The sequence below is a fragment of the Crotalus tigris genome, unplaced genomic scaffold (assembly GCF_016545835.1).
Source record: "Crotalus tigris isolate CLP2741 ecotype Arizona unplaced genomic scaffold, ASM1654583v1 scf7180000017536.10889498, whole genome shotgun sequence".
NCBI lineage: Eukaryota > Metazoa > Chordata > Lepidosauria > Squamata > Viperidae > Crotalus > Crotalus tigris.
The window spans coordinates 4433542-4489819 of record NW_024096460.1 but is presented as its reverse complement, the minus strand read 5'-3'; the positions used below and the strand labels follow the sequence as shown (position 1 = coordinate 4489819).

General features: G+C 37.0%; 2 protein-coding genes across 2 annotated transcripts; both read right to left on the bottom strand.

Moving 5' to 3' along the window:
• Window positions 1-3689: 3689 nt before the first annotated feature.
• On the bottom strand, window positions 3690-13337 carry PSTK (phosphoseryl-tRNA kinase). Its single transcript, XM_039338956.1, has 7 exons — window positions 13130-13337; window positions 11691-11894; window positions 8688-8979; window positions 7918-8116; window positions 7103-7178; window positions 5501-5594; window positions 3690-4599 (listed from the first exon to the last, which is right to left on the bottom strand). The coding sequence occupies exons 2-7, from the start codon at window positions 11871-11873 to the stop codon at window positions 4403-4405; spliced, it is 1041 nt and encodes a 346-aa protein (XP_039194890.1). The 5' UTR covers window positions 11874-11894; window positions 13130-13337; the 3' UTR covers window positions 3690-4402.
• A 4966-nt stretch (window positions 13338-18303) lies between these two features.
• On the bottom strand, window positions 18304-54439 carry LOC120306119 (disintegrin and metalloproteinase domain-containing protein 9-like). Its single transcript, XM_039338832.1, has 22 exons — window positions 54144-54439; window positions 52597-52694; window positions 50776-50852; window positions 49028-49106; window positions 46381-46457; window positions 44437-44638; window positions 43838-43903; window positions 43453-43521; window positions 41721-41893; window positions 40908-40992; window positions 37092-37213; window positions 35278-35449; window positions 34260-34349; window positions 32537-32732; window positions 30781-30886; window positions 28254-28428; window positions 26959-27039; window positions 25221-25326; window positions 24461-24593; window positions 22570-22663; window positions 21940-21989; window positions 18304-20557 (listed from the first exon to the last, which is right to left on the bottom strand). Exons 1-22 carry the CDS (start codon window positions 54214-54216, stop codon window positions 20314-20316), a joined length of 2568 nt encoding a protein of 855 aa, XP_039194766.1. The 5' UTR covers window positions 54217-54439; the 3' UTR covers window positions 18304-20313.
• Between the last annotated feature and the right edge of the window lie 1839 nt (window positions 54440-56278).

Genomic DNA, 56278 nt, shown 5'->3' with positions numbered 1-56278 from the left:
TTGCCTAAAGCAAATCAGTGGACTCATATATTTCTTCAGAGTGGGAGATATTTCTTTTTTTTGGGGGGGGGATCTCCCAAGTGTATTCAAGTCCTATTTGCATTGCTCGTCTATGATGGTAAAGATTTGTGTGATTGATACTTTTATTTGCAAAAATGCTGTAAATGTTTTTATGAGAAGTACAGCAATATTCAATAGCTTAACAGTTGAGTAAAATATTAAATATTTGCAGGGTTTTTTTTAAAACAGCAGATAATTATCTACTTACCTGACGTTCCTTTCTAGCAGATTCCAGTGATACATATGTTCAGAAGTCAGCTGTAATCTAGTCAGTGATTTGGGTCTTTGTATCGCCACACTGGTCCATGCAGAAATCTTAGGAAGTTTCAAAATACGTAGTGCTGATACAGGGATCCAAGACTTCTGCAGGTCTTGCATTTGAAAGAGGTAATGTTCTGGTTTACCTCCAAATTAAAATACAAATGGTATATTCTACCATTTTGATGAGGATTAAAAGTACATATGGGTGTGTGCATAGGAATTTATGAGAAAGTCTTTATCGGTGATCTCTTTAGGGAAAGCTGATGTGCAGATATTTTGGATCCCTATAACAACACTACATAGTTTTGCAGCTTCCAAAGATTTCTACTTGGACCAATCTGGCCAAAATTACTGACTAGGTTACACTGGACTCCACTAAGTAGACAGTGCAAGTCTAAGTATCAATTCTTGTGATCTTTGATTATCTGTACAACTTCCAGATAGGGTCATTACATAAAATATCTTCATTAATAGGTCCTTAGGAAATGTAGAAATTTAAAAATTGGGTTCTACATCAATAAAATTGCAGCAAAAGCTCAATAAATGCTAATACTTTTAATATTCTGTTATCATTTTTTTTTGTTTTATTCAGATGAGTTTAGACTTTGGCATTAAAGTGGCAGTGCTGCCCAAGGGACAATTCCACTTATTTTAGAGTTTCCCTGATGCCTTTTGCAGTCCTATTGATTGTGAACTGCTGCCTGTAACACAAAAGACTGATAAGTAGGATACGATCTCTGGTGGCTCATGGTTAGAATGCAGTATCGCAGGCAAATTCTGCTCACAGTTTGATCCTGATGAGCCTCAAAGTTGACTTAGCCTTCCATCCTTCTAAGCTTGAGGTCGGTAAAATGAGGATCCAGATTGTTGGGGGCACAATGCAAAAAAAATGTAAACTGCCAGAGAGTGCTATAAAACACCATGGGGTGGTATATAAGCTTAAATTCTATTGCTATTGCTAGGGAGAAAAAAATCATAAGTCTGTCATACAGATCTAATTTAAAGCTGAATGGGGTACAACTGCCAAAAGTAGTGAGAAATCAGTAAATTTATTTAAAGTCCATGATTTCAATAACAAAAGCCATATTTGCATGAGATATCAAAGCACTCCGCTTTCATGGAACTGTCAGTATGTTTGTGCTTTTGTGATAGGAACCAAAATGCTGTGCTGTTTTTAACCCAATTATAGTATTGGACAGGAAGCACATAGCCTTGTTTTGTTTCACTCTATTAATTTTTTGACAAAAGAATATAACTTTAAAAAATGCTAGCCAGGTTTTCCATCTGTATAAATACAAAACCTCAGCAAATTCCCTGTTGGAAGTTCTTTCAGTCTCAATATTTTTTTTTCTCACTGATATTTTGCCGTTGTTCCTAAAAAAATATTTAGTTTCTATTCCAAAGGAAAAAGGCTGTTTCTATAACCATACAAAAAACCTGGATTTTGGAAAATATTTTTATATAATCTTCTTACAACAGATAATTATTTTGAATAATTTGTACTACTGAATATCCACACTATTTCCTCGCCATCTATCTCACATAACATCTTTTATCTATATCAGTGGTTCTCAACCTTTTTAATGCCGCGACCCCCAACCGGTTGTAAGTCGAGGACTACCCAACCAGTCATAAGTCGAGGACTTTCCCTGCCTGGGAGCGCCACGCATGCGTGGTGCCCCCCCCTGCGCCGGGCGAGGCATAGCTGGCAAGCGGCAGAGACGGCGCAGGCCGACCACCAGCTGGGCCACCAGCTGGCCCAGCCCAAGGGAGGTAAGGCACCCGCTGGGCCCCACGCACGCCAGCAACCGTCCCTGCGCCTGCCGGCCTCTCACCCCTGGCCCTCTTTTACTTACATTTTTAGTAGTTGCTCAGCAAGGAGGGGTGGAACTTCCAGACAGCTCGCCTTCGCTGCAGACAACTTGCAGCACCGTTTGCAGAATGGGACTTTTGGCGGGCTCAGCAGGGCAGAGACAGCCTGGACAATTTCTATTGGCTTTTGAAAGCCAATAGAATTAGACTCTATTCAAGAGAGTCTATTCTACTGGCTTTCAAAAGCCAATAGAATAAAAGGGAGAAGCACAGCTAAGGAAAAGGGGAAAAAAATGGCGGACTGCGTTGTTTGGCGACCCCCATGAAATGGTCATTCGACCCCAAATGGGGTCGCGACCCACCGGTTGAGAACCGCTGATCTATATAATTACCAGTGATCGCTTGCAATAATGGGTAAATACAGAATACAACTTGTCAATTAGATTATTGTAGTCTACTAACTGATAACCAGTTTGTCCGTCCTGTTTTGCTAGGTGGTAAGGAGGGCAAGTTTAACAGAAAAATGCCAGTAGCAAGTTGGTGCCAATTATACTAGGGAAGCAAGTGACAGGATCATTGACAGTACTGTCCCATTCTAGCATTTCACTCATGAACAATTTGGATTGTTCTGCCTTACTGCACTTGTGAATGTTGTATTTTAAAATATCGAAGCCCAAGAAATGAAAATGGGATGTTACCTATTTCTTTTCTCTAACTGGCCAAAAAAAGTTCAGAGTGCAACAATTATAGGTTTCAACAACAAATGGCCATGTGGCAATGAAGAAACAGTACTGAACAGATGGCTTTTTTTTGAAAAATTTAAACACTGTTGACAGATTGTTTGCTTTTAGGTCTTGCCAGTAAATAGAAGCATGGACAATGACCAAGTTATGACCAAAGAACAAAAGCTGTTACAATAAAGAGTTGAACATATATAAGCAAGACAATGCAGAGAAAGATGGACGTTGTATTTAGGACAGATAATATACAGTATGATGAAAAATGTCAATAACAAGTAATATTGCAGATCATGCACGCTCAGGCTTAAGAAATATGTGGTTGAAAAAAAATACATCCTTATTATGTACAGGTAGTCCTCAACTTATGACCACAATTGAGCCCAAAATTTCTGTTGCTAAGTGAGACAATTTTGCTCCATTATACAATCTTTCTTGCCATAGTTAAGTGAATCACTGCAGTTAAGTTGACTGCTTGTCAGAATGTTGCAAAAGATGACTACATGACCTTGGGACACTGCAACCGTCATAAATACGAGTCAGTTGCCAAGTGTCTGAATTTTGATCATGTGACAATGGGGATACTGCAATGTTGTAAGTGTGAAAAACAATCAACTCAATTTTTTCAGTGTCATTTTAACTTTAAACAGTTGCTAAATGAACCGTTGTAATTTGAGGACTACCTGTACAGTAATATCAAAAGAATAAATAGCATTAATGATCACCAACCTTGACTAGACATCGTACTGAAAACAGGAAAATGGGGCAAGTGGGACACCACAGAGAATAGTGAGTTGCCTGAAATCAGAAAGTTATGTATTTTTTTATATATGGTAAAATATAAAGGGGATGCAAGAATACATTCTAACCTGGATTTCCTATTTTTGCCACTAACAAAATTTCATTTTGAATGAAAAAATTGAATCACAATACTTTAAACATTATTTTGATTAGGACGGTAATAAAGTACATTTATTCATATTAAGCTCATCTGGTAACATGTAGATATCCTGGCAATAATATGGAAATGGTTGATCACTGCCTTTTTTAGCCTTTTTTAAAATTCCTGGGATTTCTTAGTGAACTTGCCCGTCTAAGCATATAAGCATGTCTAATATTGTTTAGGGTTTTTTCTGATCAGCCAAAGTCCATTAGGTATTATGAACAAATTGGTGTAGTACACATATGTTAAAAATTATCCTAACACTTTATTGCTTTTATTTAGCAAGCTATGGGGATCTTTCAGCCTGTTTGCCTGGCTTTTATGAGGAGCTTAGAATTAGACTTGTCTATCTTTACAAGAGCCATAATTATAGGCCACTAATATGGAAAGCTGGCAGAAAAAAAATAGTGCCCCTTAAACATCTTCAAGCAGGAAATAACATTTCCTCAAATTGAACAATACATTCTACCATTCAGAACTAAATTTAACCGTTTTTAAAATTACACAGGGAAACTGTATCTATTATAGTTTTATTATTGTTAAATTTCCATCACACAGTTGATACCACTTGACGAAGCAAAATAAAATGCTACTGTTTATTTAAATACTTTTTAACAATATCATCTGTCTCTTTGGAAAATACAGAAGTTATATTAAATATGCTATTTTCTACATAGAACTGCTTTTCTTTATTAGTCTTTTGTTTTAAATTTTCTAAGAATTTTATTTTCTGCTTGTTGAGCTCCTCTGACAAAATCTTCATCTCGCTTGGAGTAAGGCCTTTGGCTGGAAAACAAAACAAACGATAAAATGCTGTAGTTTAAATTTTATATTAAATTTTATATTATCTTAACATTTGAGAAGGAAAAGCTATTATCTAAAAAGAAAGATGGCTACAACTATAAAATAGATCAACTATAAAGTCTAGGTCATAATGTGGTTTGTTTTCTTTGGCTTTGGAGGTTCTACAATCAGCCACTGTAGTATAAAAAATATGTTTCATGTGTTGTATAAACCCAGCCAATTGTGGCTTAGTCTATAAATCAGCTTATCAACTCCATAGGGTACTACCAATATATACTAAGCTTTTGAGGCTTAATTTTATTCCTATAATACCCAACCTCCCAATAAAAAACAACCAACCTTTCAGCTGTGAGATTACTATCCTTCTCAGTATATTACAGCCAGCCCAGCGCTCTGATGTCCTGGCTAGAAAAGTCTAGTGTAATATATAAACCAGATCTGCCACTGCAGAACAGTGATGTGCCAAGTACTTTTCTATTGCCAATAATATATATGATCTCTTCTGTGTATGAAAACACTCAGCAATAAAATGTTCCATAGGCATCATTTATTAGCACTAGCATTTATTAGCATTCAGAGCAATAGTTAAATTCCCTCTAGTTCAATCCAGTGGCTAAGGTGCCAGGCTAGAAAACAGGAATCTGTAAATTCTAGTTCCTCCTTAGGCGTGAAAGCTGGCTGGCTGGCTGACTTTGGGACAGTCACTCTCCCTCAGCCCATGACATTAGGCTCAAGAAACAAGCCAGTCAGTCAATTCCTATTGCAACCAATGGATCAACACTCAGTTAATCTTAAAAAACGCAGACCCTGCCCTTGCATAAAATGCTCAGAAGAAGAAAAAAGTTATATTGCCTCTAGTGAAGTCATCTCTTGTTCAACATACCTTTAGTGTTTTGCATTGTTTCAGAGATTATTCGCCTGAGAGCTTGATCAGCTTGATGTAGAACATTGCCTGCACATATAGCCCGATCCATTTCCTAGCCAAGATCAACCAAGATCGTTTTAATAAAAGTTAGTGATTCTTTTTCCATCGTAGGTATCCAGAATTCTGGACAGTAAGATGGACAGTGTCTAAATTTGATAAATTAAGAATTAACAATACAGATTAGTTTGTATTCCCATAACACTGGAACAATTCCAGGTTACTTTCTGAAAGTTATTCGCCTTCCCTGCCAAATTTTGGCATAGCCCCAAAGTGTCTGCTTTTTCTTCCAATTCTGCAGCAAGTTCCCTTCACAATTTAATTTTATACACAAGGGTTGAATGAACAGTATTGCCTTCACCTCTGTAACTTTAGCTTAAATAGGGATATTGTAATGAAAACGGGAAATAATTCTTGAAATGAGCCATTTTGTTACCTGTATTCCTTCTCCACATAATCACTACATATTTTTGCCAATGATGAACAAGCTTCTTAAAGCCTTAACAATTCTGTCATTCCTTTCCACCTCATTTGATGTCCAGAAATGTGTTTATTCAATTTTGAGAAAAAGGAGAAGTTTCATGGCACCAAAGATTATGGGGCAACAGGGGGAAAGATACCAAGATACAACTTTTGGGTGATTTTCTCTGCCCAGAACTAGGGAGGTGCACTTCTGAGGCATTTTCACCAATCTTCCTGCTTCAGATTAAAATTCTGTTTATCAGATCATTGTCTCGGCTGCAGCTCTTCCTTTTTTCTTCCAAGTTTATTCCCACATACAACTACATAATGCAATCTTTTCTCATGGCAACTTTCCATCAATTGAATTGAAAGAACAGATAACTAAAGAACACATCCAAACCTCTAGTGCAGGGGTGTCAAACTGCCGGCCCGTGGGCAGTTGCATCATGTGGAGGCCATGCCCACCCCAGCTCTGGCAATGCAAAGAAAGTCGTGACACATCGCGACACGTCACATGACACAGCGAGTTGGACACCACTTAAGCAATAAGGTGAAGTGTATTAAGAGCCTTCCGAGTTGTAATCATTTTTTTATTCTTCTCAGGTTTTGGGAAGCAAAAATTAAACAGTAAATGAGATTTATATTTTTATATAAATAATGTTTGGCTTCCACAGAGTGTGCAATCTGTGGCCTTCAAAGAGTGTGGCCTCTAAAGCCTCTCCATTAATTGAACAAACATGTGACACAAATGCAAAACATTGATTAGATACAATATAATTAAAATGAATCTGGATTTTGCATCTATCCCATTTCACCTGCTTCTGAAGTGTCAACGACACTTGTTCTACATTATGATGTTACAAGATGCTCAGGGTTACTTTATAGTGAGATGGGTAGCATATAAATTTAATAAATAAATAAATAATGCAATCCTCCATTTTAGAAAAAAACTGGACACTCCTGGTATAAAACGATGAATAACTTTTCAGCTCTCTTGTTTATTTCTACCCATAATGTCAGGGGCTAAATATGTTATCCCCATAACTGGCTTCCTACGTATAGAAAATCTCCTGAACTTGTTACCCACAGAATCCAAGGTACCTTTTCTTCTGTATTCACTTCCATGGGTTTTACTGGATTTTCCAAAGCAGAAGATAACAAATTAAACACCTGAAGACTGAAAAGAAATATAAAATTAAATTGCAAATGCACGCATATGAATGACTAGCATCAAGGATAATGTCTGAGACCAATGGGGTCAGTAACAACCATCTAAAAAGCTAAACCCTTAAAAAGTTAAATGTACAAACTGCAATTCAGTACAGAGGAATATGAATTTTTCTACAAGTAGAACCCCTCCCCATAGCTTCCAAAAGTGACTTTTACTAGGCCAAGGCTTTTCAACCAGTGGTATAGGTACCACCTATGGTACATTGGCACCTGGCAGGTGGTACGCGACCATCCTAGAAAAGTGGTAGCAGGGGAGGGGAATGAGCTGAACCGGTGGCAGTACCACACAAGCCTGAGCGAGAGATGGCTTGAGCTGCAGGCTGTCAGGGCTCAGCAGAAGCGCCAGGATCAGCGCCAGGCTCCAGCTTGGGGGGGGGGCACTTTTTTCAATGCCATTGTAACTTCAAACAGTCACTAAGCGAACTGTTGTAAGTCGAGGACTACCTGTACTTAATTACTTTTTTCCTTTTGGGGGGATCATCAAGTTTTTGACACCTTGCTATGCGACTGGTGGTATTTCGATACTGCCATATCCTAAAAATGGTACAATGGGTGAAAAGGTTGAAAAGCCCTGTACTAGGCTATGTGAGAAGTTTTCCTTTCCTCTGAAGCAAGAATTCTACCAAGAATGCCCAGAGACTATTATAAAAAAAAATATAAATAATTGTTCCAATGAGATCACATACTTATCTTCTAATGAAAATTCAGCACTTTTCAGAATAAGGCTATTTTGCTCCCATGTGTATTTCTTTGGATTTGGACATTCTAATTTTTGTGCCATTGCAAATATAGTTTCTTCAGGTAATGGCTGCTTTCTCTGAGCATTTCTCTCTAAACAAATTTCAACCTGGCAGTCTAGGAACAGTTGACAGAAGCCCAACGAATCTAGAAAATAAAAAAAATATGTGTATCAAAAACAGTCATTTAAAACTCATTGCACATATACTGTGTAAGATGCAAAAATCTTTACTGAAATTAAAAATTAAACAATGGGTTAAGGGGCAATTAAACATTTATTATATGTAATCACACACAAAAATCTGCTTAGCTATTTAAACAAGTTTTTCAGGTTAATTTTTTTGTCAATATGCAAGCAAGAGAATTTTAAAATACATATATGCATTACATGAAAAATAGTTTTGGAATACTGAAGGTATTGAACAGGACCATGGGTGATCAGTTTTCCCCTCCTGAGTGAGTGGATTAAGTGAGTGGATTACATTTTCCTTCAAATGAGAAAAGCTTCCCCCTTTGGTGTAGGTCTCTAAGGCCAAATTTGTTTCAATACCAGAGAAAAACCAAGCTAGTTAGTTGCTGGCCAGGGAATTTGCTCAGCAGTTATAAAACCATCCAAACTCTCAGAAAAAACCCTTTTAACTACAATAGCTTAACATATGGTTTGCATTGCTGAGTTGTAAGGTTGAATCGCTGGTGTAAAATATAAAATCAAACTTACACTGGCGAGCTAACTGGTACACTTCATATCTCATGCTCTGATAATAAAAGTTGTCATCTAAAATAAAATATATTGGCCTGAGTGGAATGAAATCTATTAAATATTGACAAGATGCAGGGTCTTTTGTTCCTGCAGATATTAATCCTTGTTCCATCAAACAGGAGACAAAACTTTTCCACATTGTTTTAGTTCTGTTGGAAGGAGGAAAGTAATGGCATCCTTTAATAAGAGCCTGAAGGAAGTGTTCAAGGTACAATAATAATTCATGCCGGTATGATCTCCAATGAGAAATCTATAACGTAAGAAGACAATTATTCACATTAGATTACAGATTGGCTGCAATCTGGAGCTATCAACAGCAACAAACACACTGTTATTTACCTCAGTGTAAAATGGAGATCGGTGTTCATCATATTTTGGTCACTGGCAATTTTTTCTGTCTAGCCACCTCATTCTATTTAATTTGATAGAAAACTCAATTTCACCATAAGGACACTGCTAGAGTCTTTTCAGAGAAACTACCAAACTCTTGTTCCTGTTGGAATTGATTAGCAGCTAACCCTCTGAAAATTCACAGGCACAACTGGACAAAGGATTCAATGCAAAGCATTTAAAGGGCATTTTGCGAAGTGCACGCGCATGAAGAAAGTGCCCTCCCTCAAAGCACAGAAGCATCTTTCTGAAGATTCAGCTCAATTGCTTTGAAGGCCTTTTCAGATTATCTCCATGTACGTGTGTGTTCAGAGAAAACACGTCTTGCTGGAAGAGTCTGCGAAGTATAGACTTGCAAAAAGCAGTGCAGCTAAGCTTTCTGGAATACACGGCGGCTTTAATTCTTTGAGGAAGGATGGTTTTGCTTATGTCCATATTTGGGAAACACCTCTTCAAATATTTTGTACAGCTCTTGTAACAACCTCTACAGAAGGACAACCATCACTGCAGCCCTCCACCGATCTGGTCTTTATGGCAGAGTGAGTAAACGAAAGCCTCTCCTTGGTGCAAAACCCATGAAAGCCAGCTTGGAGTTTGCAAAAAAGCACCTGAAGGACTCCCAGACTTCGAGGAACAAGATTCTCTGGTCTGAGGAAACCACGATTCTAAATGCTATGTCTGGAAGAAACCAGGCACTGCTCATCACCTGCTCAATACCATCCCAACAGTGAAGCATGATCGTGGCAGCATCATACTGAAGGGGTGTTTTTCAGCAGCAGGGACTGGGAGACTGGTTAAAGTTGAGGAAAAGCTGAATGGAGCAAAGTACGAAGATATCCTCAATGAAAACTTGTTCCACAGTGCTCAGGACCTCAGACTGGGCCAAAGGTTCACTTTCCAACATGACAACATAAACACATAGCTAAGATAACATAGGAGTGGCTTAGGGACAACTCTATGTATGTCCTAGAGTGGCCCACCCAGAGCCCTGACTTGAACCCTACTGAACATCTCTGGAGGGACCTGAAAATGGCTGTCTAGCAACAGTCACCATCCAACCTGAGTTTGAGAGGATTTGCAAGGAAGAATGGCAGAAAATCCCTCAATCCAGGTGTGCAAAGCTTGTCATATCATACCCCAAAAGACCCGAGGCTGTAATTGCTGCCAAAGATGCTTTAACAAAGTACTGAGTGAATGGTCTGAATACTTATGCCAATATGTTATTTCAGTTTTTTTCTTTTGTTTTCTTTTTTTAAATAAATTTACAGACATTTCTAAAATTCTGTTTTCACTTTGTCATTATGGGGTACTGAGTGTAGATTAATGAGGAAAAAATGAATTTCAACAACTGTAGAATCAGGCTGCAGCATAACAAAATGGAAAAAAGTGAAGGGGGTCTGAATACTTTCTGAAAGCACTGTACACACACACACACACAAACAAACATAAACATGTATGTATGTAAGGTATATAGTTCTTGACTTATGACAAGTCACTTAACGGCCATTTGAAGTTACAACAGACCTTCCAGAGCTACTTAATACCCATTTTTGAAGTTATGGTGGCCACACTCCCCCCATTAATATGTATACAATACATACTAATTTCAATAATGGAAAAGGGCGCTAAGAAGATGTTCTGTAAAAGCTTACACAGCAATGTTTTAAGGTACTATAAAACTCTTACTTCTCTCAATATGTTAATATAACTCTCCTAACAGTTAGGTTAATATTAATCTGCTAAACATTATGCATTTATTCAAACATTACTTTTTATTCCCTCAAAGTAATCATATACAAAAATACTGTCAAAATTTAACATCATGCTGGTGATTAATATAAATATTACAATTAAAGAACAAAACAGTAAAATTCAGTACAAAATTATTTCCAATAGCATATTTCTGTATGCTTTAAAAATGCAGGCTAGCATTGATGTTCATGTTATTAAATATACAGAAGCATTTTAAAAGATTGATGTGTTTTTAATTATTTTTATGGAGAATGTTAATATATTCTATTAATGTAAAACAAACTAATTGCTATGAAAATAAAGTCACAGAAATGTGAATTAAAACTAAAATGACATTTTATTAATGTTAAGGATTTAATGAATTAGTGATAAACTAATATGTTCCTTTTATACACAGATTATACTTGTATTAGCAAATTTAGGACAGCATATACTCAAGATAAGCTTCACTGTTAATTTTAAAATTAAAATATTGAATTAACTGAAGTATAAAGTCAATATGAAATCTGAAAATGCCACAGGGCAATGAATAACTCCAAAATGTAACAGCAATGACAACAACCAATGCGTGTACACACGCACACATGTACACACATCCTTAATGCCTTCATTACACCAAACTGGTTGTAAACATCAAGCTGGGATTTAACTGTGGTTTATTCTCATAATTTGCTAACTATTTCTGGCTGATTAACTTACTGAATTGGCATTAAAAAAAACACATAGTGAGAAAACCTTCTAACTGCCCAGAGTCTTCTGAAGTAAATGACAATACATTTCATTAAATAAACTCTGCTATATCTGTTGCCCTGATCTTACCTCTGTTTGACTGAATGCTTCCAAAGGAATGAGATTGTCATAACTGAGAAGAATACAAGACCATCCTTTGCGCTTCCTCAAGAAGGAACTCAGTTCTTGTGCTGTCCTAGTTTTACCTGCTGCTGGTAAACCACAAAGCACACACAATCCCAGCTGATGGCCTCCAACTCTCTCTTGCTCCATGGTTTCCCCTGGATGAAACTTCTGTGAGACCAAGAAATTGACTGTTTGATGTTCTGCATTAACTTAACCTTGCACATGTTTGCTGTTTCACATGAAGAATGATCAGAAATGCCAGAACTGAAGGGACAATTGCTTTGTCTGAAAACATTGTTTTGTGACAGCTTTTGTTGCCACACTTTTCCTAGTTGGAAGAACAAGGACAATTGCTCATAATAAATAACAGAGAAACTTGAGTTGATACTGTTGCAGATAATTGACAGAACATAAAAAAACACATACAAACACCAGAAAAGAGGGTGATCTGTTTTTTAAAATAATAACATTTTGATGTTTATTATCTATTAGAATTTTATTCTGCCTTTATTACTTTGTAAGTAATTCAAGGTGGTAAACATAGACACCTTCCTCCTCCTATTTTCCCCACATTTATCATTTTTCATAGATATTGAAAAAAATCAATAACGAACTGTGATTTATGGTTATCATACTGTTTGTGCAATAACCCACAGTAATTTTTTTAAAGTAATTTAAAGAAATTAAAGGAAGTTAAAATAAGATGGGCATTACTGCCACCTACTGATGTTATCTATAAATAAAAAAACAAATTTTCAGTAACACCAATTATTGTGATTTAAAAACAGCGCTAAATGAAAAAAATATTTCACAATCTTATAACCCTCACTACTGAGCATTTCATTTTGTTTTAAATTGGTACTAAAGATGAATCTTGATAGATTTATGAACTAATGGGATGGACACTTGCTTTATGCTCTTATTAGGGAATTCAGATGTGCAATTTCAAAACTTTTCAATAAAACGGTGAATTTATATCAGGAATGTGTACCATCTTAATCTATCTTGTTTGCATGTACAACAGAATAGCCATTATCTTTTTTTAAAAAAAAAAACTCTAAAATGTTTGAATTTATGGAGTAAACGCTCTGGGATATTTTGCAGGACCGTAGGCATCTCTCTGAGTTTTGGTAGCAGCGTCTTCTTCATTCCCGCCCCGGATTTTCAGTGTCCCCAGTTCAAACCCACTCGCTGAACTAAGCCACTGAAAAATGAGGCAGTGGCTGTCACAACCAGGCCATTTCTGTTAAATGTTAAGCCTAGTTCCGGGGGCAGGCGGGCGGGCGTGATTTAGGCTATTGGTTATTTAATGCATTGGGCAAACACAAGAAAACGGGTCAATTCAGTATTCAGATTAAATGGATCGCTCAGCCAGTGTTTAAAATCTTCCCTTTGCTACTTACCTTCTCTTCCAGACTTGTTTACGCAGTCGCCGATGGTGCTTTCTATCGTTCACCTTCCCTTGCCAGCAGTTTCCCTTTTTCCCAGCCAAGAGAAAAAACAGCTGTTCGTACCACGGTCTTTACCTTGAGAGCTTCTGCCAGCGACACTCTATCTTCAGAAAGGGGGGACTCTATCATCCGCTTGTGAAAGTCCAGACGAGTGTTTACGCGTTGAATTCTGGGAGTTGAAGTCTACCCTGAGAAAGCCTGCTCTAGAATTTGAAATCATAGTCACAAGTGGCTTGCTCCTCCTTCAATAAGCCACGCGGTCTGAATTCACCCCGCACGCTAAGCCACAAACGATCACTGTTTAGTTTTAATGTGGGACAAATACAGTTGAATATAAAAGGAGAACTGCACGTAAATGCTAATACATGTGATGTTAAGTCGAACCTAAATCAATCAATCAATCAGCTGCAGTGGTAATAAGAACAAGAATATTATAAAATTTTCAGCTCCGTATAGTCAATGTAACCCAGCCGGTCTGCTACTTCGAGCTTTATAGCCTGCTTTGCTTCTCCCTGGCAAACAGAACGAAGGCGTGGAAATAAGCAGCTATCCCAAAGGCTGCCTGCCTCCAACGTTCACACAACCTGACCTACGATCAGCTGAAAACGCCGCTGGAACGGCATTAAGGTGACGAAACCAAAGCAGAACTTTGCTCATTTTCAGGAATTAGGCAAAAGAATCGCCGAAGAGCCAATGGGAAGAGAAGTTTGTTGGCCCACAGCTATTCTATCCACGGCGCCCAACTTGCTTCTGATTGGGTGAAAAGCAATAGTTTGAAGATTAGGGCTGACCTGAGAGGTAATACCCTTCCGCCACCCAACCGTTTTCGAAGGAAGATCTTAGGACTTGCGGAGTTGTAATTACTTGCAGTTGGATATACACTAAAGCAGTGTTTTTCAAACTTGGCAACTTGAAAATAGGGGGACTTCAACTCGCTGGATTCCTGAGATTGAAGTCCACACATTTTATAAGTTACCAATTTTGGAAAACACTGCATAAAGCTTTATGTGTTTGCTCTGAGCAGCTCTGTTGCTTTGGAATGATTTTCGAGGCTCAAAATGGGATCGTATTTAGAAATTGTATACATGTGATCTGTAGTTCCTGCAGCGTGGATTGTCTTTCTGTGGACCACTTTCCTGTGATGAGAACTGGTGGTATAATGCTCAGCAGATGTTTAGAATATTGTTTTCTCACCCTGCTGTGTAGCTCATTGCAGAATGGAGGCTCCATTCTGAAGAGATGTGCAGGAAGTTGCTATGAATTGACAATAAGAATCACATTCAGATCTATGGTGGAAACAACTTGGAGAACTTTAGATAGACAATTTCTAGCGCTTCTGATTTAAAAAATGAGGAACAAGAGAAAATCTACAAGATAAGGAAAAAGAGCAACCTAAGAATAAAAAGTAAAGTAAAAAAAAAGAATTGTACACAAAGCTACATAAATATATACATATCAATGCACATCATGTTAAATGAATAAGTGAAACCTGCCATAGTGCAGGAATAATGCTAGGACAAAGATATTAAAGGAATAGGACCATTAAAAGGAAACATTTAAAAATCTATTTTTAAATATTTTATGCAGAATTTGTACTGATGAATTAGGAAAAGTATTAATACAATGACTGAATTTGCATAAATTTATTTTGCAGTCTAGACTCTAGAGCATTTCAAAACTTTTTTGAAATAATTCATTCATTTAAATAATTGAGACACACCGGAAAATGTTGCAACTATAAACCTGGCAGGTAATAAAAGGAACTGTCAATATAAAGAGTTAAACCAATGTACGTGCCAATACAAATTTGGTTAATAAATGGTTAGAATTCATTGCGAAAGATTATCCTTTAATTTACAGTAGGCTAGCTCAACTTGAGAGAGACTTTTCTTAATGTCATGTAGAGATCTTTTCTATAATTAGAAATAATTCTAGTAACTAATTCTATAATTCTGTGCACATGGTTCCAGGGAGGTTTTTTAAAAATGAGGTATATACTTCACATGTTGTTAAGGATCTTAATTGATGAAAGCTATTTTACAAATTAAATGAATGGACTTGAATAGTTTGAAACCAAACTGGAATTTGTGACTAATCCTTCTGTAAACTATATTCAGTAGGAGTTATGAGACTTTAGGGTTAGGTTTGTTATGATTCTGATGGTCTATTTATTGTTAGTTTGTTCTAAGCCAGCAGGAAATTGCAGGTCAGTCCTCTCTTAATAGCCTACAATCTTCATTTAAAGATAGTAAAGCGCCCGAAGGCAGGACAAGAAGCAACGGATGGAAACTAATCAAGGAGAGAAACAACCTAGAACTAAGGAGAAACTTCCTGACAGTTAGAACAGTTAACCAGTGAAACAATCTGCCTCCAGAAGCGGTGAATGCTCCAACACTGGAAGTTTTTAAGAAGAGACTGGACAGCCATTTATCCGAAATGGTATAGGGTTTCCTGCCTGAGCAGGAGGTTGGACTAGATGACCTCCAAGGTCCCTTCCAACTTTATTATTATTATTATTATTATTATTATTATTATTATTATATTATTATTATTATTATTATTATGGATCATCACACAGTCAGCCAGATGTTCAGACTGGATTTGGCATTTTGTCTACCTATCGAGTCCTTACCCAGGACCTGGGATAGGTAGATGTGGATGTTTGATGGTATTACAGATATCGTCGCAGGATGGAAGCAGTTCCTAGTAAGGCCGCCTTTTGCAATTGACTAATAGCGAATTTGTCAATGCCAATGGTGTTCAAGTGGTGCTCCAGTTGTTTTGGGATTGCACCCAAGGAGCCTATGACTATTGGTACTACCCTTGCTTGCTTTTGCCACAGTCTTTCTATTTCTATTTGTAGGTCTTTGTATTTTGTTATCTTCTCCAGTTCTTTCTCTCTTTTTTTGCTGTCTCCAGGCACTGCCACGTCCACTATCCAGACTTTTTTGTCTTTCTTATCGACAATTGTTAAGTCTGGGGTGTTATGTTGCAGGTGCTTGTCTGTTTGAATTCTGAAGTCCCAGAGCAGTTTAATTTTATCATTTTCTATGACTTTCTCTATTTTATGATCCCACCAGTTTTTGCTTACAGGCAAATGATATTTTTTGCAGATCTTCCAATGCACCATTGTTGCTACTTTGTCATGCCGCTGCTTGTAGTCAGTCTGTGCAATCTTCTTGCAACAGCTTACCAAGTGGTCCACTGTTTCTTCAGCTTCTTTGCATAGGCGGCACTTACTGTCTGTTGCTGTCTTCTCAATTTTGACTTTGTATGCATTTGTCCTTAAGGCTTGGTCTTGTGCAGCCAGAATTAGTCCCTCGGTCTCTTTCTTCAATTTTCCTGCTCTTAGCCATTGCCAGGTTTTATTATTATCTGCTTTCCCAGCTATTTTTTTCATGTATTGGACATGTAGTGCTTTGTCTTCCCATGCCTCTATTCTGTTCTTCATTTGGTCTTTCTTGTAGGCCAGTTTGGTCTCTCCAGTAGTCAGTAAGCCTTCCTGATATACTAATTTCAGTGCATCTTCATCATTATTCTTCAGATATTCTTCCAAAGATGATGATGATGATGATGATTATTAATTATTATTATTATTATCCAGGATATCTCTATCTATCCATCTATTTATCTATCTATCTATCTAAATCTATCTATTTAAAATGCTGCTAATGGCTTTATTCAATCTGGAAACCCCTCAGATATGTTAACTTTAGCCCGTTTTCCCAAACCAGCAGTGCAATTGTTGGGAATTCTGGGAGTTGATGCATACCTCTGGGGATGTCCCAGTTGAAGAATATTGAAATATAAAATGTGAATCGCATTGTATTGAGTAGACAATCTTGTCTGAGAGCTTGATTCACTTGTATGTAGATACCACCCATAAGTACAGAATTGCATTGATTGAATAATTAGATCTCAGTTTTATCTTTTACTACAATGTAAATAACTCTTTCTAACTTTGTGAGAATTGGGCTTTATTTGTTTTCATATGCCTTTGGGAGCTCTAATAATCATAGTTGATTCAAAGAACATAGGTGGAAGAAATTGTAAAAAGGAAATTCGTCTATTGTAAGTATATTAACAGTGGGAGACTATTCAGTGGCAGAAAACTATTTCAACCAGATCAAATGACCCCTTTTTAATTTGATGTTTTGGAGGACTGAGCTTTGGGAGGTGAATTGGAAAGGTGTGTATAGACAAGTATGGCCTGGTTTGCACTTGATGTCTTCCTTATGATGTAAAGGCTCTGTTGTCTGATTTTTATTGGCTAACAAAGTTTATAAAGCAATGCTACTAACTTCCCAAGGTGTGGCACTTCTGGATGTAACTCTGCCAGCGTTCCAGATTGTTTGCCACCCAGCCATCTTATTTGATCAAATAAAGAGCTGTCTAAGCAGCCTCCGCTTGGGTTATCTGATTAGATTGATATGGTATCTCAAGTTCAAGTAAGGGACTGGGACCTTACATTTCTATAATACGTATTATTAGAAATATTGTTCCTTTTTCATTGTAAAAATAGTAAAGTGGTTTATAGATGCAATAATAATCAGAATCAAAATACTTGGTTGGCAAAGAAGTTAATGACGATAGGCCAAATTAAAAAGAGGAAATTCTTTTAAAAAAGCTTCAACTGTAGTTAGTTCTCAGTTAATGATACCAATTGGCACTGGAATTACTGTCGCTAAGCAACACAATTGTAAAGTGTGACATCATGTTATGCCACTTACCAATGGAGGTTCTGGCACTTCTAGTTACCGTTCTTAAGTGAATCATCCTGGGTCATTAAGCAAGGATGTTGGGTAGTCATCATTTGCAACGCCCTGCTAGCTTCCCCATTGACTCCATTTGTAGGAAGCTAGCAAAAAGGTTGCAAATTGGGATCTCGTGACTGTTAGGACAAAAACAGCTACAAATTCAAGGTACAATGATCAGTACCACTTGGCTTAGAAAGTTTGAAAGCTTGCTGAAGGAGTGGTCACTAAGTGAGAATCACCTATACACCATACATTATTTATTTGCAATCATGCTGAAAGTAATATTGTAAAAGAATTAAACCTGTAACCGATTTTTCATGTCATTGTAATATCAGGTTATTTTTTTTTTAAAGGTATGCCATTTATAGGTCAAGTTATTTTATTTTATTTTACAAAATGGTTCACAACATTTGCCATTTTAACAGAAATTGTGCAATTGATTTTTCTACCACTAAATTACAAAAGTGATTTGTGCAAAACTGCAAATAACTTTATATATGTAAAAAGCTTAGAGGTGGAAGCACCATTAACAAATTTGATTGATTACAGAAAATTTCAATTTTTTCAATAGTCCCTAAAATACATATTAATATAAATTTTCAGACAATGTAAACATTAAAAATAATTTTATATCTAAATTTTGGCATTTGTATCCAGCATAATACTATTGGCTTGTTCATCAACACAATTATATTACTAAAAGGCAGATATTAAAAACTTCTCAAAACATTTTGTAAATCAACTCTGAGTAGAATTTCATATATGCCTGATAGTGGAATGAGGTTGTCATAAAAGAGCATATATTAAATCTAGTGGACCATATATGTTAGTTTTGATTTACAAATTTGAATTGGTTATTCATAATATGCCTGCAAGCTGTAATTATGATGTAAGTAACTTTAAACAAAGGCAGTAACACTGTCAGGATACAAATTGTTTTTTGCTCACCAGAAAACAGTATTCTTTAATCAAATCTTTGGTTTCATGAATCCGTGCAGAAATGTCATTCTGTTTCCGTTTCCAGCAAAATTACTATCAGGGCTGGTATGTCAGAAATGCGGAATTGTTGCACTTTAATGCAGTTGAAAAATGATGCAAATTACTATTATGAACCTGAAATGATCTGACATGCTTAATGAGCCCACTCAATTGTGGTTTATTCATTAAATCATGGTTAAGAAAACATGTCTTACTATCATGTTTCAGCATATAGTTGACCTTTTGTCTCATGTTAATACAAAAGCTCAACTGCATGCTGAAACATGATAGTGTTTCCTTAACTATGATTTAATGAATAAACCACAATTGACTGGCCTCATTATCAAAATGGACTATCAAAATGGCCAGATAAAGCTATTAATAAAAATGTGTAACCTTCACAGATGTATAATATGAAAACAGAAGTATCATCTATTTCTGTGTTAGAAACATTTAAAATATATTCACAATTTACCTGGGAAGTTGAAAGAATCTTTAGAAATATCCTACAAGAACACTTAAGGATAGTGTGACTCCTGTGCAACTGTGACCGGTATACATGTGGATCAACAATAGTGTACCAATGGCTGTCAAGTCATGTTTGTTGACTTTAGACAATACAAATCACTTTCTGATCTTTGTTCAGGTAGATAATACTACACTGCAGCCCTTCCTTCAATGATTGATTAATTTTGTAATGAGTCTTGTGCTTTCACATTGTTTCTTAATGTAATAAACCAATTGACTATAAAGAAGCAACTGCCCATTTTAAAAAATCAGAGCAACTGTATAATTAGTGAATCTGTCATTGATGTTAAGAGCAGCAGTCTCCCCCCCAACGTTTACTAGGATGATTGTACAAGAAGGGAATTTGTGTGACAGATTTAACTATTCCTTTCCCAATCATGACCTTATGGGCATGATACTCTCTACTAACCTCCATAGGTGTTTTCTTGTAATATTAATAATTAATCTATGTTAGAAGTGAAAAGGAAAGAGAGGAACCTCAACCAGAGAAGAAAAGCCCTAACCACCTTTTCTCCTAATAAAAATTGCACATACATGTCCTACATTTTATAAGTCTGACATTGTTTCTGATCACATTTACTACAACATCTAGTTTGGCCCTAGGTTAAGGTAAATGACTTTAACTTTATTGGGATGAGACCAGTATTACTTATAAAAGCAATATCCTGTTGCCTAATAATTAAGGCCTTTGCTTTCCTAAATAATGATTTGGTAGGGCAGCAGACCCTGAAGTAAGTTAAATTTAATTTAATACTGTTTTAGAAATTAAACTGAAGTCTTTGTTTGTATATTTCTAAAAATAATACATTTTAATTCATTTCACTAATACAGTATTTTTTCCTAGTAGAGTACAATACATTTCATCATAATTCTTCAAGATGGAGGAGAGAAAACGGGTTTTTGTGGGATTGGTGGTCTTAAAGGAGCGTTTCGTGGAATTGATGGTCTTAAAGGAAGGTTTTGTGGAATTGGCGGTCTTAAAGGAGGATTTTGTGGAATTGGCGGTCTTAAAGGAGGATTTTGTGGAATTGGCGGTCTTAAAGGAGGCCTTTGTGATATTGGTGGTCGTACAGGAGGTCGTTGTGGAGGTGGAACAAATTGATTTTGTACTGGTGGCCTAAAAGAAGGAGAGGAAAACAGTATGTGGATAAGGATTTCAGATTTTGGCAGGTACAAATAGCCCTGAAAAAAATATTTCTTTTTATTTATATTTATTTCTATTTCACATTTCTGAACTGCTCATGTCCTTCAAAGAGACTGAGCACCAAAATGCAAGGAAGTTGATATGATGTAACCACATGCATTCAGCAATACCCTATCTGAACTGGGAAACAGGTATGAATTTGTTCCGCTAGTTACGCTAAGCCTTCATCTTTAAGTTACCTTAAACCAGGGGTCCCCAACCCTGGTCCATGGACCAGTACTGGGCTATGGCATGCCAGCAACCAGTCAGCACAAACAAGCAAAGCCCCATCCACGAGATTCAGGCAGCACACAAAACCATGCATTCTCCAGTCCATGGAAAAACCTCTCTCCACGGAACTGGTCCCTGGTGCCCAAAAGGTTGGGGACCTCTGCCTTAAGCATTTTTTTTTTTTACTTTAGTTATTGAAATAAAACCCACCTAAACCATTGTGCATGAATGAAGTGCATTCAGATAACTAGAGCACATGAATGTATGAACTGCATATATGAACTATTTTTTATTCACTAAAGTTCTAGTTTTCTTGAGGCCTCAAGGCCTTCAGATTCCTCCCATATAAACCTTGTGGGGTTTAAAGAGAGTAACTGACCCAAAATCACCCAGTGAACTCTGTGGTTGAGAGGAGATGTTGGAACAAAGCTTCCTACTCCTTAATCATCACACTTCGTTACATGGGAAAAGTGTGCTTATCACTGCACATTTGCATTTAATGGTGAACACCAGCTTCCATTTTTAGCCATTACTCTCATGTGGTTGCAATAAATTGCTTTAGAGTATGCAGTCCCGACCCTCTGCTGAAAAAAAAAAAATCTTCACCTCTAGTTTTTAACATGTTCTATCTCTTATTTACATCTACATACTCTATGTCTGTGGTGGTGAACCTATGGCACGGGTGCCCCAGGTGGCACACAGAGCCCTTTCTGTGGGCACGCGCACCGTCACCCCAGTCCTAGGCCTTCAGCTGGGTTTTATAAAACCTTTTCACTTTAGGCCTTTGCGGCCATGTGCAAAAAAAAAGGTTCAATCACTCGATTAATTTCAACTTCTCGCAGGAAAAAAAAAGATCTCACAAAGTTGGAATTGATTGATTGAACTTTTTAGTCCCACCCAGTCTGCCGTTACCACCACAGCCATGCCCACCCAATGGGTGACACCCACCCAATGGGCCACACCCACCCGGCACCCAACAATACATAAATGGGTTTTGGGTTACAGTTTGGGCACTCAGTCTCTAAAAGGTTCCCCATCACTGCTCTATGTGGTTCTGCTATACAGTTATATCAAAAAATACAAACCTTGGAGTTGGAAAGTGAGATATTGTAAAGACTTCCGAATTTGAAGTAGGCTGAAAAAGATAAGACAAATAAAGAAACAAACAAACAAATAAAATCATGCTTATGTTTAAAAAGGTAAGATTTCCCCCTGTCCAGTCATATCTTACTCGAGGAGGTGATGCTCATCTCCAATTCTTAGCTGAGGGAGCCAGCGTTGTCCAAAGACACTTTGGGGGTCATGTGACCAGCATGACTATACGCCAAGGCGCACGGAACTCTGCTACCTTCCCATCGAAGTAGTACCTATTTGTCTACTCACATTTGCATACTTTCAAGCAGCTAGGTGGCCAGAACCTGGGGCAAGTAATGGAAGCTCAGCCCATTGCGTGGTGCTTGGGTCTCGAAACCGGACTGCCAACTTTCCAGCTGACAAGCTCTACGTTTTTAACTACTGAGCCATTACTCCCCATGCTTATGTTTACAATCCAGCAAAATGCTGTTATTCTAAATTTTGCAAACTGAATTTCTGAATAGGAAATAATTAACTAAAATAAATAAAAAATGCACAGCTGATATTTTGTACTAAAAGACCTTTACTGGTAGAAAATACTTATAATTGAAAGTACATTATAATTGAAAGTATATTCTTACCCGCTTTCTATTTATTGGCTCTGGTGGATTTGGTTTACTTGGAGTATTATTCTGGTGTGCAGGTAGTGGTCTTCTTTGCTGCGCATTTTCAGTCCTTAAAGAAATTTAAACAAATAGTTAAACATGATATAAACATAAATGCCCATCTTGCATTACTTGCCCCAAATCAGCAGATGTAGCTAAAAACCAAGAAGATAAAAATTCATTGTGGGTGCAGAGAAAGTATATAACAATATTGAAAGGAGGACAATCATTGCTAAGACACATAGAGGTATCTTTATATTATTCACAATAACAGTGAAATAGGTTTTTGTTAATCAACCAATTCCTGCTTGAAAAATACTGCAGGGTACAGATGGCATATATAACCAAACAAACAACAAAGTATTTGCTTGCATATAAATGTTGTTTTCCCTGGAAAGAAAATGATCTGGGATGACAGAAACAAAGCAACTCAAAACATTTTTCAGCTGTTGGTTGGTTTCAGTTCAACTGGCAAAAAATGGGCTTAGTAAATTCCCCAACCTATCAGACTTGAGTTTGATTCAGTGTTTGCTTTGGTTGTTGTTGTTTTTTTCAATTTAATTTTTAAAACTCAGGAATTTCCCAGTTAGTAAATGTGGAAATAGATAACTAGATAAATATTCTTTTAGAAGGATTCAGGCAAACAGTTTAAGAAAAGAAGCGTGATGATGACCTCAGGAGTGCCTTACTTAGTTGATTTTCATAAATAACTGGTCTGATAAGGTAAGGGGTCTAGCCTAGCTAGTCTAGGATTGAAAAATCAAAATGGTTGAGGGAAAAGCAAAGCAAAGAGCTACTTTAGTAAGAAGCATTACCAATAGCCTAAAACAGTGGTTCTCAATCTTTTCTTCACCACAGACCCCCTTTAAATATCTTTTGTGGGCCCGGACCATGGCTACGGACCCCCAAGACTAATGCAAGATTTAAATCATAATATTTCTTCAAGCCTTTGGGGACCCCTCTGATGATATCATGCCCCCCCCCAGGGGCCACAGACCACAGGTTGAGAACCTCTGGCTTAAAATATTATTTAGTAAACAAAATCACCAAATATATTTTTCTACTGAAATGATCATAGTTTGTATTAGAGGAATCATAATTTGTAGAATCAGTAACAAAACCAGGAGCTGAGAAAAACTAACCACTTTTGAAGAATACTGGCAGAGTTTTTCTTCTACTCGTGCTGGTTCTGTGACTAACAAGAAATTACTCCCTAATCTTTTCTAAGACATTTTTCTTTAAAAAATGAAAAGCCAAAGCATTACATTGCAAACTACTAGTAATAGGTAATTGTCTGAATACCATCGATTTCAGGGTTAGGAGAATAACATCTCTTCCCTGTCTCCTATACAGACAAAGTCTAATTTAAAACCTTGAACAGAACTTGCTTCTTCAGGGTTGCCAATACTACCTAGATTATTAAAAAAAAACATTATTTTTCTAGATCTCTATCTGATTTTTCATGCTTCACTCCCAACATTCCTAAAAGTCTTTACAAAACTTGCTCCCATTGTCATCTATAGATAATCATGTAAGGGTATAATTTCTAAAGGCTTCAATCTTTTTATATTTTATTTATTATTTATTTAGTAGATTCTACTGAATTCAGTGAAGGCTGTTTCTGCATGGCTTATACCAGGGGTAGGCAACCTTGGCTCTTTTATGACTCGTGGACTTCAACTCCCAGAATTCCTGAGCCAGTTGAAGTCCACGAGTCATAAAAGAGCCAAGGTTGCCTACCCATGGCTTATACCATAATATTTAGTTTATCTGTCACTAGGACTACAAATCGTGTTTCTATTTTGAGTTTTTGACTTAACCTTGCAGTGTTCCATTCTCAACATTATCAGTTGCATGAAATTTGTACCTTTCTTGTCTTCTACGTTCTCTGAAGAGACGCCTTTTAATTTCTTTCCTCTTGACAAATGCAATTGCAAGTAGAATTAATATAGGCAACACAAGTAAAAAAAATATCAGAAGACCATCACGAAGGGATGTATCTAAGAAAGAAAATAAGCATGGTACACTTATTTAAATGTAGAATTTGGACCGTGGTGCTACAAGAAGGAAGGTTTGAATTCTCACCAAAATAAAATATGCATTTTTGGATCATTTTTTTTCAATAAATGAATAGGTATAATATTTTGACCCCTTTGTTTAATTGGACTCTCTTTTTCTAGTTTTAGGATGTGCAGAGAACAGACATAGGTCAAATTTATGCAGTAATTTTGAAAATTCAAAAGGGTTCACAAACATTTAAGCACCACTGTATATATGAAAAAAATATCAAAAAAGAAGAAGCACATCTTCCAAAAATAAAAGACCCAAACTTCTAAAATGGGCATATGCTATCTTACAGCTATAGATTCAGATTTTTAAAATAATTAATTTCAATGGAAATAAAATCCATTAAAGGAAAGGCCACACTGCCTTTTATTCCTGGTCTTCATTTTTAAACTAGAATTTCTTTTTTTGGACAGTTATTCAAATAAGTGACAGTTATTCACTTAAAGATAAAAGTTACTTTCGTCAAATAAGACATAAAGCTACCTTAAAAGGTGCAAAATTAGAGTTCAGAAGTGAGCAATACCAGATGGAATGTAAGAAAGAGGAATGATTCTTGATACCTATATGAGTTGGGCCACTATCTATGCTGCCACCATAGCCAGACACATCACAAAATGGAGGTGCCCACCCAGGATCACAATGGCAATTGCCTTTGTTGTTACACACCTACAGGAGCAAAAAAGAAAGTAATGAAATTGCAACTTTTAAAGAAGTTATAGACATTACAATAATATTAGCGTTAGGATGTTATGTTTCTCCCCCAAACAGGTATTGTAAGAATCCATGCACTTCTCTTAAGGAATTTTATTGCAGAAGAACTCAAATGCCATTATGAAAGAATTTTGTTAACAGCTGAATATCAACAGCGAGATCTATGAAGGTGAAGGTTCGTTCTCCAAATGTGTGGATTGGTTTCTGAATGTTTCATTAATAGGCTAAGTAATATCTTCAGCAGAGTTTAGGAGATGTCAGTGCTCTTCTGTTTATAAGGCTTCAGGTGTGGGTGTGTCAAGTGAGGGTCTTGTGATGGGTCAGATGTGTGTCATCAGTGAGTCTTATGATGGGTCTTGTGATGAGTAGGTTACGTCAGGTCAGGGTCATTGGAAGGTGAACTGCTAATGGGGGGGGGCTTGTGTGGCTTGGTTGAGAGTCGGTGCTGTCTCTGGTTGGCTGTGCAGTTGATTTGGATTCTAAGAGGTTCATAGGCTGGTTGTAGGTCAATGTGTCTGTTGATGGAATTGCTTGTGGAGTGCCAGGCTTCAGTGAACTCACAAGCGTGGTGGGTGGTAACGTGACTGATGATTTTTGTGTTGGTCCAATCGAACTGGGGCTGTGAGATCTATGTAATAATGAAATCAATGTTCCATTTTTGCAGTTTCTCCCACCTGCACTCCCACCTCTTTTGGATATGAAGCAGTGATGTGGTGTGGTGTGCAGATCAATATTTAACTATCAGCTCTGTTGGCTCCATTGCTGGTACAGCACTACACCACTGGCCTCCAAACAGCCGGCACTGGAGGTCTCTCATCTCTCAACTAGCATCCAAAATTACAAGAAATGTAACAGCTGTCTCTCATGAGTCAATATGAACCAAGTCCAGTACACCAGAGATAGGACACGTGGTTTCCATCCATCTCTTGTTAATATCAACAATTCCCATATTGTCATAGGAAAAGAAAAATAATTGTTTTCCTATGACAATATGGAAATTAATTTTCCCATAAGGTTTGTTTCTTGTATGATTAGATTTCCCATTATTTCTGAACTGGGCATACTTAACCTGCCTGAAAATAAGTATTTATTTCTTTGAGGGGAAAAAAAGCAGAATTTAAACATTTTAACTTGCCCTGGATATACAAAGAGACGGAAAAGGAAGCAAATGACAAAGCATGTATTGAACATTGTCATACAGATTCATCCAGTTTGTTCTTGTACTATGTTTGGATCTTGCATTCAAGCCCAAACAAGATTTTTTTTTTCATTTGACAAAACCTCCAGGTGTTATATATGCCTATGTTTCTTGCAATGCAAAATATTTTCTTGAATAAGATGCTGGCGATAAACATGACCAACTTATATGTTTTTTAGATGAGATAGTACTTTGGTTGTGATATAATGTCCCATAAATAAATGGGTAGAAATACTACAAAGAAGTACCATAATACTGCTGAGACTCCACTCAGCCTTTTTAAAGCAAGCAATGATACCTATTCATTAGTTGTACTATATGCCAAGATACTTGGTTATTATAATTTTATCCCAATGGAACATTATTATCGTAATAATATTTTAACTTACCGCCCGACCATTACACTTTTTCTTTATGTCACAGTTGTAACCCAGCAAGCTTGCATTTACACATCTGTAATCAATACAAGCCTAAAAAGGAGGGAAATATAGTTTTTTTTTTCAGAATGGTCTTTGAAAGCACACTTTATCTGCAAATGCACAAAGGTATTAAGAAATCAAATTTAGCATATTGGTCTTCCCCAAGATGGATAGTTACCTAATATTGAATTATAACCTCTTAAAGAAGATGGTCAAAAAAGATGGACAAATCTAAGCCGAAAATGATGATGTTGGAAATGGGACCAAGGTGAATCTTGTATCTCTGTCATCATGCAACAATATAATTTGTCTGGGTTCATCTTAATATAAGTATGAATCTAGACACTATGATTTGGAACTTAGGGCTTACAGTTTAAAATTAAGCATGGATCAAGTCCCAAATGATGTAATATAGGTTCTTTTAAGCTTCATCTCTTCCCAATCCAACACAGTGATGACAAATGATGCCCCATGTACAATAATGTCAGCATGCAAATACAATTATGTACTTGTGTCAATCTACAAGTAAACTTGCAATGTTTCCATGATTATGTCATTATGCACATACCATTACTTCCCTGACTATTAGTGTAACATTATGCTATAGAGACAGTTTAGAAGCAACACTGGATAGTTTTATACAACATACTGAACAGGCAACCTATAATGAATAGGATGTCAACAGTCCTTCCACCTCCAGAATCATGTGGGCAAGATTATAAATTTCAGAGGATATTTCTTTGTTTAATGTCTTCTTCGTGAGACATTAAAACATGGGTAACCTAAGTCTTGCAGAGGCTGAATGCTAATGTGTCATTAAAAAATGAATGAATGAAAATGAATAAATGAATGAATGAAATCTCCGAAACTTCAATAATTGGGCTACTTTTACCCATAGTAGTGATTTTAATATACTTTTGCCTGAAACAAAATATTTTAAACCCCATCTCTTGGAAAGTGTAACAATGTTGCTGATGTGCTTGTTACAACTCTCAGCAGGGAAGGAAGAAGTACAACTTCTCAACTGGAAAAGTTTGCTGAATTCTGTATAAAGTTTTATATTAAATAATAACATGGCTTCTTGATTTTGGCTTAACGTAAAGAAAATACTCAGCTGCTGCTGCATGTAAATCATGCCTAGGAGTAACAAATTAACATAACAAATTGTGATTCGGGGCAGAGTGCAATCTCAGCCAACGATTCGGTCAATAAGCAAGGTGTGATCCGGATAGGCTACACAGTTGTAAGATGCAGAAAACTCTTACTTTTCCTTCAGCACAAGAAGTGCCTTTATGAACCAGTGCTGGATCGGGAATATCTGATCCTAGATTAAATTCAGTAGACACACATGAAACTCCATCTAGATTCTGGAAATACAACTGGGATGGGAGATTCTCATGTTTGAAAGATGTACAATGAATCTTGCCACATAAACTATTGCTGCAAATAATATACAAACATAAGTAAAGAATGGTAAAGAAGTATGATAAATACAAAATGCTGTCTTCCATGTTTTAATGTTGAGTTTTAATGTTCACTAGACTTGAGATTTATAAAAACCAATGTTGAGCAAAAGGATGTAGATCTATAAATAGGCGTAAATAACAGATTATCAACTATAATACATTCAGATCCTGTTGGCCAACTATGGAAGGCAAGATAGTCCTCACTTAGCAACTGCCTTGGACAGTGACTGTTCAGTTATGACAATCCTGAAAAAGTAACTTTGTGACCAATTCCCATACATACAATACAATCTTCACAGCATCTCGCTTTCTCTCCATCTCTCTCCCTTTCTCTGTGTATCATGTCAGTTGGTACATGCTGTCTTGTGTAAAATCGTAAGCACAGTTTTGGTCACATGATTTTTCACTTAGTGAATGCTTTCACTAACAACCAAGTTGCCAGTCTCAATTGCTAAATCAGGACTACCTATCTAGCTAAAATGTCCTTTCATATGGCTGAAGTTTCAATTTTCAATGGTTTAAAGAATTGAATAAATAATCTGTGTCAACTATTCATTTCCACATCCTTTTACAAAAGGTTTGTCTCCCTCCATTAAGGCTTATGATTCCAAATAAATGTGTAAGGTTCTACCGTAAGATGAGCCATCTGTAGCAGGTCCAATCTAATTTAGTATTCTATGTTACTGAATTCTTCATTGGTAGATACATCAGGAAATTAGCAAGCAGGACTTTGGTACAAAACAACTTTTGCTGCCATCCAACAACTGATATCCTAAGACAGAGGTGTCAAACTGCCGGCCCACAGGCTGGACACGCCATCTGGAAGCCGTACTCACCCCATTGCCAGCAATGACAAAACTCATGTGACGTCACAAGTTTGACCTGTCTGTCCTAAGACTTGACACTTTTGATTTTTGAAGTATTATATATTTATCAAGACAAGTAGCTTGATTCAGAAGCACACTTCTGAAAACACTGCCTGAAATTACTAGAAGAACATTCTGAACAACTGTTTAAAATAATTTGATAAAACAAATTAGTGTCGAGAGTGGAGGTGGGGAACTATGGTCCCTTTATGACTTTTGGTCTTCAAACTCCCAGAATTCCTGAGTCAGCCTGAGCCAGGAATTCTGGGAGTTGAAATCCACAAGTCATAAAGGACCATACTTTCCCAACCCTCCTCTAGAGCAAAAAAAAAACTTTCTAATGCTGGCTTCTATTACAATCTGGTAATCTAAATGTAGATACAATGGTTAGAAGTAATGTTGTCCAAATATGGCCAATTGTGTGTTTTATAAACCTTAGTTTACAAAGATGTTGATAAATGCTGGGATTGTGTTACCCCCCACTTGCAGATACTCTACAACGATATGCTGGTCTACATAAAGACATTAATGGTAGTCCAGAATTGTTGTTTAACATTAAGAAAACAATTATATCCTGATTTATTAAGCTATGTAATGGTTGCAACTGAATCTTGTAATTTGAATATACAGGTAGTCCTTGACTTACAACCACAACTGAGCCTAAAATTTTTGTTGCTATGTGAGGCCACAGTGAATTTTGCTCCATTTTACCACCGTCCTTGCCACAGTTGTTAAGTGAATCACTGCAGTTGTTAAATTGTAACACAGCAGTTAAGTGAATCTGGTTTTCCTATTGACTTTGCTTTTCAGAAGGTCGCAAAAAATGATCACATGACTCTGGGACAATGCAATGGTTATAAATGTCAATTCCCAAGCAATTTTGATGATGTGACCATGGGAGATGCTGCAATGGTTGTAAGTGTGAAAAAAGTCACTTTTTCACTGCCATTGTAACTTTGAACAGTCACTAAATGAACTGTAAGTCAAGGACTACCTGTCATAGCAAATTTTGTCTTAGTGAAGTAGGCTATTGGTAAGTTTGTTTAGGAGTAGAAGGAAAAAGAAGAAAAAGTCCAGAGCTGTGACTCTGAATAACAATAGCACTTAGACTTATATACCGCTTCATAGTGCTTTACAGCCCTTTCTATATGGTTTACACAGTCAGCCTATTGCCCCCAACAATCTGGTCCTCATTTTACCGACCTCGGAAGGATGGAAGGCTGAGTCAACCTTGAACCGGTGAGAATCAAACTGCTGGCAGCCGGCAGCCAGCTGAATTAGTCTGCAGTACTACATTTTAACCACTGCACCACCATAGCTCTTAGTAATAATAATCACGTTGCTTATGATCCAGATAAGAGCATTCAGTTCAATGGGACTTAATCCCTAACTGAGAGTGCATAGGGTCATAGTCTGAATGTGCCTTCAGAATATAAAACATTTTTTTTCTGATTACTTACGCTTGGGAACATTTTACAAAATTTGCCTCCTTCATTCCACAATTGCCAAATCTGTCTCCTTTGCTATTGGCTGTTTCAAAGCAAATATTAGGTCCTTTCTTTGCTCCTACAAATAAAACGAAAGTTCATTATTCTGTGTCGAGGACAACTCTGACACAAACAACGGATCACCACATCCTCCTGGCATCCCAGTAACACAGTGGTTCTCAACCTGTGGGTCGGGACCCCATTTGGGGTCAAACGACCATTTCACGGGGGGTCGCCAAACAACGCAGTCCGCCATTCCCCCCCCCCTTTTCCTTAGCTGTGCTACTCCCTTTTATTCTATTGGCTTTTGAAAGCCAATAGAATAGACTCTCTTGAATGGAGTCTAATTTTATTGGCTTTCAAAAGCCAATAGGAATTGTCCAGGTTGTCTCTGCCCTGCTGAGCCCGCCAAAAGTCCCATTCTGCAAACAGTGCTGCACCAGTTGAGTAGTCCTCAACTTACGACCGGTTGAGTAGTCCTCGACTTACGAGCGGTTGGGGATCACGGCATTAAAAAGGTTGAGAACCACTGCCGTAACACATAAACCAACAAAATCCCCACAAAATCTCTTAAGCAAACCCAAAGACCGCCTAAACAAAGAATGGGAATCATCAACAACGTACAATATAAAGACTGTAACAGGCATTATTTAGAATAGACAGGTAGAAAATTGGAAGAATGCATCCAGGAACATCCGCTGGCAGACAGAAGACATGATTCTTTAATCTCTCAAAACAGAAAAACTCAAAAAATTTTAATCTCTCAACATAGGAAAACTTAACCAGTTTCAACTGGAAAAGGGTATCACTTTAGATCAAACCAAATTGAAAAATTCCTGGAAGCTTGACATTCTGAGGAACCATCTATCAGCACATGTAGAAATAACCTCATCTATGTGCTACAGGTAGCCCTCGACTTAACGATAATTGAGCCTAGAATTTCTGTTGCTAACAGAGACAGTTGTTAAGTCAATTTTGTCCTAGTTTATGACCTTTCTTTTCACGGTTGTTAAGTGAATCATTGTAATTGTTACGTTAGTAACATAGTGGTTAAGTGAATCTGGCTTCCCCATTGACTTTATTTGTCAGAAAGTCGCAAAAGGGGATCACAGGATCCTGGGACACACTGCAACCATCATAAATGTGAGTCAGTTGTCAAGCATCCAAATTTTGATCATGTGACCGTGGGGATGCTGCAATGGTCGTAAGTGTGAAAAACGGTCTTAAGTCACTTTTATTCAGTGCAATTGTAACTTTGAACAGTCACTAAATGAATGGTTGTACATTGAGTACTATCTGTATTTAAAGGACTTAACTAAAAGTTAAGGAAGGAAACAAACATCCTGTTTAGCAACCAACACCCAAATAAGCAGGAAACAACACCAGATAAATGATCAGGGAAGAATAATATCCTAACTAAGAAACTATCAAGAAAGTAACCACACCCCAACTAAGACTGACAGGGCAAACAACTAGCAAACCTCACTCTTCCACACACTAATGACATTACTTAGCTTGGTGACAAAACATGTATAGTAAAGCAACCAAGTGTGTAGAACAGCAAGAACTCAACAGATCAATTCCAAATTAAATATATTCTTTACTATTGGAATTTTAAAAAAATCATTTTGAAATAGTAATCATCCACATTCCAAAACATAAACACTTTCTATATAACTTCTGCCAGTTTATTATTGGTTCTATAAGTCACAAATGATTTAAACCATACCTTTTCCAAAGAGGGATTCACACTGAGAATCATAATTCTCGCAAATTCCACTATAACAGTAATCTTTCATATTGTTACATGGGTAGCCATCCATGACATACACGTCTTCTGGACAGTCATAAAAGGTCCCATTGCAATATTCAGGGAGATCACAGATATTTGATTTTGGTCGACACTCCACTCCTGCTACCTTGAACTTGAAAACAATTGTATTGATTTTATTAATTTCTAATTGTAATACATTGACAGCATTCATATGCCTTTAATGATATGGGAGAAGGAGGAAGAGATTTGTGAAAAGGAAAGAGCTGTGGGAATAATTCCTGAGCCAAACCATTGGAATAGTATGCCAAAGATCAGATTACTAATTATATAGAAAAACCAAACCAAACCCACAAGATATATTGCTGTTTCAGTTATACTCTATTATATTACACCCAACAACCAACATTTATTGCCTGTATGAGCAGTCACATGGCTGCACTGAAATGCAAATGTATCAGTCCTTGAGCGAGCAGAATTAGACTATCCACATTGCTGATCTGTACAGTACCTCCGTACCAAAGTCAGTTGGTGCAATGGTCCTTACTTAAACATAGAACAGCAACTGGTGGATTTCTCCAGCTTAGTTTTCTTTCTTACTAAGCATATTTACCAGTTTAGCCTCCCTACATGATGATGGACGAACAGTTGGCACAATTTATCCCACAGGATTACTGTAAAGGATTGTTGTGAAGAAGGATAGATATCTCCTTGAGCTTTGGGAGGAAGTCAGGATATAAATAAATAAGGGAATTAATTAATTAATTCAGACTGTAGAATTACAACTAGGGTACGGGACCTCGGAGAGAAGGTCACCGCCCAATAAGCAAGGAAGGAGGATAGCTACAGATAGAGACATATGGATACATTTTCATATATCTAGCTGTTGGATTTTTCAGACATGATCATTCCTTTTTTCCATTCTCTCCCTCCTTCTTTCTCCTTCTGAGAATATAATTTACTGGAAAACTAGTATGTATGTATGTATGTATGTATGTATGTATGTATGTATGTATGTATGTATGTATATATGTATTCAAAGTGAACTTTCATTAGAATAGACCTGAAGCAGTCAGCTAATTTTTATTTACTTAATTTCTATTGTTGCTCAACTCAACTAAGTGACTCTGGGCAGCAACTAATCCTTGTTGTGTGACATACACACATACACAGTTCTAAGAAAATGCATTTGTCTTCTCAGGGATTGTCTATTTTTTGCATTCTTTTGCCATCAAATATTATCAGAGTTTCAGATAGATCTTAGTGATACATACAGTATACGAAATTTGAATGAACAAATACCAAAGTTTGGTGCTTGTTTCATTTGTTGTATTTAAAAGGTCATCTCATATGTGATATGCCACACAATAGAAGACCCATCCTTTTTACATGCATCAAAGCCATAAGGTTTTGATAGTGTAATCACAGATGCCATCCTGAATTTTTCTCATCTCCCTCTAATGCTCATGCATGTAACAGTAATAAGATGTTACTGTATACATAAACACATGCATACAATATTCATGGATGATAATAAATTCAAAACAAACATACCTTAAGAATATATTAACTGCAATTCTATGTATATTTAAATGTTGGTATAAACTTGCTGAACATTTAATACAAAACATGCAAGCACAGGATTGTACTGCATATCTACACAAAGGATCATCTATGTTACCTGACACTTTTCACAGCACAATCCTTCAGCACATGCTGATCCACGTGTTAGCTTGCAGCTGGCAGCATCACAACAAGGATTGGTACATTCCTGTTAAGAAAATGACTTTGGTGGGATATTCCATGATCAACTCTTGAAGAAAACTTCCATTGGACTCAATAAGATTAATATTCTCCCCATTGGGATGTGACTAAAAGAATTTTAAAAAATATTCCTGCAGAACTTAGCTTTTTAATCCAAATCGTTTTTTTAAAAAACCCACCCATTTATAATTATATAGTAAAATCAGTGTTTTATAAACACCTGAAAAAAAGTGCTCGTTGGTGAGGAACCTTCTTTTTCTAATGTGATTACTGAAAAAAATTATTTTATATCATTAAGGGAAGATTTGATAGAGAAAACAAAACTGCATGGATAGTGGCACAGATCAGTGTCATTCTCTATGTTATCACCATGAGGCTAAACAAGATAGAAACTTTTTGTCAATGTAGAGTATTCTTATTTTCAAAAATTGCATTGTTGTTGCATTAGGCTAGGGGTCTTCAAACTTGGCCCTTTTATGACTTATGGACTTCAACTCCCAGACTGAGGAATTCTGGGAGTTGAAGTCCACAAGTCATAAAAGGGCCAAGTTTGAAGACCTCTGCATTAGGCCATTATCAAGGTGCCACTGAGGAACAAAGTATAGCAATGAGCCTGATATTACTATGCAATGCTTCATTTTCAATTCCAAAAAGCTGTGATGGGATGCAAATGCAATATCTATTTATATCTCCTTAAAGCAACTGTATGTTTTCCTGATTTCTAAAAAGTATGAGCCTGTGGATCCAGAAAAAGACGTAGCTGTGCTAAGGAGTTACATAAAAATCCTTATAGGATTAGCTCTAACCCTAACCCTAATCTTCACTTAGCATTTTAGAACAGAATTTGGAGCTTTGCATAGCCCTAGTATTGATGTCTATGTGTGTGTATAATTCTATCATATCAATATTTTAAAATATAAATATAAATTACCTACTTTTGGAGTGCCACAATCACATTCTTCATTCCTATCCACAATGTTATTGCCACACATGGGCTCTGTAAATATATCACTTGGCTTTGGAGAATTTCTGAGACAGCTTCCTCCACCTCTCAAGATAAGTTGCTCAAAATCACTAGAGCTGCAGCTGCTGAAGTTCCTGGACCCGCTAGAAAAAACAATTTTTCCAGGATATGGAGTAATCTATTGCCCATTTTGTGCCTAAATCTTATTGAGTTTACATTTCTACAATTGTACTATACTTCATCGTAACACTAAAGTAATGTTTCCCCACCTCAAAATAAGCCCGTTTATAAATCTGAGAGGGTACATGATATTGTGAGCCAGAAACTGGCCAATTGTTGAAATGGGGCAATATATAAAAACTGCACTGTAATTCCTCTAATAGGCTTGTCATAATTGAAAAAAAAAAAATTTCAAGTCTGCCTCCCCAATCCAGACAAGGATGAAAACCCCAGCTGTCTCCACCCAGATGATCCCTTGATTTTCTTTTAAAACAGGAATGTCAAATTCACAACGTCACGTGACATGTCATGACGTACCGTGACTTTTTTGCCATTGCTGGCAATGGGGTGGGTGCAGTTTCACTATGATGCATCCGGCCCGTGGGTCAACAGTTGGACACCCCTGCTTTAAAATGTTAGGCCAGTTTCATAACTTGCACATTTCATTGATGAGTTACAATGAAAGCTATGAGTTCATTTTTTCCTCTGGCAACATTTCTTATTCATGACTTGGCACCATGAATGTATAAATTAACTTAGCATCCGTTAATAGTCTTCCAAGGGTGGGGAATCTCCATCCATTGTTTGTCTGCGATCTCTAGGGTAAAGATTCAGGCTACAATTGGGCTCTGTCTTTCAGAAGCTTCCTTTCAGTTCAAGATTTTAAAATGAATTGCTCCATTTGGAATTTATTACTTAGGACTATCCTAATTTATCACCTCTGGCCAGATCATTTCCCAAAGAAACAGCAGTTCATTGTTTTCTCTTTAATCAATTAAAACAAGTTTAGGGAGGACTGAAGTTTGGGTTTTGTTTTGTTTTTTTGATCAATGTAACTGGCTAGGCTCCATGGGATTTGACAAGTATTTCGGATGCTTCCTTGTCAAAGCCTTTACCTTCTTCAGGAATGAAAATAACTTATAAATAGAATGATTATTAGCATGTATAGGTAGTCCTCAACTTATAACAATTTGTTTGGTCACCATTTGAAGTTACAATGGCACTGAAAAAAGAGACATGACCATGTTTCACATTTACGACCGTGGCAGCATCCTCATGCTCACATGATCAACATTCAGACACTTGGCAACTGACTCATATTTATGACGGTTGCAGTGTCCTGGGGGTCATGGGATCCCCTTTTGTAACTTTCCAACAAGTGAAGTCAACAGGGAGACCCGGTTCACTAAACAACCGTGTTACTACCTTAACAACTACGGTGATTCACTTAACAACTGTGGCAAGAAAAGGTGTAAAATGGGGCCAAACTCACTTAACAACTGTCTCACTTAGCAACAAAAAGTTTGGGCTCGATTGTGGTCATATGTCAATGCTAATCAACATGCATGCAACCTGACAAATATATGGATGGCTGTTAACCCTTTGGACAGCACCCTTTTTGTATGTCTTTGTTAGATTAATATTCCAACTTTACTCCAATGCAATGCTTGATCCTAAAGTCTCTAATTGATCAAACACCAACAAAGAATTGGCATATTAAACTTAATATATAAATAAAATAAAAACCAAGCCTATGTAAAAATAATGTTAAGCAAATGTTCTTACTTATCTGAACTGTGCATTATATAGGTGTTTGGACATCTTCCATCATCATGATTCATACCAAGATTATGTCCCAACTCATGCGCAACCACTGTAGCTTGATTTATGGCAGAGTTGTGATCGAACTGGCAGAAATATCAGCATTGTTAGCATAGGGTGGGGAATAGGGGATGATTCTTTTTTAAACAAGAAAAATAGCAACCGCACAGAATAGAAAATAACAGCTGAGCTAGACAAATCAAAGTCTGTTTCATTTTATTTCCCCTAAGAACTCCAAATTCTGATGGGAAGAAGCTCACAATTAGGAGATGAGTACAATGTTAGTCGCAGAATTCCACTGCAGCTCAGTCTTGGCACAACATACCATCACTAAGACTCTTTTTAAAGAACATCTCAGCAGGTAGCAATTATGACAGTTCATGGTAATGATTTGTATAGTTAGGAATTATTTTTTTTTGAAAAACTTCCTCTTTCCCTGTTCTTAATTAGACTACTTTTTTTTAAAAAAAAAAATCTGTTTTCATTTTCTACCTATCGCATACAATTTTCTAAAGCTCAGTCATGTTGCCTCTTACCAGACTTTTGTTTATCATAAAAAGCCTTATTATTTTAAGCTTTCTCTATAGAGAAAGGTCTCCTTCATGGATTACTGCCTTGTCGTGGTGAAGGGGCTTGCGTAACTCAATGAAGCTATGAGCTATGCTGTGGATGTATCTGGTAGTGAAAGGAAAGTCCGATGCTGTAAATATCTTTTCTTCATAGGAACCTGGAATGTAAGATCCATGAATCAAGGCAAGCTAGACGTAGTCAAACAAGAGATGACAAGACTGAACATCGACATCTTAGAAATCAGCGAACTAAAATGGACAGGAATGGGTGAATTTAACTCAGATGACCATCAGGTATACTACTGTAGGCAAGAATCCCTCAGAAGAAATGGAGTAGCCTTCATAGTCAATAAAAGAAAAGGAAAAGCAATATTGGGATACAATCCCCAAAATGATCTCAGTTCGAATCCAAGGCAAACCATTCAATATCACAATAGTCCAAATCTATGACCCAACCATTGGTGCTGAAGAGGATGAAATTGACCAGTTCTATGAAGCCCTACAGCACCTTATAGAATTAACACCAAAAAATGATGTCCTTATCATCATGGGGGATTGGAATGCTAAAGTAGGAAGCCAAAAGATAACCAGAATAACAGGCAAGTTTGGCCTTGGAGTACAAAATGAAGCAGGGCACAGGCTGATAGAATTTTGTCAAGAGAATACGATGGTCATAACAAATACTCTTTTCCAACAATCCAAGAGACGTCTCTACACATGGACATCACCAGATGGTCAACACAGAAATCAGATTGACTATGTGCTCTGCAGCCAAAGATGGAGAAGCTCTATACAGTCAGTAAAAACAAGACCAGGAGCTGACTGTGGCTCAGATCATGAGCTTCTCGTTGCAAAATTTAGGCTTAAATTGAAAAAAGTAGGGAAAGCACTAGGCCACTCAGGTATGAACTAAATCATATTCCTGATGAATATACAGTAGAGGTGACAAATAGATTTAAGGAATTAGATCTGATAGACAGAGTGCCTGAAGAACTATGGACGGAGGTTTGCAACATTGTACAAGAGGTAGCAACTAAAACCATCCCAAAGAAAAAGAAATGCAAGAAAGCAAAATGGCTGTCTGAGGAAGCTTTGCAAATAGCTGAGGAAAGAAGGGAAGCAAAAGGTAAAGGAGAAAGAGAAAGATACACCAACTGAATGCAGAATTCCAGAGAATAGCTAGAAGAGACAAGAATACCTTCTTAAATGAACAGTGCAAAGAAATAGAAGAAAACAACAGAATAGGGAGGACCAGGGATCTCTTCAAGAAAATTGGAGATATGAAGGGAATGTTCCATGCAAAGATGGGCATGATAAAGGACCAAAATGGCAGGGACCCAACAGAGGCAGAAGAGATTAAGAAGAGGTGGCAAAACTACACAGAAGAACTATACAAGAACGAGCTTAATGTCCCAGATAACCACGATGGGGTGGTCACTGACCTCGAGCCAGATATCCTAGAATGTGAGGTGAAATAGGCCTTAGGAAATCTGAGCAACAACAAAGCTAGTGGAGATGACTGTATTCCAGCTGAGCTATTCAAAATCTTAAAAGACAATGCAGTAAAAGTGCTACACTCAATTTGCCAGCAAATTTGGAAAACTCAACAGTGGCCACAGGATTGGAAAAGGTCAGTTTACATTCCAATTCCAAAGAAAGGTCGTGCCAAAGAATGTTTAAACTATTGCACCATTACACTCATTTCACATGCTAGTAAAATTATGCTTAAAATCCTACAAGCTAGACTCCAGCAGTATGTGGATCGAGAACTACCAGAAGTACAGGCAGGATTTCAAAGAGGCAGAGAAACTAGAGATCAAATTGCCAACATACACTGGATCACGGAGAAAGCTAGGGAGTTCCAGAAAAACATCTACTTCTGCTTCATTGACTATGCTAAAGCCTTTGATTGTGTGGATCACAACAAATTGTGGCAAGTTCTTAAAGAGATGGGAGTACCAGACCATCTTATTTGTCTCTTGAGAAACCTATATTTGGGTCGAGAAGCAACAGTGAGAACTGGACATGGAACTACTGATTGGTTCAAAATTGGGAAAGGAGTCCGGCAAGGCTGTATACTGTCACCCTGCCTATTTAACTTATTTGCAGAGCACATCATGAGAAAGGCAGGGCTAGATGAATCAAAAGTTGGAATTAAGATTGCCGGAAGAAATATCAACAACCTAAGATATGCAGATGATACCACTCTAATGGCAGAAAGTGAAGAGGAACTAAAGAGCCTCTTGATGCGGGTGAATAAGGAGAGTGCAAAAGTTGGCTTGAAACTCAACATTAAGAAAACCAAAATCATGGCATCCGGCCCTCTCAATTCCTGGCAAATAGATGGGGAAGAAATGGAGGTAGTGACAGATTTTATCTTCTTGGGTTCCAAGATCACCACAGATGGGGACTGCAGCCAAGAAATTAAAAGACGCTTGTTCCTGGGGAGGAAAGCTATGGCATACTAGACAGCATACTAAAAAGCAAAGACATCACCCTGCCAACAAAAGTGTGTATAGTCCAGGCCATGGTTTTCCCAGTTGCAATGTATGGCTGTGAAAGTTGGACCATAAGAAAGGCTGAGCGCCAAAGAATTGAGGCCTTTGAACTATTGTGCTGGAGAAGACTCCTGCGAGTCCCTTGGACTGCAAGGCGTTCAAACCGGTCAGTCCTAGAAGAGATCAACCCCGACTGCTCTTTAGAAGGCCAGATCCTGAAGCTGAAACTCAAATATTTTGGCCACCTAATGAGAAGGAAGCACTCACTGGAGAAGGGCCTAATGCTGGGAAAGATGGAGGGCAATAGAAGAAGGGGACAACAGAGAATGAGGTGGCTGGATGGAGTCACTGAAGCAGTAGGCGTGAACTTAAATGGACTCCAGGATAGGAAGACCTGGAGGAACGTTGCCCATGGGGTCGTGATGGGTCAGACACGATTTCGCAATTAACAACAACAACATAGAGAAAGGTCTCCTTTGAGTTACTTTTCTATGTTCCCGGTGTGCTAGCATTAGACTTTGTAGGTTTTCAGCATGACTTTGTCAATGGGTTAACAGTCAACACCAATGTAGGCATCTGCCAAGTGCGTCTGCTTTCCACAAGAATCTAGATACAGTGTTGAATGTTCACAGCCCTGACACAATGTAACAGATGAAAATGTTCTCTATGTAAAAGACTCTATGTTTACAACTGAGACAGAATATTATACTTACAGTAGTGATTGATCCTCCGTGATCTGCACTACACACTGTGCCAACGAAAGCCATTCCAACTGTTTTACCGTATGGCCTTCTCCCGCTGAAATGCAGGAACAGATTGAGGGTGACATGGGTTGAGATCCATCTCCAGACTGAATAATGTACACATAAACATTTCCTTTATTTATACACATTTTGGTACACACACACACACAAACCATACGCATAAAGTATGTCCCTTGCTTCCCTGACCTTTTCAGATGCTACAGTATTTTAACATCCTGGAAAAAGTTATTGAATTGGATTCGAGATACATTGGCTCCTCGGCCCTTTATTTAATTTCATTTGATTTTAAGACACATATAATGTTTTTGGCAGACTGAGTATCCCATCTTTTATGTAAATGGAAGACAGATATAATTATCCATATGGTATCTTTCCCTATCTTAGATTAATTCTATGCTATGTTAATGATAACTTAATTAATCTATTGCATGAGAATTTTAAACTTCTTTATCCTTTATTTATAATATACTATAATGGTATAAAATATACTATGTTCAAAAATTAAAAAGTAAACTTGAAACGTATTTTGGCTTATATTCTAATAGCTAAGAAAAATATATTTTCTTAGGCAATTAGCCAAAAATTATTTTTAAATCCCTGCCAATCCCCACAAACATCCACAAGCATATCGACCAAAATCATTCCCTAAATGATACTGGGATATAAATTCCTAAAATTACTGGAATATTACAACTAGAATTTTCATTTTGTTCTCAACCTTTAAAATATATCTGTATGTATGATATAAAGGAAAATCCTTACATGATGAGATGAGCAACATCATTTCTTGATCTCGTAATAAGATTTGTTTTCCTCCAAGTCACAAATTTGCCCAACACATCTCCAGCTGAATCGCCTCCCACCTCTATCTGGTTTCCATTTGTCCATATTTCCAATCCAATTAGGACAACTTGTATGTTTAAGGGATGGAACATCTGTAAATATACATTTATTGCTATTATGTAGGTTTCAGTAAATTTAGATAATTTCTTCCAAACTGTTCTACCTCTAGCACTAAGCTGGTGGGAAATATGCCATGCAAAGAAGTATATCTAGTTAGCCTGAAGCCAATGAATGTGCAGTCCGCACACTGACTATGCTTACATATTGAACTCCTAGTCCACTTTACCTATGAGTTAAAAAACAAACCATAATTGACATAATGCATTACCAAAAGGCAGAGTTCACAAGCTCCAAGGTTGTGATTTGTGAACCTGGTTACTTAAGGATATTTTCTTTGTTTGAACAGATTCTACAACATGCACAAATGTGCACCCACTGAGGCTTTGTTGTAAATAATTCCTGCTAACGCATACAAACACTTCTCCAGAATTATCACTCTTAATATGAATTATGTTGCATATATAGTTGAACAGCTATGTTCATTCATTCATTCATTCAGAAGCAAAAGAACTAATGCAATAAACCAACATTTTGATCCAAAAGTTCCTGTCTTTCAAAATGTACCAGTTATGTTCTTACAAACTATTTGAGATAACAAAGGGGTAAAGTTCGTAGCAGGAGGAATCTTTGTGCAATCGTAAAAGAGCTAGAAAAATCTTCCTACAGCAGATTAATTTGCATAAAAATTGTGTGACTTCAAGAAATAGGATTGTGTAAGAAAGCAAGTCCTGATCTCTGAAATGGGATACTAATACTTATAGGAAAGGTCCCATTTATCCATCATTATGCAATAAAGGAAGGTGACATTTTATAGGCTATTGAGGTGAACTTCTCTCAATAAACTGCTACTCTCAATATATTAAAAAATATATAATCCCTGTTTCCCTAATTGTCATAATAATTACATTGTTTAACATGCAGTGTTTTTCTAATACTGGGGAAAATGGCAAGTCACATAGACTAGAAAAAGGTTAGGATGTAAATCCCAATCAGTTCAGGAAATATAAGAAGCTCATTTACTCTTAAACTTGTTTCTCTATGTAAGCAAGATTAAAAAATGATAATAAAATAAATAGCTGCAACTTAGCCCAATTTTATTTATAAAAAAATTGTGCTGCCCACTGCAACAACTGTTAATACTTAATTACATATAATTGACATACAATTTTTACATAAAAGAGAACTATTCTAAAACTGCTACAAATAATATTAAAGGTAAATATTAAAATTCTGAAGATAGCAATAGGTTTTAAGTCCTATTCGGAAGAATATCAAGAAGATGACTGCCATAATTCATAGATTCCTTTAATGGATCATAATCTCATTCTTACAAATATATTTGCTTTTGTCTGTATATATATTTTATGAAGTCAACAGCAAACAAAGCCTAACTATAAACTGAATTATGTTACATAAATAGTATCTAATTTTTGCAGCAGCTGAATGTAAAAGTAAATTCTGTATCTTGGATTTGGTTTTTTTAAAACCTATATTGTGACCAGCTTCAGTTATAGAAATTTCATTATTATCTATTTTTTATTTTCTCTTAAAATGTAACATAACAAAAGAATAACAAAATATGCTGACTTACCCCATCTACATAATTAATCAATTCAACTGTTTCTTTCTGTACAGCTTCAATAGTTCTTTTGAATATATACTGAAACAATTAAAGAAAGAAGACATTCTAATCAGGAAAGGCAATTAGGAATTTTTAAAAAAAATCCCCAGCAATGTTGGTCTACCAAAAAGTCCAAAATCTAAAATATTGTGCCTTCATATGGACCAATCAACTTAACACAACTTAAGTATCATTACATTAAGACCATTAGTCATCTATTTATCTCTTGACTAGGAAGAAACTCAACTTTTTGTCCTGGCAGAAATAAAAACTTATAACTGTGTTCATATCAGCAATGTAGCCACAGAGAAATTCTGGATATTAAAGCTAAAGATATTTGGCTCAGAGAAATTACCCTGTTGTTATCAACAACCATATAGAGTTCGATGTATCGTTTATCTGGTAGCACATTTCTTCTTTTCTGTAAAATTGAAAACAGACTCCCATTACATAACTGTTTTGTTTGAAATTAGTTCAAAATTATAGTTCAAAAATTAAGTAAAAAGTTAACACCAGGCATTTGAAGCCAATTGATGATGTGAACTATTGTGGTCTGAAAATAACCAATCTCATTTAGGTCAGTCAAACAATTGTTTTCAAAATCAAATCAAATCAAACTTCCTTGTTTGCTTTTAGTATTTCAATTCAAACTGGATTTGGGATCAAACTCTGAAGCAACAATACATTTTCCCCCTTTTTTCAGCCAAATTACTTGAATTTGACTTTAGGTGAAGTAATTCAAGTTACAGAATTTAAAATTATTATTCTATTTTTGTTCCCCCACCCCACCCCCATTTTCTAAGCATTATTTAATTTCAGAAAAAAATAACATGAGGAAAAATGTCATTGATGTGAAATAAATAATTTGTTAAAAGCAAAAGAGCTGTGGCTAATATCTAGAATATGTAGATTAAAGCATGCAATACATGAAAAGCACTATAAAAATACATTTACCCTTCGAAGAGTGTCCTTACTGAACAGACTATGTGATACATTAGTGTATTTTAAAATATGTTCATGATACCGGTCATCACTTTGTACACCACAGGAAAAAGGTTCATGAGATTTATCTAATACATAAAGCAAGTGTTCAAATTTATTTGATTCTTTAACTGGCTCCATGCCATATTGTTTGTCACCAATATAGAGAATTCCCCTAAAAAGCACAAGAAAAGTTATTTGATTAAAGGCCAGCTATATTAACAAAAATAACCATAAATAAGTACCACAATGTAATACACAGCAATATGACAGTACAAATCTGCTATTTTCTCAATGAGGAAATATAATGATATGTCTTTAGATATAGGTAGTTCTCGATTTATAACCACAATTGAACCCAGAATTTATGTGGCTAAATTAGAAGTTTGCTAAGTGAGTTTTATCCCATTTTACAACTTTTGTTAAGTGAATCACTGCAGTTGTTAAAGTAGTAGCATGGTTGTTAAGTGAATCTGGCTTGTCAGAAGGTCACAAAAGATGGTCACATGACCCCAGAACAATGCAACCATCATAAATATGAACCAATTGTCAAGCATCTGAATGTAAATCACATGACCATGAAGATGTTGTAATGGTCATAAGTGTGAAAAATTGTCATAAGTCACTTTTTCCAGTGCCGTTGTAACTTCGAATAGTCACTAAACAAACTGTTGTAAGTTGAGGACTATCTGTATAGGATGAATTAATATCAGATTCAGTTTTGGCACAAATGTCTAGAACAGTGGTTCTCAACCTTTCTAATGCTGCGACCCCATAATATAGTTCCCCATGTTGTGGTGACCCCCAACCACTTATACATCACCGGGTACCAGGGGTGTGGCCAAAGAAAAGGGGGAAAAAATGGCGGACAGCCTTGTTTAGCAACCCCCGTGAAATGGTCGTTCGACCCCAAATGGGGTCCCGACCCACAGGTTGAGAACCACTGGTCTAGAAGTTTTCATATTTTGGAAGATAACTTTCCTAAATTCCAATAATATAAACTAGGCATAGGAACCTCTAGCTCTCCAAATATTCATGAAATACACACTCTCATTCTCCTCCATCGTTGGCCTTATTGGCTGTGACTACTGGGAGTTATTCTTCCGCAAATACTGGAAGGCCATAACCACCCTTTTTATTTACACCCAATATTCAAAATAGCAACGTATTGTCTCTTATCAGCCTTTTTCAACCTGGCCTTCTCCCAATGCTAGAACTTTCAATCAGTATGACTAAAACCAGGGATCGTAAGAATTATAGCTCTAATACATCTGGACTCTTCATACTTTCAAAAGTAATATAAAGATGATCCATGATTATTTTCACGGTTGCTGAACTGAAATACCGGGAGAAAAAAAGCAAAAATCACCAGCCTACTCTAAGCTACTGCTACATTCCACTATCATAATACTTCCTTATTCTCCAAACACTCCATGCATAGCAAAATGAAGCTTTTGTTGTATCTGCTATGATTGCGGAATGGGACAATCCTGAGCTTTCCCAACTCTAATATTCTATGATTAAATGAAAGAATAATAGAGGAGAGTGGGCATCTTAGTTATCTAGTTATCTCCTTTTGCATTCCAGTGTTAAAGGAAGAATGGAGACAGACAAAACATTTTGTTTTGGCTACTACTGAGGGGATAAGTTCCCCTTATTCGACGGAAAGCTCAGAAGCATAGATTGGATGAAACAAGATACAAAACAACACAGTAGGTTCAGCTACAGTATACCACAGCTCAGTCAGAAATGCCTTAGCAAAACTCTCCAAAACAACTTATACTTGTGGGAATATCGATTGCAGAGTTGATTTCAAATTAACACAGAATATGAAAGTGCTCTAGGCTTCCCATTCTTCTATTGCATTGAAAACTATCTGTCTCTATTTATTGATAAAAGGAAAAAGAAGGATTATACCTAAGGCCATCACAGGTACTGAGAGCAAGCAGAGAATCTGGAACTCCTTCAACATTTCCATGGTAGTAACAGTGGGTCTGAAACCAAATAATTAACAGCAGTTTTCTCAGGCAAATAGTAAATGCAGTTTATTATCTGATGGAAGTAAGAATGCCATACAGTTAGCCCTCAAATTATAGCCACGACTTTAATAATTTCTGTTACTAAACAAGGCAATTGTTAAGTGAGTTGTGTCCAATTTTATGATCTTTTTTGCCATGGTTGTTAAGTAAATCACTGCAGTTGTTAAATGAATCATGCAGTTGTTAAGAAAATCTTCCCCCATTCATTCTGCTTGATGGAGCTAGCTGGGAAGGTCAAAAATGGAGATCACATAACTCCAGGACATTGAAACCATCGTAAATACATGCTGGTTGCCAAGTGCCCAAATTTCAATCATGCTGCAATAGTTATAAGAGTGAGGACTAGTTGTAAGCCACTTTTTTCAGTGCCATTGTAACTTTGAGCAGTTGCTAAATGAATGGTTGTAAGCCAAGGAACTATCCGCATTTACTCAGTTCCTAAGATATCTATTACAGAATTCTATGGATTCTAATGCAACTAATGTTTATCTTGCTACTTAAAATTAATATATATAGCATGGTCAAAGCCAACAGAAGCACAACAGTAAGTTGATTGCTCTGGAGCATTGCAGAGTTCTTTTTGTTTCCTGCTTCTCTTCCAGCCAAGCATCGCTTGAAAAGAGAGGTCCGTGCATGTACCTAAACCCAGCCATTTTATTTTCCTACCAATGACACATGTGAAAGGGAAAGTGTTAAAAGGAAAGAAGATAAATCTCCACGATACACTTACCTCCATGGAGGTTTCTCATATTCTTTCCTTTGTGTCTCATAGAAAATGAGACAAACATTTTGTATTATAACATATGGATCATTATAAATAATTTTTTGTTCTGGTTTGAAACAATTAAGATATAATGGTTCTCTGGATCATTTTTATATAAAAGATAAAGTGACAGGGCGTTTATACTGTAGTGTGCTTGCGTAGTATGATGTGATTTGCTGGTTTTTGCTCAGTGTAATGTATAAACACTAAACTGCTGCTATTATAGTTAAGTACACCTGAGGGCATAGGACTGTTCTATAAAATACAAAACAGTGTGCATTCTAATTTTGATTTTCAGAAGCCTTTCCCATAGAATTAGGAACCTATCGATTGTTTTCTAGATATAGTTTTTTCCCCATTTTTTTTTAAAAGCTTTCCTGCATTGGAAGAAAAGCAATATCAAAGAGTTTGCGTTATCTCTGCAGAAAAATGTACATTAAGTAATTTAATAGTCAAAACCTCCAAGGCCTTGGGGGCTCCAGGACAGCTGAACTCAATACAAGTGAGTAGTCTTTGATACTATGTTTTGCATACAATTCAGCCAAGACAATCATAATGTTTTAATTGGCCCAAACAGTGAGAAGCTACACTTTAGCAAGGTTTGCTGGAAGTTCAGATCTAATCCTGGACTCCTTTTTGGAATGGAATTTTCTCAGCTTCAAATCCACTCCTCTATGAGCACTAATGCCTTAGAATGGCAGCCTTTTAGGTTTCATAAAGCATTTTTATTAGCAGATAAAGTTATTGGCAAAAAGATCAACTCAGATAACAAATTACCAAGTTAATTATTCAACTCTCATTTGATACTGATGGCAATGAGTTGACCCAGTGCTCAAAGGAAGTGAATTGTACAGTATTTTTTGGATCCATGATGTCTATCCCTCCCACCCCCAATAGGAAGAATATTCTAGGCATGCTATTCTCTGTGGGAATCCTAGAGCATCATTCAGAAATATCTGAAGCTCAGGTTCCCAGGCAGATTCAGACTGAGTAGTAAAGTTTCTTATAAAATTGGTTGTTAGTTGTATGTCAAAAATACTGCTAGTAAAAGAATATACTTTCGTAAGATATATTGTTTAACTTCCCAAACTATTAATCATCATAGCAAAGGAGGAAATACAGTGTATTCCAAGAACCAAATGTGACAAAATAGCCCTGACACAGAAAAGTGGTTCTCGGGAATGGAATGACATTATGTTCTCCTCGTGTTTCACACTTGCTAGAATATAACTCACACCATATCCAGCTAGTAGGGCCATTAGAAAAGATTTTGTACAACCAAAGCCTTATTTATTCATTTATTTTTTTACCTTCCCTTCAGGAACTCAAGAAGGTATATCTATCACTGTTTATGCTTCCCATTTATCAAAATAGATGGCTCAGCAGTTAAAAATGCTGAGCTAGTCAGCTGGAAAGCTGGCAGCCTGGGTTCAAGACCCATATGCGGTATGACAGAGTGTGCTCTTGTTACTTATTCCAGTTCCTACCAATCTAGCAATTTGAAAGCATGTAAATGTGAGTAGATAAATAGGTACCATTTCAGTGGAACTAGGTAACAGTGTTCTGTGCACCTTGGTATATTTATTCATGCTGGTCACATTTCCACAGAAGTGTCTTTGGACAATGCTGGGTCCCTCAGCTAAGAAATAGAGATGACCACTGCCCCTAGATTCAGACAAAACTGGACAGGGGAAACTTTCACCTTCACCTTTCATAATAAAAACTAGAATAGAAAGTTGTCTTCTTCACAGATACAACATACCTGAGTTTCCACAGGAGTACTCTCCAGCTTGCCCTCTTGGTTATAAGTATATATTGTGAATTTTTCCCCAAGAAGGTTTCTGCAGCAAATTTCAATTCAATCGTATTTTAAAATGCAGGTTATTCATCAATGAATGATAACAATGCAATACTTTAATACACTGGTCAAAGTAAAAGTTAAATTTATCCACAATATTTTAATGAAATATAAGCTGAATTTGATTTTTTTTTAAAAAAATGTATTAAGTAAACATTCAAGCATTTTTAAATACGGAAATCTAATCATTTTCAGCAATGGTAGTGCCATATCCTGTTAATCCACTATGCAAAGTAATGTTAAGCTAAAATGTAATATTAAGCAATGAATTAATAATACAATAATGAACAATTATTATTATTATTATTATTATTATTATTATTATATAATATTGTATAATATTATATTATTATATAAGAAATAGAAGCATCCTATGTAGTTTAGCAAAGATCTCAGTGGTAGATCTCAGAATGTAATTCTATACTATGATACCCTTCTATCATTTTAAGACTTTCCCTGATCAATAGGAGTAATAAGGAACACCTTCATTACCTAAATCACAGACCCCAGGAGTTCTCACCTTTATTATGCAATTACCCTGCTTTATTCATCATTTAAAAGCCAGCCAATATTATCCTGCATTTATAATATTTTGATCTTTTTCTATCACTATTTTCATAATTTATGGTTCAAGTGAAAATCAAGGTGGAAAAGAAGAAATAACTATGCAGTGCCTTGGAGCTCAGTGCTAGATGTAGGCCCTGCAATATCTTTGTGCCAAAATTAATTATACAATTGTTATTGTGCAATAATCTTAAAATGCCAAGTATTTTGAGCAAGCAGCATCCCAGTAGGTATTGCCAAGTTGTTATATATCCTGAGTATCTTTCACAAGCTACTCCTATGGCTTGCTTATTCAAGTCATCCACTAATCATGTAAGATTTCCTTACTGAAAGGAAACTAACCCAATTCAATTAACCTATTTTGCTGTTTCTAAATCTTATTTAATCATCCCATTGATCCAGTTATGTTTCTCATGTAAATGGAGCAATGGAGATGTTCCAATAGATATATGATTCAAAGTAAGTTTTTATGATTTAGATATAGGTTTCTTGGTCTTTTGCTTATTTCCTTTTTATTTATTTATTACTCATTACGTATGGGGTACTGCTTGTTGTTTAGCTTTAACGTGCCCCTCCCGTTTTTTGTTTGTTATGTTTTGTCCTTAAATGTTCTGAAATGACATTACTTTCTTGTATCATTTTCACTGTATGACCTAATGTTCCACTGAACTAAATCCAGTTCAGCTAGACTGTGGATTCCATAAGTCCCATCTGTTTCTCATCTGCAAAAGCCATCTGCATTTTACAAAACTTTTCATTCTGATAACATATACTCATAAAACACAGGATCCACACCCAAAATATTTTCTCTCTTCGGGCATCTACAGTAATCTAATCTCAGCTCATAATCTAGCATAACTCCTCACTTCTTGTAAAATAAAGAATATCCTCAAATGTTTTTCCCAATGTCTCATCCACAATAGAATATTTCTCTCTGACTTCTACGCTAGCAAATGCCATTCTTTAAAGGGTTTCTTCTATTGTATTCTACCTTTCAGACTGCTGGTTTTAATGACGTTTTCATATTCCCTCAAAAAAAAAAAAGTTAAAATAAAATGGAAAAAGATTCAGAACTTCATACAACATACTTATTTTTCTTTAATTTCAGAATGTGTGTTCCATTTCCAGTTTGTATCAAATAAGATATGTGATCATCTAAGTGTTCCTGAAATATAATCAGAGAGTGAGAGATAAAGCATTTAGCATGTACTTCACCAATTCTTTGAAATGGTGCTGTTGCTTACAAAAAAACCCCCCTATGCTACTATAGTTATGCTTACTTTCTAACCAGAAAACAAATCAGACAGCTCACTCCGGCTTGACATTTAACATACTGTATGTTTTAATATATCTTCTGCAACTTAGACACATCTAACAAAATGTGTGTGTATGTGTGTGTATGTGTAAGGTGTGTGTATATGTGTATGTATATATATATATATATATATATATATATATATATATATATATATATATATATATATATATATATAATTTATTTAGGTATGGCATAACATATATGGACTTACAACATGTATTAATATTTAACTTAGATTAAAACATAATAGAATATGAATGTTAAAAGGAACTGTATTCAAATACCAATGTCTAGGCCATTTTTCTAGATAAAGGCATTGTTTATCTGGAAAAAATCAAATATTTGGACCGATATATGCCGTTAGCTTACAGTTAAGTCACAATGTGATCTACCGTTTGACATGGGACCCCACAGTCACACTGAAGGGAGGATGTTATATCCCATTTATATAGTGAATCCCAGCAGATGCCAGGTGAGGTGTGAATCCTATTCAGGTTACATATACATATGTATACAATTATAAAGCCCCAATATAAATCTGCAATACACGTACAGACACATTATTCCAAGGTTGCAGATCTACATAGTGTAAATTACATTCTGACAATGTAGCTGGATTTCTTGCTGGACTAACATGGTGAATACAATATGCTGCCACCTTTCCCCAGCATGTTTTGCAATAACAATAGAGCTTTACAACCCTCTCTAAGTGGTTTACTGAGTCAGCCTATTGCCCCCAACAATCTGGCTCCTCATTTTGCCGACCTCGGAAGGATGCAAGGCTGAGTCAACCTCGAACCGGTCAGGATCAAACTCCTGGCAGTTGAATGCAGAGTTAGCCTGCAATACTGCTTTCTAACCACTATACCACCACTGTTCTTGATTCGACTGCAACAATGATGCTAACAATGAGACTAGGTCAGAGAACAAATCTTCACCCTCAATGATGCTACTGTTGCAGTCGACATGGTCCATGGACTCTTGGCTTGTTCAGATTCCTTCCATTTCCTCTTGGGTACAAGGCTAGTTCTCTCTGACATTAGAGAGGTCCAAAGGATCTGCAGGATCCAATGTTTTCCAATTACTAATCTCAAGGAGATTAATTTATACCCATTCTAGAACTTCCATAAAGGCATTTTTTTTCTGGAAGGAAGGAAGGAAGGAAGGAAGGAAGGAAGGAAGGAAGGAAGGAAGGAAGGAAGGAAGGAAGGAAGGAAGGAAGGAAGGGTTTATTTCTTTTAATGGAAGAATTGTACCATCCAGTCTTTATATATGTTGGAAAATCCAGCACTAGACTCCTATAAACTGAACGATAGGATTGTTGTGTCTGGCTACCACCATGTTGATAGATAAACAATAAAAGACATGATAAAAGATTTTTGTATTAATACTAGCGTTGGCTTGCAGTACTCTAAATTGTTTGGCAATAGCAACTAAATCAATATATTGCTATTATTCCTCCTAATTTTGTTTAATGAGGGCATAGATTGACCAATCCTTGTCTTATCTATTTATGTATATATCGTTAAATACTGTAGAATATTATCTGAGGAGCATCACAGGAATGAAAATAACTTAAACAGAAACAAACCTTGTTAAAATGTGTCCAGCGCTTCTCCCTGTCTGTTAATCTTCTAGGAATTATAATCTCATATGTGGATTGCATAGAGATCTGTTGAGTATGTCCGCCTACCAATGAAATGTTTTTAAATTGGTATAGATTTTCCAATAACATCATCGTTTTTACTGAGTACAATTATAAAGAATCCAGACTTTTATTTTACAACAACTATATCAATATATTTATAGCAGATGCGGCCCGCGAAGTGGTTTCATGTGGCCCGCAAAGCCATCCTAGAAACAGTGAGCCAACGGCCCCCGCTGCCTTGCCCCTGGCTGGCCGGGAGCCAATGTACAATTTTGTGGTGGCCATCTATGCTGAAACGCATTCAGTCTTAGCTCCACAAGGCTGTCCAGAAACAGCAAGGAACCAGCCCCTGCCGTGTTGGCCCCACCCCCTGGGTGCATGCTGGGGAGGTGTCACTCTTTGTGAGGAATGAAGAAATGCACCATGCCTTGGCGCTTGCCTCAGTCCCACCCCCTTCTGCCAGAGACCCTCAGATCTGTCCCACTCCTGCCCAGGCCCCCACAGGCACCCTTGACGCAAACGATGTAGAGCTGGCCATGCCCACCCAGCAGGCCACACCCACTCCATTCACGCCCACCCAGTAGGCTGCACCCACCCGGCCCCCCAAGGGCAACTGCAATGCTGATGCGGCCCTCAGTGAAATTGAGTTTGATACCCCTGATTTATAGTAATTAAGAAAATCCACAAATCAGAAATAACAAATTTTATTAAAAGGCATATCTAAAGTGATGTAGGACTGATATCGGAAAGAGGCAATCAGTTCCCTAGAAATAGCAAGGATTTCTTTGCAGGATGGGGAGGCAATTCTTGCTGGACAGCAGAAGCTTCTAGATCTGGGCCTAGAAGATCAACTTCATCTTCTACACTTCCATTTATTTTACCTCTATACTTTGTGCGTAAGCATGAAAAGTTAAAAGAAACTAAGTCAGCAAAGCCAGGGGAAGTTTCTTGGACACCTAGAGTTGCGGACAAAAAAAAATGGCATAAGGTGAGCCAATGAAAAAAGCAGTTTAGGGAAACCTGCATATAATTAATCTCTCTTTCTCTCTCTTTTCAAACACTGAGTACCATATTTCATTTTGATTATTCACGCATAGACTTTCACAGGAGCATCAGACTCAACTTTTTTTTTTTTCATCCTCAGCATAACTACCCAGGACAGCAATTAATATTTCAAAGAGGCAGAGAGCTCTCCCTTCCTTAACTCCTTTAAACCTTTCCCTTGACATAGGTCTATGGCCATGTCGATTCTGAAAGCTCATCAGGAAACGCCAAATGCGCGGGGCACAGCTCCCCTTGAACAACGCAACTGCCAGTCAACTCTCTTTCACTGAAAACGCCTTTGCCGGGAAGCGGAGTCACCGACAGCATTTCCTTCCATATAAGGAACCTCAAGATCATTTCCCAATAACTCGGGCTTGACCGTTTTAGCCGACACTTTCACGCTCTTTCTTTAAGAAGTCCGAAAGCCAATCAAGACCAATACTTGCCCAGGGCTAAGCTTAGATTTCCCACGGCGCTGAGTCCCAAGATGAAAAAGTTCAGGTAACAGGCTGCTAACATGATCCGCTCTTGCCAGCTTCGATGATCGAAGTGGGAACGGCCCGGCGGGCGGAGTTCATCTGACGACTGCGGGTAAACAACCAGCACTGAAACCTTAGGCGCACAAGCGGGAGGAGTTCACTAACCCCTCCCCACGACCGGGGTAGCGCTGGTCCTTGTATTGATGAACTCGTTCCGCAGCTTTTTGAGCATGACCACGTGCGCGCTCAGCGATTGACAGGCAGCTCGGCAGCGAGCTGAGGAAATTTTGAGGAAGTAAAGTTGGTGGGAGAGTTTTCGCAAAAGGAAGTTGTAGAGGAGTGGTTTTTAGACTGTCGCAGGCCCGGGTCGCTTCTGAAGGGGATGGTGGCAAGCTAACAAGCCGTAATGGCATCTTACAAATCTCCTTTACACGCCAATGAAGAGAGCGCGTCCCCCGTAGTGCATTCAGACCCCAAGAGGCTGGAAACTTCGAGGAAGGGAGGAGCTTTCCTGAAAAACCGAAAGACCAAATTCCAGACCCAGAAGAAAGCGGAATTAAGTAGCTTAATCATACTGTGATTAGAAGCAGACTTTCTCTAATTCCGCAATATTAAACTTGGGGAAATTTCAGCCAAGGCCGCACAGCTTAAGTTACTGAATTTGAAAAACACTCATTTAAATCACCGGTTAAGATGAGATCTGTGGCCCTTCCCCCTTTCCTCTACATGTTCTTTTTCCTTATTCATTTTTCCCCTAAAAATAAACTTTGGAAATTGGAAATTTACAGATCTATAGTATATAGGCAGGACAAGAAGCAATGGATGGAAACTAAGAAGAGGAGCAACCTAGAACTAAGGAGAAACAATGAGAACAGTTAATCAGTGGAATAACTTGCTTCCAGAAGTTGTGGATGCACCAACACTGGAAGTTTTTAAGAAAAGATTGGACAACCATTTGTCTGAAATGGTATGGCTTCCTGCCTGAGCAAGGGGTTAGACTAGAAGACCTCTTAGGCTCCTTCCAGCTCTGTTATTCTGTTGCTTTGCTATTGTTCATCCAGGGAGGGAATCCTGAAAGTTTCCTACACTTCTAAACGTACTACTTACATTTTCTTCTCTGATGCTTTGCTAATAATAGATGGATAAGAGTCCAAAGTAATATATGCAAAAACAAAACAAACACTCCCCCAACAGTGGTGGATAATGGTCAAACTGTTCCATCACAGAAAAGGCTCTGTGTCTGTTGCCTTTAGCTTTCCAACTTTCTTCCACCACTCTGAACCAGACAGTTGGTTCCCCTTTTGTTTTCTGCATTTGGGGACAGTTTTGTTTGTTTGTATTTAATGATGTCACAAATTTCGGTTACCACTTCTCCAGGCATTCTGTCAAATCTAACCCATCTCGTGAAATATTGCTGCAATTTTCACTTGTGGATCTTGTGATTTTGCTTTCTTTAGCCTTAAGCTATACATTAGCAAAAAGGAGCTTGTGATCTGAACCACGTCTTGCTTTTGTTACCTGAATAGAGTTTTGACACCTTTGTTTGTGGATTATATAGTTACTTTGGTGTCTGAGTCATTGATCTGCTGATATCCCTATCTAGATGTTGCTACTATATAGGTGTGAAATAAATGTGTAGATTGTACTGTGAACTATTTCACGTAAGCCAACAATTTGCCAAAGAGTGACAGAAATCCCCATTTCTTTTATGAAATGTTATAAAACCCTGGGCAGGTAGTATCAATGTTTCCTCAAGGTGTGGAAACCTGAATATAGATGACATATTAACTACGGAATTGCACTAAGTGATAATAAGACACAACTGCTTTGGGAATGGAAGCTGTCATGAAATCTTTGATTAATTTCAGTAGGGGTTTTTTTTGTAAATGCAGAAAGTATCTATGCATGACAGTCTCAGCACCTTTCAGTATCATCACATTTTTAACTTAAGTAATTTGATTGAGAGATACTTTATGCTATTACAGTTATTTCATTCATTGAATAATTGATTCCAGAAAGTAAGCATGGAATTCTTGCTCTTGCTCAGTATAGATTACATGGTCTCCATGGTTTATTGTGTTTTCCCCTATCTTCAGGATTGA

What these genes read in the sequence shown, in the direction of transcription:
- PSTK (XM_039338956.1), bottom strand. Translation starts at nt 11,873, where the DNA reads ATGGAGCAAGAGAGAGTTGGAGGCCATCAGCTGGGATTGTGTGTGCTT. An exon ending in AAGCATTCAGTCAAACAGAG is followed by an intron (nt 8,980 to 11,690) that starts GTAAGATCAGGG and finishes CTTACGTTATAG; the next exon opens with ATTTCTCATTGGAGATCATA. An exon ending in AAGTGAATACAGAAGAAAAG is followed by an intron (nt 5,595 to 7,102) that starts GTACCTTGGATT and finishes GATCTTGGCTAG; the next exon opens with GAAATGGATCGGGCTATATG.
- LOC120306119 (XM_039338832.1), bottom strand. Translation starts at nt 54,216, where the DNA reads ATGTTAGCAGCCTGTTACCTGAACTTTTTCATCTTGGGACTCAGCGCC. An exon ending in TGATTAATTATGTAGATGGG is followed by an intron (nt 41,894 to 43,452) that starts GTAAGTCAGCAT and finishes GTATATTTACAG; the next exon opens with ATGTTCCATCCCTTAAACAT. An exon ending in TGAATCCCTCTTTGGAAAAG is followed by an intron (nt 30,887 to 32,536) that starts GTATGGTTTAAA and finishes TTTTATTTGTAG; the next exon opens with GAGCAAAGAAAGGACCTAAT.